Here is a 72,089-nt window from a genome sequence, read left to right as displayed (position 1 = left end):
GAGTGGAATAGCAAAGACGTGGGGAAGGGAAGGAATGGGGCTGTTCCGAGGAAGCTCCCCCCCCCATCTTAAATGTTTGTTGTGTCTGAAACGGTGTCACAATTCCCTAACGGTTCTCAAAGTCGATCCCCCTCCCTGTGCTGGTCCAGATCATACAACACGTGCCAAGGGGCCGAGGGATCTGCAGGAGACACCACACCAGACGTTCTCAACGATGAGACATGTGACCATTGCAGCCCGGCCTTTGAAATAAGCCCTTCCTTAATTGCAGGCTTTATCTGTTCAGCTGTTGTTAGTTGTTGTTGTTCAGTTAAATGTTCAATTTCTTCCAGTATAAAAAAAGTTTAAGAATAGTACAGAATATTAGAATAAGATTAAGAATTAAGTTTATAGTTTTTATTGTGCATTTTTTACCCAGAAAGCCTTATATATTTACATTTTTTGTTTTTGATATGTCATATTTTTGTGCCTGATAAATGTTCTCCAGTTGTTCAATGATGGGAAGGATGGGACCTCTGTTTTGAAGTGAGATATAAAGTTAAGGGTCTGGAATCTGTGTATTGGACCGCCAGTGACCAATGTGTTCATTTCCTTGCCTGTTGGGCCTTCTTGTCCTCATCCCCTGTACAAGGGGGTTGTGCAGAAAACAGCACTGCAGCATGGGAGAGCACATATCGCAGTTAACCATACTGTCATAAGAGGCACCTCTGTCACTCTGCGGACACCCCCATCTCTCATTTTCGGTGGAGTAGATGTATCTATTCATGATTAGATCTCACTTTTTTATTGTTACTTTATCATTATTATCTTTGCGACAGCTGTTGTTGCTCTCGGCTCTTTTTCCAATGTCTACTTCAAAGTTTAAAGGAGTCATACTGACATTCTGAAAAATGTTAGAAGTCTTTCACATTGTCGCCAGCCTGTTTCGGTATGAGCCATATCCTTTCTGATGACGATGACATACTTAGTTCTGTTTTTCTCTGACTAAATGCTTGTAAATTGTTGCATTTCTAATCTTCAGTAAACTGGTACCGTAAAATGTATTATTGCTAACCAATTATTTTACTGAGTCTTGTGAATCAGGTAGCTCTTACCAGGTGATTTGGTGCGGTTCCCTGTCTACCCTTTAGTCTCTCTCGACTGCTGTTGCCCAGGTCTCAGTGCTGGGCCCCTTACTCTTCTCTATCCACATGTTCTCCCTTGACTGTCATCGAGTCTCATTGACTCTCCCATCAGTCCTATGTCGATGATATCCAGCTCTGACTCAGGTATGTTCTTCTTTCAGCTCACTGAAGGCATAACCTAGTCCAGCAGATACATCCTGCACAACTTCAGCTGAATAAACATTTGGCTTACAACACACTCTATGCAGCTTCTTCCTGGTCCAGGCCATTGTAATATCCTACCTACACTACTGCATATCCCTTGTGTCTGCTCTTCTGGCCTCTACCAGCGAGTCTCTCCAGCTGATCAAGAACCCCTGCATGAATTGTATTTGACTTGCCAAGGTATTCCCATGAATCGTTCTTTGTCGTTCTCTGTTGGCTTCCTGTAGCTGCTGGGTTCAAGTTTAAATCTCTGGTGCTTGCCTACAAGACCATCAGTGGATTTGCTCCCAGATACCTCAAGAACATGATCACTTTCAATAGCACAGCCAGATTCTTATGCTTCTCCAACTCTAGCCACTTCATAGTCCTGCCAGGAAAAGTCCAAAATCAGAAGTCTAAAGGTTCTTTGTCTGTGTATCAATATGGTGGAATTAACTTTTTTTCTCTCCCTCAAGATCTAGGGAGTCACTCCACAAAATCCATCTCTTCCAGATCCATTTCTCTACTAATTTTATTTGCTCCAGAAATGTGGACATTTTTAAAAAAATGTACTCCCCAAATTCTTTACACAACTCTTTGTGTAATGTATGCTTGCAAAAATGGTATTGGACTAAATGGCTATGAGTTTTACCTCACTTTGTTTTTTTGGCTGTGGAGAATAACTTTCTCTGTAGATCTGTTTGATCGTACCGTTTAAGAAACAGGAAGGTGCAGGGTTTTTGGTGGCTTATCTGCCATCCCTGCAGGGTGATGCAGAGATTTTGTTTCAAATTGTTTTATACCAGATAGTCCAGAATAGGCTTTTCCTTGAAGACGTCGGCAGCCCCTGGGGAGGGCGAGAGACCATCACTGGCAGTGAGGATGATGGCTGGAAGGATACAGGCTTTGAAGAATACGAGCGCATTTCTTTTGTTCGTGAGATCGTCTTCAGACTCTGGGACTTCCAGCAGAGGACATTGTCTGCAACCAGAGAACCAGGTCATTGTCCTTTTTCGATGTCACGCTGGCGACCGATGAAAGTTATCAGAGGGTGTTGGAGACTATAGGGTGAGTGCAATGCATTCCAAGCTGCTCCCCTACTCCATGGAGCCACTCTGAAGGACAGATAGAAGAGTTGTGACAGTCCATTTGTGTCGGCAGACGTCGTGGCAGCTTTCCTGGGGGATTTTGCCGACGTCTTCCCCGGACATGAGGAAGACCGGGACCTTCTGGGGATCTGGACTGGACGGAGACGCTTTTTAGTCCGCCTGCGATCCGACCCTACGGACTGCAAATGAGGTACACCAGGAAATCCAGTATCGGAGTCGGAGAAACAGGCAGTAGGTCAGAACACTAGTACGCGGGTCAGGTTTCAGGACGGGAGCGGTCTCAGGAAACGGGCGAAGGGAAGGGGAGCTAGGAGTGAGGAGCAGGGTACAAAGGCAGCAGGTAGGCTGACTCACAGCGAGTGAGCAGTCGGCGAACAAGGTTCCGCGACACTCATCGTTCGCTTCTGCCTTTTAACCTGTCAAGCCCCAGGTGTATCCGGTTATGCCGATGACGTGGGCGTGGCACCTTTGTCACAGATAGCTTTGTATCAGAATTATATGCAGTTTTGCTGAATTAAACAAACTTGTCATTTAAATGTGTCATGTTGAATTATGCTCCTCCGTGAACCGCCACCTTACCGTGGTGGAGGGGTTTGAGTGCCTGAATGAGTCCAGGAGCTATCTTGTCTGGGGCTATATGCCCCTGGTAGGGTCTCCCATGGCAGACAGGTCCTGGATGACAGACGAGACAAAGCGCGGTTCAAAAGCCCCTTATGAAGAAAATAAAACCAAGGCTTTCGTTTACCCCGCCCGGTATGGGGTCACCGGGGCCCCACCCTGGAGCCAGACCTGGGGGGGGCACTCGCATGCGAGCGCCTGGTGGCCAGGTCTATGCCCACGGGGCCTGGCCGGGCTCAGCCCGAAGCCATGACGTGGAGCCGCTCTTCGGTGGGCTCACCACCTGCCGGAGAGACCGTAAGGAGCCGGTGCATTGTGATTTGGGCGGTGGTCGGGGCCGAGTGCCTGGCCGACCCAAACCTCGGGCACCAACTCTGGTTTTTGGGACTTGGAATGTCACCTCACTGGTGGGGAAGGAGCCTGAGCTGGTGCAGGAGATTGAGAGATATCGTCTAGATATAGTCGGGCTCACTTCCACTCACAGCTTGGGTTCTGGAACCACTCTTCTCGACCAAGGGTGGACTCTCCACTATTCTGGCGTTGCCCAGGGTGAGAGGCGGCGGGCGGGTGTGGGCTTATTAATAGCCCCCCAGTTTAGCCGCCATGTCTTGGAGTCTACCCCGGTGAATGAGAGGGTCATCTCCCTGCGCCTTCGGGTCAGGGAACGGTCTCTCACTGTCGTTTGTGCTTATGCACCTAGCGGCAGTGTAGAGTACCCAGCCTTTTTGGAGTCCCTGGAGGGCGTGCTGGAAAGCGCTCCCACTGGGGACTCTGTCGTTCTACTGGGGGACTTCAACGCCCACGTGGGCAGCGACAGTGACACCTAGAGGGGCGTGATCGGGAGGAATGGCCTCCCTGATCTGAACCCGAGCGATGAGTTGTTCTTGGATTTCCGTGCTAGTCATGGTTTGTCCATAACGAACACCATGTTCATGCATAAGGGTGTCCATCAGTGCACTTGGCGTCAGGACACCCTAGGTCGGAGATCGATGATCGACTTTGTAGTCGTTTCTTCTGATCTTCGGCCATATGTCTTGGACACTCGAGTGAAGAGAGGGGCTGAGCTGTCAACTGATCACCACCTGGTGGTGAGTTGGATTCGATGGCGGGGGAAAAAGCTGGACAGACCTGGCAGGCCCAAACGCATAGTGAGGGTCTGTGGGAACGTTTGGCGGAGGCCCCTGTCAGAGAGGTCTTCACCTCCACACTCCGACAGAGCTTCAACCAGGTCCGAGGGAGGTGGGGGACATCGAGTCTGAATGGACTATGTTCCCGCCTCCATTCTCGGGGCGGCGGTTCGGAGCTGCGGCCATAAGGTCTCCGGCGCCTGTCGCGGCGGCAATCCCCTGAACACGGTGGTTGACCACCGGAAGGTAAGGGATGCCGTCAAGCTGAAGAAGGAGTTCTATCGGGCCTGGTTGGCTCATGGGACTCTGAAGCAGCTGACAGGTACCGACGGGCCAAACGGACGCATGGCTCTGGCAGTCGCGCGGCAAAAACTCGGGCTTGGGAGGAGTTCGTGAGGCCATGGAGGAAGACTTTCAGTCGGCCTCAAAGAGATTCTGGCAAACCGTCGGCGACTCAGAGGGGGAAAGCGGTGTTCCACGAACACTGTTTACAGTGGAAGTGGTGCGCTGCTGACCTCAGCTGAGGATGTTCCTCAGGGCGGTGGAAAGGAGTACTTTGAGGATCTCCTCAATCCCTCCGACACGCCTTCCGTAGAGGAAGCTGAGGCTGGGGACTCGGAGGGGGACTCGTCCATACCCTGGCTGAAGTTGCTGAGGTAGTCAAAAAACTCCTCGGTGGCAAGGCTCCGGGGGTGGATGAGATCCGCCCCGAGTTTCTCAAGTCTCTGGATGTTGTGGGGCTGTCTTGGCTGACACACCTCTGCAGCATTGCGTGGAGCTCGGGAACCGTGCCTCTGGACTGGCAGACCGGGGTGGTGGTCCCTCTTTTTCAGAAAGGGGACCGGAGATTGTGTTCCAACTACAGGGGGATCACACTCCTTAGCCTCCCTGGGAAAGTCTATGCCGGGGTACTGGAGAGGAGAATCCAACCGATAGTCGAACCTCGGATTCAGGAGGAGCAATGCGGTTTTCGCCCTGGCCGTGGAACACTGGACCAGCTCTATACCCTCACTAGGGTGTTGGAGGGTTCGTGGGAGTTTGCCCAACCAGTCCATATGTGTTTTGTGGACCTGGAGAAGGCATTCGACAGTGTCCCTCGTGGCATCCTGTGGGAGGTACTTCGGGATTATGGGGTTTGGGGCTCGCTGCTATGGGCTGTTTGTTCCCTGTATGACCGGAGCAGGAGCTTGGTTCGCATTGCCAGCAGTAAGTCAGACCTGTTCCCAGTGCATGTTGGACTCCGCTAGGGCTGCCCTTTGTCACCGATTCTGTTCATTATCTTTACGGACAGAATTTCTAGGCGCAGCCACGGAGCGGAGGGTGTCTGTTTTGGTGGCTGCAGGATCTCGTCTCTGCTTTTTGCGGACGATGTGGTCCTGTTGGCTTCATCAAATCAAGACTTGCAGCGTGCACTGGGGAGTTTACAGCAGAGTGCAAAGTGGCGGGGATGAGAATCAACACCTCCAAATCCGAGGCCATGGTTCTCAGTCGGAAAAAGGTGGATTGCCCCCTCCGGGTTAGGGGGGAGTTGCTCCCTCAAGTGGAGGAGTTTAAGTATCTCGGGGTCTTGTTCACGAATGAGGGAAAAATGGAGCGGCAGGTTGACGGACGGATCGGTGCGGCGTCCGCAGTAATGCGGTCATTGTACCGGTCTGTTGTGGTGAAGAGGGAGCTGAGTCGTAAGGCGAAGCTCTCAATTTACCAGTCGATCTACATTCCTACCCTCACCTATGGTCATGAACTCTGGATCATGACCGAAAGAATGAGATCGCGGATACAAGCGGCAGAAATGAGTTTCCTCCGCAGAGTGGCTGGGCGCACCCTTAGGGATAGGGTGAGGAGCTCAGTCACTCGGGAGGAGCTCGGAGTAGAGCCGCTGCTCCTCCGCATCGAGAGGAGCCAGTTGAGGTGGCTCGGGAATCTGTTCCGGATGCCTCCTGGACGCCTCCCTGGTGAGGTGTTCCGGGCATGTCCCACTGGGAAGATGCCACGGGGCAGACCCAGGACACGTTGGAGAGACTATGTCTCCCGGCTGGCCTGGAAACGCCTTGGGGTTTCCCCAGGGGAACTGAAGGAGGTGTGCGGGGAGAGGGAAGTCTGGAGGACTCTGCTCGGACTGCTGCCCCTGCGACCTGGCCCCGGATAGCGGAGGAAGATGGATGGATGGATGGATGGATGTTGAATTATGCAGAAAAACAAACATAAAAGACATGGAAGTCCACTAATTCTTCATTATCTGTAATTTTCATAAGGGGTGGTGCATTATTACAGCTGCTTTCCTGAAAGGTGATGGAAAACCCAGTGACTGATCTGCCCTTTCAAGTATTTTTTCGTTCGGCAGTGTTGTGTAGTTTTTAAATATTCTGTAAGAGTTACTTAATATAAGTTGACATGTGGCCTCATTGAAAAGACTTAATACCATAAACATAAGGCATATGGTTATTTATTGTTGCTGGTATGAACCCAGTATGAACTAAGCAAGTATATCTATCCTCGGAAGAAAGTGTTGATGACCTGTGAGTTTGGTTCCCTCATTTCCATTTCTGTCCTTCTTGTAGACACATCCGGATCCACGCAGGAGAGAGCCCCATCAAGCGCAGCGAATGTGGCAAGAGTGTCACAGTGAAGTCCACCTTGGACCACCACGTCAAGACTCATTTAGGGCTGCATGTCTAGCTTCTCTCTTATTTTGTCTGATAGGCCTGTGTCTGTCTCCTTCACTTCTTCCTCTTCACTGCATGCTACATGCAAAGATGAAACTGTAGGTTCATGAGCCCTATGTTCTTAACTTGAGAAACACACTGTGCATGCTGCTAGATTAGTCAGATCTGAGATCAGAATTGGATTTGGTCCATGCTCCTTCTAAATTTTAATTCTATAGTACATTAAGGAAGCCTGCTCCTATTATCGCACTGAATTCCTTTAAGTGAATGCCTTTAACAGTTTGTAACCATTTTATGAGGCGCTGCAGTTATCCTATTTTTTTCTTCAAATGTGTTCACAGACTGAAAAAAATCATGAAATGAAGCTGTCCTTAACTGCCACTCTATTAGACAGATACATAGATAGATAGATAGGTTGGAAATTCTTGTGCCAGAGATTGCTCAAACAGATTAACCACAACAATTAAATATAAAAGTAAAAAAAAAAAAGTAAGAAAGCAAAGTGGAAGGTAGAAAGTGACACAACACATGGTATTAAACCTTATATTACATTATTATATTAAAATTTTAAATAATTTAAAACAATTGCACATGATATTAAATGGTTATATTGCTAGTAATGTTGAAAGAAGTAATGATATTGCACATAATAATTATACAACTATACTCGATGTCTCGATGTTACCACTTTACTCCCTACAGAAGGGGGAAGAGTTATACAAATTGATGGCCACTGGTATAAAAGACCTCTTATGGCGTTCTGTGGTACAGCTCGGTGGTCTTAATCTATGGCTGAAGCTGCTCCGCTGTGCTTCCAATGTGGCATGCAGGGGATGAGAAGCATTATCCATAATACTGAGTAGTTTCCTCAGCATCCTCCTCTCTAACACCTCCACCAAAGACTCCAGTTCCACCCCCAGGACAGAGCCAGCTATCCTGATGAGCTTATTGAGTCTATTGGCATCGGCTGCCTTCATCCTGCTGCCCCAGCACACTACAGCGTAGAAGATAACACTGGCCACCGCTGAGTGATAGAACATTTGCAGCATGGTTCTGCAGACATTGAAAGATCGAAGTCTCCTGAGAAAATACAAGCGGCTTAAACCTCTCTTGTACAAAACCTCAGCGTTTTTAGTCCAGTCCGTCTTAATCAGAATCAGAATCAGAACGAGCTTTATTGCCAAGTATGTTCACACATACAAGGAATTTGTCTTGGTGACAGGAACTACCACAGCACGGACAGAATGACAGTGACAAGACAGGTGAGAAGATAGAGTATGTGAACAAGGGACAAAAAATATTTAAAAATATAAAGTACCCAATATACAAAAATAGTCACTAGATACAAATGCAAGGGAGTGTGAGTAAGAGATATGATGTGATAAATAGTTATAAATAGCATTATGTATTGCACTGGTTGTCTCTCTAGGGGAGAGATTTAGGTGTTCATGAGGTAGATGGCCTGAGGAAAGAAACTTTTCTTATGCCTGGCTGTCCTGGTGCTCAGTGCTCTGTAGCGCCGGCCAGATGGCAAGGGTTCGAAGAGGAAGTGGCCTGGATGTGAGGGGTCTAGAATGATTTTGCTAGCCCTTTTACTGACTCTGGACGAGTGCAGTTCTTGGAGAGCTGGGGGGGATGTGCCGATGATTCTTCCAGCAGTCCGAACTTTCTGCTGCAGTCTTCTGATGTCTGACTTCGTAGCTGAGCCGAACCAGACAGTTATAGAGGTGCAGAGGACAGACTCAATGACTGCGGAGTAGAATTGCATCAGTAGCTCCTGTGGCAGGTTGAACTTCCTCAGCTGGCGAAGGAAGTACAACCTCTGCTGGGCCTTCTTCACAATGGAGTCTATGTGGGGCTCCCACTTCAGGTCCTGTGAGATGGTGGTGCCCAGGAACCTGAATGACTCCACTGTTGCCACAGTGCTGTTCATGATGGTGAGTGGGGATAATGCTGAGGTGTTTCTCTTAAAGTCCACAATCATCTCCACTGTTTTGAGGGTGTTCAGCTCCAGGTTGTTATGACTGCACCAGACAGCCAGCTCTTGGATCTCCTGTCTGTAAGCAGACTCGTCACCATCCCGGATGAGGCCAATGAGTGTTGTGTCGTCTGCAAACCTCAGGAGTTTGACAGAGGGGTCTTTTGCGGTGCAGTCGTTGGTGTACAGGGAGAAGAGCAGTGGGGAGAGCACACATCCCTGGGGGGCTCCAGTACTGATTGTGCGAGTATTGGATGAGAATTTTCCCAGCCTCACTATCTGCTGCCTGTCTGTCAGAAAGTTGGTGATCCACTGACAGATGGAGGCGGGCACAGAGAGTTGGGTTAATTTGGACAGGAGGAGGTATGGGATGATGGTGTTGAAGGCTGAGCTGAAGTCCACGAACAGGATTCTCGCATAAGTCCCTGGTTTGTCCAGATGTTGCAGGATGTAGTGCAGTCCCATGTTGACTGCATCATCCACAGACCTGTTTGCTCGATAAGCAAACTGCAGGGGGTCCAGCAAGGGTCCAGTGATGTCCTTCAGGTAGTCCAACACCAGTTTTTCAAGTGACTTCATGACTTCATCTTATTATCTATGTGAACACCCATATACCTATAGTCCTCAACAATGTCAGCCTCTGTTCCTCGGATGCTAACAGGATTTGGACAGATCTTTTGCTTCCTCAAATCTACCACCAACTCCTTGGTCTTTGTTATGTTGAGTTGCAGGTGATTTAATTCGAACCACTCCACAAAACTGTCCACCACACTCCTATACTCAGCCTCCTGTCCGCTACTAATAAAACCAACAATGGCAGAGTCATCAGAAAACTTCTGCAGATGCCAGGACTGTGAATAGTATCTAAAATCTGATGTTTAGAGTCTGAACAGAAAGGGAGACGGGATCGTCCCCTGAGGTACCCCCGTGTTGCTCACTATTGTATCTGACACATAGCTCCGCAGCCGCACATACTGTGGCTGACTTGTGAGATAGTTGGTAATCCAGGCCACTAGTGGAGCATCCACCTGCATGTCCAGCAGCTAAGTCCTGAGCAGGGCAGGTCGTATGGTGTTAAAAGCACTTGAGAAGTCAAAAACATGACTCTCACATAACTGCCTGCCTCATCCAGGTGAGCGTAAGCCCTGTCCAGCAGAAAAAGAATGGCATCTTCCACTCCAATGCGAGGCTGGTAAGCAAACTGCAAAGGGTCAAGTGACAGCTCTACTAGTGAACGGAAGTGCTTCAGGACTAGCCTCTCTAGTGACTTCATAGCATATGAAGTCAAGGCCACCAGTCTGTAGTCACTGAAAGTATTTGGATGTTTTTTCTTGGGGACAAGGACCAGGCATGACGTCTTCCACAGAACAGGGACAGTCATCAGTCTCAGGCTCAGACTAAAGATGTACTAGAAAATCCCACACAACTGACTAGCACATCCTCTGAACACTCTGGGACTGAGACTATCAGGCCCTGCAGCCTTTTGCCTGGGCGTAGTCTGCTGAACTCTCCTCTGACATCTTCCTTGGTTATGGTAACGACTGGCCCTGGAGAGCTGTTAAAAAGCCCTGATAAGGGAGGGGAGCCAGGCTGAGGTGCGCAGACAGAAGCCAACAGAGTCACTGAGGAGAGATGATGGGGTGAGGGTACAGAAGGAGGGGAGTCAGGGACGGGGTGTTGAGGTAAGTGGTGGTGAGAGGAAGTCATGGTGGGGGGGGAACTATGGAGAAGCTGGGTGGAGGATGAGCAGAAGCCAACTCATCAAACCTGTTAAAATACAGGTTTAACTCATTGGCATCATCCAAGTCTCCATCCCTCCCCTGATCGTTCTTCTTCCCATGGCTGGTAATTGCTCTCATGCCACTCCACACCTCCCTGCTGTTCTTCTGCTGAAGTTTCCTCTCAGGCTTCCTCCTGTAACCCTCCTTCCCCTCTTTCATCTTTTCCCTCAGCTCTATCCGTGCTTTCCTCATCTCCTCCTTGTCTCCACTCCTGAAGGCCGCCTTCTTCCTGTTCAGCGATGCCTTGATATCCTTAGTCACCCAGGGTTCATTATTGGGAAAACAGCGTATCGTCTTGGTGGGGATCACGCTGTCTGTACAAAAATTTACATAACCTGTTATGCAGTCCGTGAGTCCATCCATGTCATTCCCATATGCATTACAGAGAACATCCCAGTCTGTCACCTCAAAGCAACCACGGAGAGTCTCTTCTACTTCCTGTGACCACATCCAGACAGTTCTGGTGATAATTGGGTGCTGCTGGACTACTGGTTTATACAGAAGCTTAAGGTAAACTAGGTTGTGATCTGATCTGCCCAGAGGAGGAAGGGTTGTGGAGCTGTATGCATCCTTAACATTAGCATACAGCAAGCCCAGTGTTTTGTTTTCTCTGGTTTTGCAATCCACAAACTGTTTAAAAGTGGGCAGAGTTCTTGTCAATGTGACATGGTTAAAATCTCCTGAGATCGCTATGAAGGCATTTGGGTGCACTGTTTGTAATCTAGCAGTCACGGAGGTGATGACGCATTCACCACAGGCGAAATGTATACAACAATAACAATGGCCTGAGAAAGTTCTCTGGGCAAGTAATATGGACGAAGAATTACTGCTAATAGTTTAATGTCCGGGCAGCAATATGTATCCTCAGTGAGGGGATATATAAGCAGCCAGTTTTTGAGCTTTTATAACTGAGTGGAAAGGTAAATGGCACATTTATGGCTTATCTTGCAGAGATCTTTAATTGCTTTCTTTGATTTGCATTTCACCATCAGATATGAATGACTGAGAAAAAGGGTATACTGGGATCTTTTTTCTCTCATGGCATTCATCCATCTTCACATAGTGTTTATTTAACATTCGCATATGGCACTTGATAGTATTCAACAATGGCAATGATTTTGTGAAACAGTTTTCTAAGGATTCTCTTAATTTTGCTTCATTGTTCACAGGCCACAATCATAGTCACTTTTGCTTCATGGACTTGATGCTCCTGACGGGTTTCTGCAGGTATAAAGCTGTTCAGCTGCTACATGTGCAACACGTTCTTCTCGACGAAGGGCATGCGCCTGCATACGGGCTCCAAGCCCTTCAAGTGCCCCTCCTGTGAGCTACGTTTTCCCACTTCTGGCCACCGCAAGACACATATTCAGAGCCACTACAAGTCCTCCATGGAAGCCCAGAAGGGGAACAATGGGGCTGAGCAGCAGGCCCAACCAGCATTGGCCCAACCAGCATTGGCTCCACCCACTTACTCCTTACCACCTGTGGGCATGCTCCAAGTGGGGACCGAGAATAACCTCTAGCCTAATTTGTTTCAGGACTGATATGTCCCCTCCAAACTTGTTTTTGAAAATTTCTCCATCATTTCCGACAATTACAATTTTTATTCGATAAATAAATCCTAAAAAGCAAAACTTCAGTAGTATTGTTCTAATGTATGAATTCACCCACTGGAATCTTCTTAAATATGCATTTCTTTCCCTCCAAGTGCCAATCACATGAATTCACACCCTGAAGATTTATTTTAAAATGGACGCCCTGTGTTGCTGGGTAGGCTTCGGTTCCCCACGACCCCGTATGGGACAAGCGGTTCAGAAAGTGTGTGTGTGTGTGTGTGTGGTGTGACATTTATTGTGGAACATTTTTAGCAAGTAGTTACATTGGTTATGACTAACCCTAACCTTGTAAGATGAAGGCCCCTGGTTTGAAACCTCTGAGCACTACAGTAGCCTTGCTACGAACTGAGTGAGAATGTCCTGTTCTGTAAACAGGCGAATCATTGTAAGCAGCATTATGTATGGGCGCAGCAGCTTGGTACTCCTGTAAACGTTCTCTGTTGTGTCGTTTTCTTTGTCATTTCGGACGGTAAAGTTGCAGCACGCTTAGTGTGTAGCTGTCTTGACCTTCTAAGCATTGGTATTACATGCAGTCACCTCAAGCTTGACTGTAAACAAATACCAGCAGCGATCGCCACACCACCGGCATTAGCTTGGATTACACTTTATGGAGAACCATCAAGGTCACTAAGATAGACAAACTATATTTTTCTTATTGGTGACAGTGTCCACTAACAGACCTACTGATACCAGAAATTGGTAGATGTGTGCTTGTATATGTACAGTTAAAAAAGGGTTATGGCCACTTTGAGCTCGCAAACAAAGACCCCCCAGTGCGAATCCCTATAGCGCTGAATGACCCCAGTCTCACCATCTCTGTAGCACAAGTGAGAAAAACTTTTAGCCGAGTCAACATCCGCAAAGCCGCTGGTCTGGATGGAATTTCAGGGCGAGTTTTAAAAACATGCAGTTAACAACTGGCTGCTGTCTTCATGGATATATTTAACAGCTCCTTAAAAAGCTCGGCTGTACCCACCTGTTTCAAAAACACCACCATTATCCCCATTCCTAAGAAAAACAAAGTGAGCTGCCTTAATGACTATCGCCCAATGGCACTGACCCCCATTGCAATGAAATGCTTTGAGAGGCTGGTGCTGGGACACATTAAGGACACCATCCCAGACACTGGGAGATGAATGCAAGATTAAAAGCTCAAAGTAATGCTAAAATCCACACTTACATGCTTTACATTATTATAGACACTTTTCCCACCATGGTTCCATTTTTTGTTCTGCAGATATTCATCTTTTAGAATGTCTGTGCAGTGATTTACACTTCCTGCCAGTTTTTATATTCGCAGCAGTTGCTGCGGTAGTTTCATAATCGACAGACCGACTATAGCTGCGCAGTGCTGTGAAAAATTGTTTTGGAGAAAGGGCCGCAGAAGTTACCTTGTTCACGTGGAGGTCCCGGCACAACCGCAAACCCAAGTCGCGAAGGCACCCACTTTTGCCAGTGATAAAACTACATTCCTCGACACTACGGACATGACCGTTGATGGCATTTGTGCACATACCCTCGGTGTTCCTTGGCAGGGAAAAACAACAATTAAACCCAAGCCTAAACTTATTATAAACAGAAGTTACATGGTGTGAAACCAAAAGGAAGCATTAACACTCTCCAGCACGGTTATCAACACCACCAGCACAAAACTTGAAGGCGGGACTTGTACTTTCCTTTGCTTCTTTTTATGTGGTCATCAACGCACAATACACATTCTGTTAGGGTTGGCAATCCTTTTTACACCAGTGTTTCAGTGTTTTGGGTATACACCTTTTGTGTGTGTATACGTCATACGTCATACACGTAGGAGGGGGACAATCTGGCCGACAATCAGTCACACTGTCCACAAAAAACACAGTGTACCTGATCACCTGCAACAGGTGCCAAACAAGGCTGGTAGGGAAGACCAGGCTGAAAAAAACACTTATATAGCATCTCCCATAGAACTAGGACCACTGCACTTATTAACCACTTCATAGACCACGGGTTAGACAGCCTAAACATAACAGGTCTAGAAGCTAACCGGGGACAGGTGTAGAGCGGAACAAAAGTGGATTCATGCCCTCCGCACATGAACTCCCGAGGGGCTCAATGAAAGGTAAGGTGAACCAAGCAAAGACAACCCTAACCCAAACCCCAACCCCAACCCATAGGCAAACACGCACACAACACCTTTACACACCTCCCAGCAATGCTTCAGTCACCAGCATCACTCCACCACGCAGAAACACACCTAAAACAAAAGGGACATGTTACAACCTGGAGGAGAACACATTGTTGCCAGAGCAACTGAAACACAACTGTGTGTACAAAGCCCATAACTCTCCTCAGCCTAACCATAGGATCAGAAATCGTGGTAGAGAGACAAGGAAGGTGGGGGTTAACACTCTACATTGTTTATTTTGTAAAAATGTGTTGAAAATTCATGATTGAATCTAGGAATGATGGAACAAAAGCCCCTGAGCAGCCGCATACAAGAAAATGGATCAATTCAGTAAATTATTCAGCCCTGAGAAACAGCTGAAGAAAACTCTTTGTTTTTTGACTCTTTTCCCAAGTGAGAACCTTTCACTGACTATGTGTCTATGTGACTGCATAGCAATTGAAAGCATTAAAGAGTAAGTTGCAGGACCTGGATGGTAAAAGAAAATAACAATGGGAAACTGACAGTAAACCCATTACTCCTGACCCCATCTCTGATCCGACAGAGTTTGAGACATTCATGCGGGAACATAACAAGGGAAATGGGAAGCAGTTGCAGAGTGGGAAAAAGTGTAGTCCTAGAAGGCAAAACACACACACACACACACACACACACACACACACACACACACACACACACACACACACACACACACAGACATTTTCTGAAACCTCTTGTCCCATGCGGGGTCACAGGGAGCCGGAGCCTAACCCGGCAACATAGGGTGTAAGGCTGGACGGGGAGGGGACACACCCAGGATGGGACTCCAGTCCACAGCAAGGCACCCCAAGCAGGATTCAAACCCCAGACCCACCGGAGAGCAGGACCCAGCCAAACCCACTGCGCCACTGTGCCCCCTGAAGGCCAAACAGATCAGTCATATAAAAAGGAATGTAGAAAGTGGCATAAGCAGACTAGAGGGAAATGGCCTAAACAAGGTACTTTTGATCCTGTTGTGTTGAGGAATGATCGATATGCTTCAGAAAGACAAACTGGGGGATGTTGTCGTGGTGCAAGAGGATATAACAAGTATAAGTGTGAGAAATGGGAGGATTTAGTAAGGGAGAAAGCATTAGAAGTTGTCCAGATGCGTGTGAACGATCTTGCCCTAAAACTGAAGACAGAACAAGCAAAAGCTGAAGCACAGGCTGCAGTGATGACCTTGGTCTCGAAGACAGTGGATCCTCCACAGATGGGTCAGCGTCACCCAGAAAAGGTAAAAGAAGAATCTCCTCTTTATTCTGTGTTACGTGCAGCCCCTCCTCCTTGTGATGGTGTTGATGAAGGAGCAGCGGGAGGAGGCGAAGGAAGGGGAGGAGGAACTTCCTGTGGCTGCACGCAGACAAAGAGCAGAGAGTGCGAAACAGCCCTGGGAGGCCCTCACCGCCAGTTGCCATTGATCCAGAGGAAATGGGACATTCAGGAACAGATTGATGTCTATAATAGCCTGCCAGATCCTGAACAGGTGGGCGGACAAAGGTTCTGGGAAGCCACTAAGGAGACCCGGACAACATCTAGCATCCCAGTGGAGGTGAGTGGACCCAGGTGCTCAGGAGAAAGCTAAAGGGGGATTGGAATGGACTGAGAGAAGGGTGGAATGCAAGAAACCGTGATCATCAGAATTGGACAATTGAATGGCAGGACCTTAAAACTCACATCGAATAAAAATATAGGAGACAAACTGATTGGACAAAAGAGAACGAAACGGTGAGTGAATGGGAACACAGGCTACAAGAATTAATAACCAACAACTCAAGCATTAGAGAAGGGGATGAGAGAAACACAGCAACTTCATCATTACTTTGTGATGGGGTTGAGATTTGAGTGAAGACTTCCTGGAACGGGAGGAAGCCGAACTGAGTGAGCTGCATCCATATGCCAATCATGCTGAGAGGAACCTGAGAGAGCAGATAGAGAAAAAGTATACAAACCGGATGTCCACTCAGCTTTCCTATTTCAGTATCAATCCCTGCAGGCACAAAGCCGGGGACGTGGATGAGGAAGAAGTGGTGTTGCTGGGAATGGACGTGGAGGTTCTCTTGGAAATGGAAAGCGCTATAACTGTGACAAATCTGGCCACTAGAAGAAAGAATGCTTGGAACTGCCCCGAAGGTGTGATGCTGGCATAGGGGTGCCGGTCCACCCTGATGAGAAAGAAGGTGGCAAGAGTCCCCACCAATGAACAACATGTACGTGTGATTGGAGCATCAGGACAGCAGTGTTCAATTTATTTTTTATTCAATTCAATTTACTTTTATAGAGCGCTCTTCTCATGCAGTGACACAGAGAGCTTTAACACAGGCATAAGGCAAGAAAAACAGATATATCAGATAAGAAACAAAGAAGACAGTTGAATAATGATTACCATAATATAGTACTTTTATAGAGATAATTATGCCTACTGGCCACGGAGGAAAGGAACAAAAACTCCTAATTGAAAATCGAGGGTGAAAAAAAAAAAAAAAACCTCTGGGGGTCCAAGGGCCGGTGGCTGCCCACCCCTCCTGGGCATTCCAGATTAGTAACAATTCTAAACCAGGTAACAAGTAAAAATGATTTTGTTGATATATGGTATCTTGAATCCCCAGCTCAGAATGGTACGTCTCGTCCATCATGCCAGTTGGTCATCATCTTCAGTCAGCATGGGATTCGTCTGTCGCCGCCAGCCGGCCTCCTCAAGTCTTGTGTAGCGAGACAATGCTCAACAAGAAGAAAGAAAAGAGTTAGCAAATTGTAAACTGTTTAGGTGCTCTGTAGCTAAAGACGTGACCTCTTCCTAAGGTCTTATTGATCACAGGTACTTTAATATAACCTGCATCCGATGAATGTGGATGTTATAGTCCTGGGATATAAGAATCAATAATCTCATAAAGGTAAGCAATGCCATGTACTGCCTTATATGTCAAAAGTGGGATTTTATAATCAACTCTAAATGCAACCGAGAGCCAATGTAATGATTTAGGTACCGGTGTTATATGGTCGTACTTCCTAGTTCTAGTGGCAATTCTCACAGCAATATTTTGTACCAACTGTAGCCTGGATACAGATTGGTATGGACAACCCGATAATAAAGCATTACAATAGTCCACCCTGTTTGAAACAAAAGCATGAACCAGTTTCTAAGCATTCTGTGTACATAGGAATCACCGTAATGTTTCTTAACTGAAGGAAGCATGACTTAGTCAAAGCATTTACATGAAATGCAAATGTAGTATTGCTCAAGGTCACACAAGCAATACTGCTTTGTCATTGGTTTTACATATCTATAATCAGCATTAAACTGTCCATATTACTATATTGTACATGTAATTTTATTCATTGTTTGGGTTCAGATAGAAAGGGTAGGTACTATAAGAATGAATACTAATAAAAGATGGATCAACTTTCCCTGCTCTTCATTATTTTATAATAATGTTGTCTTTCACATTGCATATTATGTGAATAGCAAAATGAGTTCACACCTAGGGTAATTCAATAACTAAACTGTCATCATACATTCACATAAACAGTTCACCTGGGAAAGACAAGTACTTCACCTTGCGATAGGACATCCCGTATGACCACAGGGCAAATCCCAGTATTAGACCTGAAAAATGCAATCACATCACCATGTGATGGTACCGTCTCATAGATTTTTAGGTCATTGTTCGTGAATTTCTTTACATGTTGCCAAATTTGAAAGTTGAAAGAAGCTCCTTAAAGATCAAGTCGCATATGGCCTAATATGTTCTGCCATGGAAGATCATCAACTTGTACCAGAAACTTCCAAGAACGTGAATGAAAGTTCCACTGCTGGAGCATCAAACTGAAAAGACCATGTCTCCACCTAGTGCCACCATGCTGCTATCGCTGGAGTCCCATCGACCAGTAAATGAGAAAAGCTGGATTTCCACACTCAGACATACAAGCTGGAACTTGCTCTCCAGATGTGAGGGGTGAATTCAACCGACTCTGCAGTTTAGATGATGTAATTCCAGCAGGTTCTGCCTGACAAAACACCTCTTATGCTGTCATAGTTGCTTTTAGGAGGGTGACTGATGGCAAGAGCACCCCTAACTGGCAACAGAACTGAATAGGAACTTGCATGTGGCCTGTGTACATAGAAGTTTCCCCACTGAAGAACCTCTACCTGACCAGTGAGTGACTGTGGTGTCATGTTTCCTGTGCTCTTGTCATTCAGTGGGTGACTCCTGGGATGTGGGTTTGGGTGTGAGTTCAAATTGAAATGTCTGTGTGGAGTTTATATGTTTCCCCTGTGTTTGAGTGGGTTTCCTCCCACAGTTTGAAGACATAGGTTTCAGGCGAATCGGTGATTCTAAATTGTCCATGGTGTTTGTGAGGCTACCCTGTAATGGGCTGGTTGTCAGAAACCTATCCTGGAGTTACAGGACACTAAGCTAGGAGGGGTACACCCTGGATGAAATACCCTCTTGCTTGAAATCCAAAAAGCCAGAAGGATTGTGAGGCCCCATTTTCATGGTCTGTACTCATACCGTGACCCTGGGCAAGTGCCATGCACTTATATGTCATGCATCATGGTGGCTGGAGGAGGGAGAAGCCTTGGCAGTCATTCTTACACTGCCACTGCGCAAAAGCATTGAAGCAAAGTGAACACGAGACAGGGAAGCAACTGGTAAGAGCTGATGGTACAACTACAGTACATTACTGTGCTTCTGTCTCATCTGATCGATGCATAACGTTTAAAATTTTTTTGCACTTGCTTCTGATAGATTTCATCATACTGATATTTCTTTCCGGAAACTGAAAATTGGGTGTTAGAAGCCTAGAGATGTTATACCAAAATTTAATTACATTTACCTGTATTCATTTAGCAGATGCTTTTCTCCAAAGCGATGTACATCTCAGAGAAAATACAATTTGTGTATTACAGTAGGAGAAAGGGACACGTAGATGCAGACATGTGATTCTTAAGTAAACCTAGTTTACATTTACATCTACATTTATTCATTTAGCAGATGCTTTTGTCCAAAGCGACATACATCTCAGCAAAAGTACAATTTATGCATTATATTAAGAGAAGGAAACATGGCTGCAGACATGAAAGACTCAAGCAAACCCAATTTGTTACCTACCACTTGGTGCACCAAGGTTCATTGTTCAAGTAGGTGCATAAAACACAGGATAGACAAATCCTGATACCCTCCCATCAATTTTTTTTCTTAAATATTATAAGATACAAATAAGCAAGTAAATTGCCAGAGTGGTGGCTGAATAAAGATTGTATCTGGGGATGCTTATGGAATTACGATGAGTGAAAAGTTACACCATAAACGAGCTGGAGAGATCTTGGGCGAAGTGGATCTAGAAAAGGTGAGTTTTCAGACCCTTCTTGAATACAGACAGAGTTTCCGCAGTTCTGAGTGACAGAGGAAGGTCATTCCGCCACAACGGACACAGAACCGAGAACCTCCAAGCTTTACCTTTTGTGTGTGGGACCACCAACCGAGCAGAAGTAGACGAGTGAAGGGGCCTGGCTGGGGTGTAACAGTTGATTAAGTCTTGTAAATAGCTGGGAGCAGTTCTATTGATGCATCGCGCGAGCAGGTGTGCAAAACTCAGGATAGACTAATCCTGATCACCTTTCTCCAGGTTTTTTTTTTTGTTTTTCTTTTTTCTTTTTTTTTTTTAAAGATACAGAAGCATTTACATGCAGTACAGAAGTAGCGGCTGTGTAAAGGCTAATCTGGGCATGATCATAAAGTCACGGTGCATGAACATTTACACCATACATGAGCTTGAGCGATCACGGTTGAAGTGAGTCATGATATCCATCAAGCAGATAGTTCGGGGTGAGGAATTCAGATAGTTGATCACAGGCCACTGGCTCTAGAGAGCCATGGGGTGGTACTGAGGCGTGCTGGTCTGGAAGATAGTGAGGCAGAGAGGAAAATGCTAGTAGCATCGTCTGTAGATAGATCAGAAAATTGTGGAGCAGAAGGGAGAGCAGACAACATGAGAGAGGCAAAGCAGGAAGGTGAGAGAGATTTTAAGTTGCAGTGGAAGGTGACAATGGGTGCAGAAAAAGGCGAGGGATTACTGGTGAGGCGGAGTTGGAAGGAAATGAAGAAGTGATCAGAAACATGCAGCAGAGTGACAGAGAGGATGGGACAGCCACAGTTATGGGAAAATACAAGGTCAAGGCATATGCCTGCTTTGTGAGTAGCATGGGACTGGGACAGGGAGAGGTCAAAGGACTGTAAGAGCAACAGAAGGCTGCTTGCATGAATGTCATCGGCACGCCAGTTGAAGTCACCCATGAGAATCAACGGAGTGTTGCCCCCTGGCAGAGAGCTCAACAAGATGTCAAGGTCATCCAAGAAGCAGCCGAGAGGGCCAGGAGAGCGGTAAAGAATGATTACAACACGAGTGATTGGGGCAATGATAGAGAAAAAGTTTGTAAATGAACAGATGCTGTACTAAGTATTCATTAATTGTATCATACATTTACACGTCATGCACTTGCTTCAACATTTAAAAAAGCAAGTACACATATTTGAAGATATTTAATTATTTTTCTCCCTGAAGTACATACTACAAGCACTTCTTGAATACATTTGGGACTCAAAAGAAGAAAGGGATGAACATTAACAAAGTTATTTCTGTATGTTAATGCTTTTTTTTTTTTTGAGAACGTGTTCACTTTCTTGGATCAATGATGGGTTCAGCACACCTGTGGAGTGGAAGCTTACGGGGCACAGCTCCGCTTAACAGAGCGGCACAACGGCTGGGATGTGGCAACTACAGCACCACAACTGGGGCTAGCCTTGGAGGAGAGTGCTAAGAGACAGAATTTAAGGGGCTACACACACTGACCGTCCTGCTGGAAGTGAGAGCGGACCAACATCACGAGCTGCCTGCGCTCACGGCTGCCCTGAGACGCTGTTTCAGCCAACAAGAAACAGCGGACTATTACTGTGGGCAGCTCACAGCCAGGCAACGCAGCAGAGAGGAAGCCCTTGTAGCACTGGCTGCAGATATCCAGCTCCTGGTGTGGCAGGCGTACCCGCAATACCCCGCAGCCATCCAAGAAGACTTGGCGCTACAGGCATTCCTCCGGGTGCTCGCCACAGAACGCCTGCAGCAACATGTCAGGCTTGCCGCCCTGGCTAACCTGGACGCGGCACAGCATGGAAGCCATCCTGAGGGACGCGAAGGAGCCCGCACATTCTTGCCGCTCTCTGGAGGATGTCACTGATGACGATTCTGAAAGGAGAAGTTGTGTGCCAAGTCGAGGCACCGACCCCACGCCAATAGCCGCCTATCATCAGCTGGCATTGTGGTAAGCGAGGTCACCAGGCACGTCACTGCAGGGAGCTCCCCCTGCCTCGTCTCAGGGAAACGGCAGAGGGGTGACGCTGCAAAGGGAGTTTTGCCCTGTGACTCCACCCCCTCTCAGGGCGTACCCTCCTTCCCAGTGGAACACCTAAGGAAACTCCTAATAGACGGCGTGCCCTGCAAAACCCTCCTGGACATGGGGTATACGATCTCGATCATCCGCACCGGGGTGCTGCGTGGAACGGCGCGCCGTCCTCCGAAGGGATGGAGTTAGAAGAGTATCAGCAAGAGCAGTTGGGAGCTCCTGGATGCTTCCGTAGACATCTTCGCAGCCAGATATGAAGACTGCACCTGCATTGAGACAGGTGGCGCGGCCCCCATCTGCCTGCGGCCGCATCACCTGGCACTGGCGAAGAGGCAGATCGTGGAGCTGCAGGCATCATCGAGCTCTCTAGTAGCCCCTGGCCAGCGCCGGCGGTCCTGGTGCAGAAGAAAGATGGCAGCTGGTGGTTCTGCGTTGATTATCGTCGCATAAATGCAGTAACCAAGCAGGACTCCTACCCCCTGCTGCGCATTGATGATGCGTTGAACTGCATCGCGGGGTCACAGTGGTTCAGCTCCCTGGACCTGTGGAATGGCTACTGGCAGGTCGCTTTGGCGCCAGAGGCCCAGGAGAAGACGGTGTTCATCCCGGATGGGGCCTCTGGCACTTCATGGTCATGCCTTTCGGCCTCTGTAACGCGGTTGCCACCTTCAAGCGGCTGACAGAGCAGGTCCTGTCGGATGTGCAGAGGAGCCAGTGCATTTTCTACCTTGACGACCTGCTGGTGCACGCCTCCTCCTTTGAGTCCGCGCTGGTGAATTTGAAGGAGGTTTTTCACTGCCGTCCGCTAAGGGCACCCCGTTCGAGTGGACCTCCGAGTGCGCAGCCGCTTTTCACCTGAGGGAGGCTCTGACGTCTGCCCCCATCCTGTCTCTCCCGATCCCGGGGAAGGCTTTCATTGTGGACACAGACAAATCAAATCAAATCAAGCTTTATTGTCACATCATCGTCAACATAACATGTAGAGAAGAGTGAAAATCTTTAGTGCAGCTCCAGAAAATGCGGTACTGAGAGTATGTCATAAGTTACGTTAAAACACAGTATATATACAAATTGTATTCGCAAAATATACAACAGAAACATAAATAAATAAATAAATAATGAACATAAACTATCTATATGTATGTACAAAAAATACAGAGAAATAAAACAGCGGATTTGATTTTTGCTCTCAGTCCTGCGTATTTAACAGTCTAATGGCCCGAGGAAAGAAACTGTCCCTCAGCCGACTTGTGCGGGACTGGATGCTCCGGTGTCATCTACCTGAGGGGAGTAGGTAGAACAGTCCGTGACTAGGGTGGCTGGGGTCGTTAATGATCTTATGTGCCTTCCTCACACACCGCCTGTTGTAGATATCCTGGAGGGAGGGAAGCTCAACCCCCACAATGTGTCTGGCTGCCCTCACCACCCTCTGGAGAGACCTGCGGTTGAGGCCAGTGCTGTTACCATACCAGGAGGTGATACAGCCAGTAATAATGCTCTCCACTGCGCAGGTGTAGAAGGCTTTGAGGATGTTTTGTTCATCCTCAACTTCCTCAGCTGTCTGAGGAAGAAGAGGCGCTGATGGGCCTTCTTTACCACTGCATCAGCGTGACTGGTCCATGTGAGATCCTCGGTGATATGGACACCGAGAAACTTAAAGCTGGTGACCTGCTCCACCGGTGTCCCGTTGATGGTGATGGGGGTGTGTTCCCTCTCCTGTCTCCTGAAGTCCACGATGACCTCCTTGGTCTTGGTGGTGTTGAGTAAGAGGTGGTTCTCCTGACACAAATGTGTCAGTGTGCACCTCCTCCCTGTAGGCCGCTTCATCACTGTCAGTGATCAGGCCTACAACCGTCGTGTCATCAGCAAACTTCACGATGGCATTGGAGCTGTGCGTAGCTACACAGTCATGAGTGTAGAGGGAGTATAGGAGAGGGCTCAGAACGCAGCACTGTGGGGCACTGGAGAGGAGATGTTGCAGCCTATTCTGACCACCTGACGCCTGCCAGTTAAAAAGTCCAGTATCCAGCTGCACAGGGAGTTGTTCAGACCCAAAGCCTGGAGCTTCACACTGTGCTTGGAGGGAACAATGGTGTTAAATGCTGAACTGTAATCTACGAAGAACATTCTCACGTAAGTGTTCGTTTTCTCCAAGTGGGAAAGAACAGTGTGGAGAGTGAAGGCAATGGCATTGTTTGTGGAGCGGTTGTTCCTGTAGACAAACTGGAGAGGGTCTAATGAGGCAGGCAGCACAGAGCAGATATAGTCTCTAATCAATCTCTCCAGGCACTTACTGACTATGGAGGTCAGAGCAACAGGGTGCCAGTCATTTAAACATGTAATTTTTGATTGTTTTGGGACAGGCACAATGGTTGATGTTTTAAAACACAGTGGGACAACAGAGGGAGAGGTTAAAAATGTCCGTAAACACACCCGCTAACTGGACCGCACATGCTCTGAGCACTTGGCCCGGAATGCCGTCTGGACCCGCAGCTTTACGAGTCTTCACCCAACGGAAGAATCGGGCTACATCAGCTACAGAGACAGAAAGTGGACTAACTTCTGCAGTCGCGGGAGCTCTTTCTGTGCTGATGGTATTGCCCGCCTCAAAACGAGCATAGAAAGCGTTCAGCTCGTCAGGTAAAGAGGCAGCAGTGTCCGCAGGGTGGTTATTTTTCTTTTTAAAATATGTGATGTTGTTAAGCCCCTGCCACAGACTTCTGGCATTGTTGAAGTTGAAATATCCCTCTACTTTGACTCTTTACTGGTGTTTGGCGGATCTGATGATTGAGCGGAGGGTGTAGCTAGCTCGTTTGTACCCCTCCACACTTCCAGAGCTGAATGCTGAGGTTCGCGCTCTTAAAGCTGCCCGGACCTCGCTATTGAACCACGGTTTCTGCTTCGGGTAATCCCAAATTGTTTTGGTCGGGACCACGTCGTCTATGCACTTCCGGATGAAACACGCGACAGTATCTGCGTAGGTGTCGACGTCACCGTCGGAAGTGGACCTGAACATCTCCCAGTCGACGTGATCAAAACAGTCCTGTAACACAGAGTCTGACTGGTCTGACAAGCAGTGGATCGTCCTGAGGGTGGGCGCTTCTCGCTTCAGCTTCTGCCTGTAGGCAGGGAGGAGCAGCACAGAGCAGTGGTCTGATTTGCCGAAGGGTGGGTGGGACAGGGACTTGTAGCCGTTCGGGAAGGGGGAATAGCAGCGGTCTAGGACCCGGTCCTCCCGTGTGTTGCAGGTTACGTGCTGGTGAAGTTTGGGCGCTATTGTTCTGAGGTCAGCTCTATTAAAGTCCCCAGTAACAATAAACGCGGCCTCAGCGTGCGCGGTTTCCTGCTCGCTGATCCTCCCGTACAGCTCCTTGAGCGCCTGCTCCGTGTCGGCCTGGGGGGGATGTAGACAGCTGTGATGATAACCGCTGTAAACTCCCTCGGTAACCAATATGGCCAACACAGAAGCATGAGGTATTCCAGGTCAGGGGAGCAGAAGGACTTTATGAGATGTATGTTCCTCCGGTCACACCACGAGTTGTTCACCATGAAACACACACCTCTACTCTTCCCCGAGAGCTCTCTCATCCGGTGCGCCGAGAAGCCCACGGGCTCGATGGCCGAGTCCGGAACCTCTCCGGACAGCCAGGTCTCTGTGAGACAGATCACACAGCAGTCCCTCGTCTCTCGCTGGTAACTAATCCGCGCCCCCAGTTCGTCGAGCTTGTTCTCCAGAGACTGTACGTTGTGTAACGATCCGGCTAATGAGTTAGCCCAGATCCTCACGTGGATTCCAGAAAGGCGTATAATTATATAAATCCAGACGGACACGGACAAAAGGAGGCTCTTCTTTTTAATATCTTGTAGGCAACTATGGATGACATATTTCACACAGCTGTCCTTACAATAAAATAAACAACATTAAAGTAATCTCCAAAACGTGCGAGGCACAAAACGTGTACACGGCCAAGTATATCAGCCTGCGCGTGCGGGAGCGAGGGCCGAGGGGGAGGAGCAACCCCTTAGTCTCCACCATGATACGTCATCATTACAGTTGGCCAGCAGAATGGTGGGTAATGGAGGACGGAAGGCCCGCTGTCTCAGTCGTACGAGGACGCCGGCTCTCTTCCCCCTTCTCCGGCTGCGTTTCTGTCAGCGCCACCGGGTCTCCCAGACAGAGGGCTCTGCTCCATTGTTTGTAAACAGAGCGTCGGCGTTTAGGAAATTCAAGTCTGGTTTACGGTGAGCAACCGAATGGCCTATTCTTATAAGTGTATCTCTGTCATACATTATTAAACTAACTACTTCTACTACTAAAAACAATAAATAAATAGCTAAAATAGTTAAAATGAACAAAAAACTGCATTGCTGTGCAGGAGCATGCAACACGGCAGCCATCCTCGGCGCCATCTTGAACCTTTCTTTCCTTTCCTTGATTTGATTTGATTTTTGATCGGCTGGAGGAGTGGCAGGGGACCACGGACGAGACCTGCACCCCGCTGGCGCCAGACATGGTGAGCAATGGGGGGGGGTCCGCTGATGACATGGAGCTGTTCTGCCAGGCCCAGGAAGCCGATCCAGAGATGGCGGGGGTGTGGGTCTTCCTACAGTCGGGGCAACGCCTGCCCTGGACTGCTGTGATCCCGCACGGCCCCACCGTCAAGTCATACTGCTCACAGTGGGACAGCCTCGCCTTGAGAGGGGGGTTGTTGTATTGGCGTTGGGAGGGGCTGGTGCACAGCCAAGTCCTGTGTTACAGGGAGTGCATGGACCTGCCGGCGTGGGGCACTTTGGTGTGGCGAAGACACTGCACCGGCTGTGCCAGCAGTTTCACTGGGTGGGGTGCCGTCAAGATGTGGAGCTGTTCGTGCACTGTTGCGTAAGGGCCCCAGCAACCGGTCGCACGCCCCCCTGTAACAGCTTCGGTTGGGCGCCCCGATGGAGTGGGTGGGCATAGACTTGCTGGGACCCCTTCCCTGCACTGATCAGGGGAACCGCTACGTGCTCGTGGCCCTCGACTATTTTATCAAGTGGCCTGAGGCATACGCAGTCCCGGGACCAGAGTGCTACGACCTCGGCAGAGTGGTTGGGGGAAGAGATGTTCTGCCATTTCAGAGCACCGGAGGAGCTGCACAATGACCAGGGCAGAAACTTTGAGTCACAGGTCATGAAAGAGGTGTGTGATCGGCTGGGGGGGTGCAGAAGACGTGCACCATGCCCCTTCACCTGCAGAGCGATGGTCTGGTGGAGCGTTTCAACTGGACGTTCATCACATAGTTGTCTGCGCTCACCTCCCGACATCAGCGTGACTGCGAAAGACACTTGCCTCTGGTCCTGTGGACATGCCACTCTGCCGTCGAGGAGTCTACTGGCTGCACCCCCCGCCCTGCTTATGTTCGGATGCGAGCTGAGGACTCTGTTGGACTTAGCTTTCAGCAGCCTCCTGGAGCCTGAGATGAGGGGTGAACCAAGCCCGGAGTACCTTTGGCAACTGCAGCAACTGCAACCCTGCACACTTTCACAAGGTGCCATCTGACAGAAGCGGGGGGCGGCAGAAGTGGGCATACAACATACAGTATCACGGGTGCCCCCTGGCCCCAGGAGATCAAGTGTGGGTCTACAACCCCCGGAGGAAACGCAGGCTTTGCCCTAAGTTCATGGACAGCTGAGTAGGTCCCAGCGTCATCCTGGACCAGCTGTCAGATCTTTGTCGAGCCCCAGAAGAACTCGAGTTCCTCTTCTCTTGACCAAGGCCTTATACAAGGCCCTGTGCTTAAGGAGGGTCTCTGCCTCGACCCTGGCCGCCGTGGTCTTACTCCACTTTACAGCATGGCTGTAATGAGCGGTCCATGTCGCGGCATTTGGCCTGGTGTTGGACCAGGACTTCATCAACTTGCATCGGAAGGGCCAACCAAAGACGCACAAAGTACTGGTGGGGATGCTGGATCGGAGCTGCCAGTCGGTTAAATAACTTTTGAAAATGTCCTTTGTAAGGGCTTTCTGTATTGTGCGAGGCAAGGGGTGCACCTGCACAAGGTAGAGCAACGTGGAGAGGATGTCCACCTTCAGCACAAATGTTTTCCCTATTAAGGAGAGGCACATTGTCCTCCACAAACCCATTTTCCGCCTGGCTTTAGTCAAACGTTTTAATCTGAGAAAGGGAAAAAAAAAGTATATGGAGAAAGAGAGGCACAGCACCTTGTAGCATTGACCCAGCTCTTTGACTCAAGCTCAGTGTGTGTGGATTTTGCGTGTTCTCCCCATATTCCTTTAAGTTTTCTCTGGGTGCTCTGGTTTCCTCTATCACTCCAAAGATGTGTTTCAGCTCAACTGATGTCTCTACATTGCCCTACATGTGTGTGATTGCCTTGTGTCCCATCCAGGGTGGAAATGGTCCACTTCTGTCCATTTTAAAGAATATGATTCTGCACGCTGTAGCCTACTGTTGTGCACTCAGTGTGTGAGGAGCAGTCATTTGCCACCTCGGCTGGCATGAGGGTGTGTCCTTACTCTTCAGGCACCACGGAGCCCCTGCATGAAGGTAACGAATTTGCAGAAGGTTACAGTCCATACATTTGGATGGAGACAACAATGACAGCACCTGGCTGTAATTCATGTATAATAATTAAAGGCGCCAATGCCGAAGCAGCCTTACGTGTGTGATGCATATAACTCATGTAAGTGTGTGGAGCTTTGCGCACACTGACACACAGTGCACATTTTTTATTTGCGCTGTTAATTTATTTATTTAATTTCTTTATTATTTTTTTCTTCATTATTCCTCGCGGGGGGGTGTGGTTGGTGCGGTGGTGCAGTGGGTTAGACCGCAGTCCTGCTCTCCGGTGGGTCTGGGGTTCGAGTCCCGCTTGGGGTGCCTTGCGATGGACTGGCGCCCTGTCCTGGGTGTGTCCCCTCCCCCTCCGGCCTTACGCCCTGTATTACCGGGTAGGCTCCGGTTCCCCGTGACCCTGTATGGGACAAGCGGTTCTGAAAATGTGTGTGTGTGTGTGTATTCCTCGCAGAGCGGGAGTGTCCGGCCATGTGAGCTTGCACCGCACGTGTGCACCCCACGTTCATAAACGGTGTCATTCGATGGCTTGACCTTCGTTGGAAAGAAAGTGAGCGCAGCACGAGTGACACAAATTAAACGTGAGTAGAAAAATGCAGCATACAGTCAAACTGGGCCAAGAGACAGCTACTTTACCACTGGTTATTGCACTTGTACTACTACTTTAGTTCGCTTTTATTGCCCATTCATATACGAGAAGTACTTTACAAGTGAAACGCAATTACTGCAGAGGTCTCTGCAGCGCTTCCAGAACTTTTTGACACACGTGCCGGCGCAAAGTGGGGTCAAATAAGCGCACTGGCCTGGGAGCGTGTGATAAATAATAATAATATATTTGCATTTATTGAAAGTCAAGTTTCACTTGTCACATACATACAACTATCCTTAGTACGACGTGCAGTGAAATGCTTTTTTCCGACTGTCCGTAATACAGACTAATAACACACACACACTTTCTGAACCGCTTGTCCCATGTGGCGTCGCGGGGAACCGGAGCCTAACCCGGCAACTCAGGGCATAGGGCCAGCGGGGGAGGGGACACACCCAGGACAGGACGCCAGTCCGTCGCAAGGCACCCCAAACAGGACTCGAACCCCAGACCCACTGAAGAGCAGGACCCGGTCCAGCCCACTGCACCACCAGGCCCCTAGTATAACATACATAAAGTAAGATAAAAGTATAATAGTAAAATAAAAATATAGTGATCTAAAAATGTAGAATAACAAAAATATAATAAAAATGTATTATAAATATGCTGTAATAGGACCAAGGGGAGCTTAAATAGCTCTGTGTAAATAGTTATTACTACTGTTCATGTCTGTACATAGTGTGGTATTCTGTTATGATTGGTTGTCTTATCGTTTAAGTGCAGTTTGCCACGAGGGGGATTCTGGGGGGTTTTAGAGGTGGCACCTCAACCGTCGGGGGTGGCAGGGGCCCTCGGAGTGATTTAGGGGGACTCTCCAGTGTTAAGCGGTACTGTTTGTGGTGTCTTTGTTAAAACTACTCAAAAGACATGAAGTTGGGGGACAGTCGTTTTAAGTCTGTTGGTGTGGAGAAGACATGGGTCGGTTATATTTTTTTGAAGCCAGAAAGGGGATTGTTATGGGAAAGACTTTGTCTTGACAATGTATTTTATGTAATGGTTGCTTAGTGATTTTGTTGACCTACTGTAGGAAAATAGTGTTGGGTTTGTTTGATTGTGGATTTTTAATGTATTGTTTTGGTTGTGTGTATTATTATTATTGATAACTTTATTAAATAAAGTTTGGAAAAAAAAAGACATGAAGTTTTATACTGCAACTTAGAAGTGTTTTATGTGTTTTGAAGGATTTATGTGACATGATGACTTGGGTTGAGCTGGTATTGGGGGACAGTCCTTTCGTGGATATGTTTGTGTGGGGAAGACATAGGTCAGTTATATTTTTTGAAACCAGGAAGGGGGATTGTTATGGGAAAGACTTTGTCACTGTCTTGATAATGTATTTTATGTAATGGCTATTTAGTAAGTTTTGTTGACCAACTGTAGGAAAAATGGTTTTGGGTTTGTTTGACTGTGGATTTTTTGATGTTTGTTTTTGGTTGTGTATTTTATTGATCACTTTATTAAATAAGGTTTAATTAAAAAAAAAAAAAAAAATGACTTCATCTAGATGTTTGACTGCTAGGCCATATTAAGTCTTATTTATCCTGTTATGTTATAGTTCCCAGGTGCTGCCTTGCCATCAAAACATGCAGTAAATTTGTCATTTTAGTACTCTACAGCTGTTTCAGAACAAAAGATAGCAAATGCTTACCAGTTTTGACTCTTCCCGGTTGTTTTTCTTGGGTTAGCCTCAGTCTGTTTACCAGTGGTAATTTTTTTGTCAGGCTGAGATGTTTAAAATTGAGTGGAAAACCTAGGTAGTTTGTATTAAAATATTAATGTGTGCAGCCCTGATTGCTTATTTGTTAAACTGTTGAACTTCAGATTCAAGTACAGTCACTGGTGCAATCTTGGGAACAAGTTGAGAATTTAATTCATTTAGCAGGAGCTTTTCTTCACAGCAACATACCTCTTACACACACACACACACACATTTTCAGAACCGCTTGTCCCATACGGGGTCACGGGGAACCGGAGCCTACCCGGGAACACAGGGCGTAAGGCCGGAGGGGGCGGGGACACACCCAGGACGGGACGGCAGTCCGTCGCAAGGCACCCCAAGTGGGACTTGAACCCCAGACCCACCGGAGAGCAGGACTGTGGCCCAACCCACTGCACCACCGCACCCCCTTATACCTCTTACAAAAAGTACAATTTGTGCACTCAGTAATGTGGAGTAATACTAATGTGCTTGTGACCCCATGCCGAGGTGTAAGGGTACAGCATGGAGGCCGGCCACTACGAGGTCCTGGCTGCTGTGGGTGAGGGCGCCTCCGGACGCGTGTTCAAGGCACGCGAGACTGGCGGCTGCCAGCGCCGCGTGGCCCTCGAGAAGGTCAGGGTCCTCGAGCAGATGGAGGAAGGCGTGCCTGCCTTCGTGATCCGTGAGGTGGCACTGCTGCGCAAGTTGGAGGCCTTCGACCACCCCAACGTGGTCAAGTAAATCGAAAAACCCTCCTCATAGATGTTTTTATTGTCATGTTTATTGTTAATAATAATAATAATAAGAAGAAGAATATAAATAATTTTCATTATTTATCATTTAACTTCTGCTCCGTGTGATTTACAATGTTGAATAATCCAACTTGATTCATTTACACAGCTAGGAATTCTTGGTTCATTCAGGGTAGGTACCTTGGTCGAGCCTATTAAAGCAGGAGAATTGATTCGGACCTGGGACCTTAGCATTGCAGGGAAACGGCCCTAGCAATTACATGACCTGCTCACCACACATTACCATTTTCTGGGTTATATTTGCAGGTTATGTGAACCCTGTTGTAACCTGTAGGTTGTTTGTTCAAGCCCCACTTGGTGCTATTGCTGCAGTACTCTTGATCAAAGTATTTACTCTGAACTGACCTGCAAAAATACATAAGTGCTGTATCAGTGTATACATATTACAAGTCATTATGGATAATATTATAGTACAGTATAGTAATAATACAGCAAAGTATTACTGCCCTGTTTCTGGACAGTTAAAACCAGCTGTTGATCTCTGAGTGTAAGTAGAACTCTTTTCTATTTGTTTATTCAGGGTAAGACTGAGTTCTAAATTTATTAATTCATTTTACTTGTTTTCTAGGTTATTAGATGTTTCAGTTGAAGTCCAAAATCAGACCTCAGAGCTGACTTTAGTGTTTGAATATGTTGATCAAGATTTGTGTGCATTTCTTGCCTCGGTAGCAGAGACTGGTCTCAGCAGGTGGAAAATTAAGGTGAGATGTCCTTTTTGTCATAGTCCATGCAATATCAACTGTTAAACCTTTGATCCACAATAGTGTATGTCATTAATGTAATGTAATGTACCCATGTAATTTTCTGAAAACCATTATGTTATGTGAATTCAGTCTCCGTTATGTTAATACTGTTGTATTTTTTCATTTAGCTGATGCTTTTCTCCAAAGTGACTGAGGTTTTCATACTAAGCTACTGTAATGATGACGTATCATGGTGGAGAGTAAGGGGTTGCTCCGCCCCCTTGATGCTCGCTCCCGGGCGCGCAGGCTGATATACTTGGCCGTGTACACCTTTTGTGCCTCGCACGTTTTGGAGATTACTTTAATGTTGTTTATTTTATTGTAAGGACAGCTGTGTGAAATATGTCATCCATAGTTGCCCACAAGATATTAAAAAGAAGAGCTTCCTTTTGTCCGTGTCCATCTGGATTTATATAATTTTACGCCTTTCTGGAATCCACGTGAGGATCTGGGCTAACTCATTAGCTTAGCCGGATCGTTACACTACTCATTTACTCATTTATACACATTTCATTTTTAAAAACAAAAAAGCTTACACACTCATGCACCTACATGGCTATGATTTGATTTACTGCACAGGTTTGGATCAGCCTGTCAGTTGGTACAGGTGTCCCTTCAGTTTCCTCCTTTCTGTAAAAGAAAAAGGTGTCCCCATGTATCTCCTCCTGTCCTCGCAGGACATAATGTTACAGCTGCTGCGAGGCCTCGACTTCCTTCACACCAACATGCTGGTGCACCGGGACCTGAAGCCGCAAAATGTGCTGGTCAGCAGCCACGGTGAGATCAAGATTGCGGATTTTGGTCTGGCGCGGATCTACAGCCACCACATGGCTCTCACGCCCATCGTAAGTCTGCACTGACTGGATCCTGACATGCTAGTGTTTTAACCCTAACAATTTGTACAAGTGAATATGTCACTGGACAGAAACTAAACTAAGCATTCTGCCTCCTAAACCCATCACCCTGTAATAAATTCATAACAAAGTCCTGTGGTCTTATGCAGCCTGACACATTCTTTGCTGTTCTCTAGATGATGACATCACTTCCTGTGGGTATGTGCTCCTCAGGTGGTGACCCTGTGGTACAGAGTTCCGGAGGTCCGCTACACTCCGGCTACATGTCCTCCGTGGACATGTGGAGCACTGGCTGCATCTTCGCTGAGCTCTTCCTCCTCAGGTAGGGAGAGCACAGTAAACCACTGTACACCCCCCGCTGCATCACGGAGACACGCTTGCGTGTAACACACATCTGGCTGCACTTCTTTTTGGCAGACCCTTGTTTTGCGGCTATTCTGACATACAGCAGCTCCAGAAAATCATAGAGTAAGTCACTACATGTCCTCTTTAATAGTGAGATGGTTTCATGGTCAGCGATGCTTTATAGCTTTGCAGGCTGGGGGTATCAATGCTGACAGAGTAACTTAGGGTTAAATTGGGTTAAGGTTAAGAGTCACATTGCGTTAAGGTTAGAGTCAAATTAGGTGTTCCCAGATAGCTCGAGTGTGTAACTCCTCCTTGTTGGTCCTCAGTGTGATCGGCCTGCCTGCACAGGAGGACTGGCCTACCGAGAGCCCCATCCCGTACCCTGCCAACTGGAAGAGTGGTAATACCTTAAATCAGCTGCTGCCGAACTTGCACCAGGAAGAGAGGGACTTGCTCTTAGTAAGTTTTAATGGGTGCGAGTCTTGCAATAGTGTATAAAGTAGGAGATGGAAGTATTTTTTTTTTTTGGAAATCAGAGCAATGGTCTTCCTATTAGTGAATTGGTCACTGATTGACGGTACTTTGGGATTGGCATATCCGCATCTACACTCCTTGGGATGTTGGTGAAATGCCCTGTTGGATTCTGAGTTAATGAGAATGACTTTGTTTCTAAATCAGAATTCACAGCCCGTTCCTGCCAGGGTGTGATGGGGGGAACCAGTTTAAAGGCAGCTGGAATACCTCACTAGCCCAGCGCTGTGAGAAAAGGCTAAATTGGTAACAGTCCATTTGATCGAGGGCCTAAGTTCTGGACTGGAGATCCTGATGTACTGTAAGCCACGAGAAGCAGGCTTGAGGACCACTGCAGGGATACAGGTTTCTTTGCAGGGGTGTGTTGGAACAGGGAATTGACTGTGTTTTGTCGGTGTGCCCACAGCAGTTTCTGGCCTTTAACCCATCCAAGCGTGTCTCAGCCTTTGAGGCACACCTTCCTGGCTGAGCAGTAGCACCGCTACCCAGGGACCCTATGGCTGCTGAAGAGCTGGCGGAATAACGGTTAATTCACGGCGGTACCTTCGCTCGAAGGAGATGAGGACTGTTGCCAGTTATTCATTTCAATAAAAGTGTTATTTCCTTTCTTCCTTTCTGAATGTCTCAGTTTTTACTTGAGGGCAGAAGATTCACATCCTACCTGTGTTCATCTCAGAGATGTGCAACATGACGGTAACTGGTACTGTTCCAGAGTTTAGGTGCTCAATATCTAAAGGTGTGCCCGCCTACTGGGGTCTTACTGATCAGAGGTACCAACTTAGATTTTCTGAAATGACCCAACATTTCTTAAGATGACATTGTAGCATGCTGTGCTCTGGGTATGGATGGGGCAAAGAAGGGCGCACAGAAGGCGTTCATTCGGAATATTTATTGGAACACCAACAGGCAGTGAGAGATTTTTTTCTTTCATTTTCCTATGGATCAGAATGGATTACTAGCCCACCGAAGGTGTCTGGCTCCACACACTGTCCAATTCAACAGGTAAAAAATTTCTTCATTCATCATTTCCGGTTACTAAACTCTTTATTGAATAAATAAATCCCAAAAACTGTCAAATTCAAGTTTTGTCACATACACAACCATACTTAGTACAACATGCAGTGAAATGATTTTCCGACTGTCCATGGTACATACTCATAGTAAGATAAAAATACACACACACACACACACTTCCACCGCACCCCCCCCCCCCCCCCCCCAAATAAAATAGCAATTAAAATCATACTACAGGAAAAAAAAGAAATTTAATGAAAATATAATAGAAATGAACAGAAGAAGAATAATATGTATGAGGGGACATATACAAAACAGATGTATTCAAGTATGTGAACAAAGTGAATGTAAACTCCAATATTAAAGATCAAATCAGAAAAAAGTACATGTGCAATGTTGTGCAAAAAAATGCTATGCAATATTTGGCTGAGGTAGTGATTATTGTTTATTCAAGTCCAGTCTCTACTCCATGGTGCTTTCCTGGTCAAGAGCCCGGATGGCCTGCGGGAAGAAACTCCTCCTCATTCTCTCTGTGTTGGCCTTCAGGAAGCAAAAATGCTTCCCTGTCTGCAGCAGGGTGAAAAGTTAGTTTTTTGCATCTCCTCAAGTTTTATGCCATTATTTATTTTGCATCAGTCATTTTTCTTTTGCACTTAAATGGGAGTTGTAGCATAAGCATACAAATGTTATTGCTGCACAGAAGTGTTATTGTTGCTGCTGACTTGCAACACACACACAGACTTCAGTTGCTCATCCTCCAGTAGATCAGAGAGCAGCTTCACTCCTGAGTCTCCTGGGTGATTGTAGCTCAGATCCAGTTCTCTCAGGTGTGAACAGGGGTTTGAACGCAGAGCTGAAGCCAGAGAAGCGCAGCCTCTCTCTGTGACACAACAGTCAGAGAGTCTGTAGAGAGACACACATACACATTAAACACTGCATTCTCCCTGATATACACTTCAATGGTCATTTACACTGTTTATTTCCCAGTAGTTCTGACCTTAGTATCTCCAGTTTACAGTGTTTGTTCCCAAGTCCAGCAGAGAGTATCTTCACTCCTGAATCTTGCAGGTCATTGTCACTCAGGTGTGAACAGGAGTTTGCGGTGAAAACTGAGGCCAGAGCTTCACAGGATCGCTCTGTCAGTCCACACTGGTTCAGCCTTAACAAGACAATATTTGGACAGATATTTTATGCCAAAAATATTTAATTTATGAAGTATCGGAAGTTTACACATCTGCAAGGTGCCTCGTTATGTTATACTGTTTCCTTAATTTAAACATTCACTTTCAGAAAATTAAGTTCCAAAATTTAGATTGACAATTAGAAACATTAAAAAAAAGATAACATTTGGGACATTTTTGGGAAAGAAAGTACTGCATTCATTTACAAAGAAATGGATTTGTATTTTACTGTTAGTCCCTTATGACTAATCTGAACTACCATTAGACCAGAGTACTTATAGAGCTGTTCTGGAGACCTTGACCACTGGCAGCAGCCTCAGAAGGCCTTCCTCTGATCTGACGTATTTCTTCAGATCAAACACATCCAGTTTCTTGTCTGACATCAGTAACACAAAGGCCAGAGCTGACCACTGTTCAGGTGAAAGGTGTTTGGCTGAAAGATTTCCTGAGCTCAGGTAACCTTGGACTTCCTCCACTAGACAATTGTCATTGAGTTCATTAAGACAGTGGAGTAGATTGATGGTTCTCCTCTTCTTGATGTACTGTACTGTCTTGTCAGTATCAAATGATCTGATTCTTCTCTTTGTAAATAGCCCTTGTAACAGACTCTGACTGGAATCCATTGAAAGGTTAAAAAGGAAGTGGCGATAGAGGTCGAAGTGTCCCTTCTTGCTCTGTAAGGCCTGATCCACTGAATTGTTCAGAAATTCAGACCAAGTTTCTCTTTGGTTTGCAGTTTGTTCAAAAACACTGGGTTTTTTTGTTTCTGTTTATACAGAAACAAAACAGCAAAATACTCCTGAACACTCAGATGCACAAAGCAGTAAACCTTCCTCTGGTTTAACCCACACTCCTCTTTGAAGATTTCTGTACACACTCCAGAGTACACTGAAGCTTCACTGACATCAATGTCACACTCTTCCAGATCTTCGTTAATCAGTTTCAGCTGCTTTGGTGTTAATGAAATTAACAACAGGTGCACTAGAGGGGCAACAATGAGACGACCCCCAAAACAGGAATGGTTTTACAGGTGGAGGCCACTGACATTTTTTCCCCTCCTCATCTTTTCTGACTGTTTTTCACTAGTTTTGCATTTGGCTATGGTCAGTGTCACTACTGGTAGCATGAGGCGATACCTGGACCCTACAGAGGTTGCACAGGCAGTCCAACTCCTCCAGGATGGCACATCAACACGTGCCATTGCCAGTTTGCTGTGTCTCCCAGCACAGTCTCAAGAGCATGGAGGAGATTCCAGGAGACAGGCAGTTACTCTAGGAGAGCCGGACAGGGCCGTAGAAGGTCCTTAACCCATCAGCAGGACCGGTATCTGCTCCTTTGTGCAAGGAGGAACAGGATGAGCACTGCCAGAGCCCTACAAAATGACCTCCAGCAGGCCACTGGTGTGAATGTCTCTGACCAAACAGACTTCATGAGGGTGGCCTGAGGGCCTGACGTCCTCTAGTGGGCCCTGTGCTCACTGCCCGGCACCATGGAGCTCAATTGGCATTTGCCATAGAACACCAGAATTGGCAGGTCCGCCACTGGTGCCCTGTGCTTTTCACAGATGAGAGCAGTTCACCCTGAGCACATGTGACAGACATGAAAGGGTCTGGAGAAGCCGCGGAGAACACTATGCTGCCTGTAACATCGTTCAGCATGACCGGTTTGGTGGTGGGTCAGTGATGGTCTGGGGAGGCATATCCATGGAGGGACACACAGATCTCTACAGGCTAGACAATGGCACCCTGACTGCCATTAGGTATCGGGATGAAATCCTTGGACCCATTGTCAGACCCTATGTTGGTGCAGTGGGTCCTGGGTTCCTCCTGGTGCACGACAATGCCCGGCCTCATGTGGCAAGAGTATGCAGGCAGTTCCTGGAGGATGAAGGAATTGATACCATTGAATGGCCCCCACACTCGCCTGACCTAAATCCAATAGAACACCTCTGGGACGTTATGCTTCGGTCCATCCGACGCCGCCAGGTTGCACCTCAGACTGTCCAGGAGCTCAGTGATGCCCTGGTCCAGATCTGGGAGGGAATACCGCAGGACACCATCCGTAGTCTCATTAGGAGCATGCCCCGACGTTGTCAGGCATGCATACAAGCACGTGGGGGCCATACAAACTACTGAGTACCATTTTGAGTTGCTGCAATGAAATTTCAGCAAAATGGAATAGCCTGCCAAATCATTTTTTCACTTTGATTTTTGGGGTGTCCTTGAATTCAGCCCTCTGTAGGTTGATAATTTTCATTTCCATCAAACGATGTGGCATCCTTTCGTTCCTAACATATTACCCAGTCCATATCAGTATAGATATCCAGCATGATTTTTTTCCCCATTGAGATCTGATGTGTTTTCAAAGTGTTCCTTTAATTTTTTTTAGCAGTGTATTACAGACCATTTAAAGCAAACAGAAGGAAATAAATGTTATGTTTATTATAGTTTTTGTTGTATTTTTGTATCATTCATTTTGTTTTACAGACCTTTTTTTTGCATTATTGCCTATCTTGGCCAGATATTTGTGATTAAATGTTTCTTCAGATGTTCCTCTTTTTTTGGTATATTTAAGCCACACGAGACTGTAAAGAGAGACAAAAAGTTCTTACTCTTCCCCAAGGTAACTGTGAGATCCTTCTTGTTCATGGTCCTCAGAATGTACAGTGTGATCTTCAAGCCCCCTCTCTGCCACACATCTTCTGGATCTCAGATTCACTGTCGTGATCATTGTGATCCTGAGGCTCAAAGCATGCTGGGTAATCCTGACTCAGATTCCTCTTGAACTTGTTCAATTAATCTCTCAGGAACTTCACAGCTTTGTCCTCAAGTGAATAAAAGATATATTGAACTTTTAGAGCAATCATAAAAAATGGTGCTCTCTTCCATATTATTAATATGTATAATTTTAACAAGCTGCTAATTAATTTTCCATTTACCACACCAAAGAAGTCCTGTTACCTGATTTAATGTAGCAAATGTAGCAAGATATATAAAAGTTAAATACAAAGATAGGCAAACAATTCAAACATCATTAACCCAATAAACTGGTATTATATATACACTGTAAGTCCAGCAAGGGGAAGGAAAACACAATCAAACTATCTGAAACATGTTAGTACACATATGAACAGAGGAAACTACCAGTATAAACTTATAGGGGATGTGAGGAGAAAAGTGTGGAAATCTGAAAAATGTAAACAGAACACAGTAAACTGAAAATAATGTTAAAAACTGTTAAGTTGGTTCTCAGGAAGAGTTCATTTTGTCATGTCTCAACTCATTTTATCACCACTAATTTTGTATGAAACATCAAATACTTTGTGTCTTGTCTTTGGTTTAAAAACAAATAAATAAAAATCCAGTGCAGCCTCTGTGTAGAAAATGTCCAGATATTTGTTTATTCTGTGTGTAATGATAACAACAATCTCATGAAGCCTTTTCCTAAATCAGTGTGAAGACCGATATCAGTTGTGTAGAACATTGTTGTTGTCTATAACCATATGAATCATTACACAGTGCTGTTCCTCACATGGTTCACCAAGAGCAGTGTTGGAGCAGCCAAAAAGAGCCAACCCTGGGACCAGATCAATGTCCCTTTATACACTTGCAGGAAACACCTGAGGGACTATCTTGTTCCATTAACACCTACTGCCCTGGGATTTGGTACAACACCTTTGGGGATGGGATGTCTCCTCAACAGCTACAAGACTCTTAAACATCATGTAATACAGTTTCATTTGTTAGGAAACTCAACAAAAGAGAGCAGGAGAAGCAGGTCATGTTCTGGATTCTACATCACAAATACATGGATGTCAGTATTTACATGTTGATGACTTCTTCTTGTCCCACTGTATGACATTTGTAGATTGACTGAGCAACCCTTGCCTCTCCCTACTGAATAAACACACACCTGAGTCCCTCAGCTCAATCCCTGAGTTCATCATGACAGGAATTGAACCTACAACCTTTGGACCCAAAGGCAGAAGCTCTAACCACTACACAACTAGCTGTCCCTGCCTTAGCTCTACTTTAAAAGCTGCTAATAAAAAGCTTTCATTATTTACAAAAGAAAAAATAAAACTGTTTTCATGTGTCAAGTAAATAAATTGGTCCAAATTACTGAATTAGTAACCTTAATTGTATATTTAAACCTCATCTCGTTCAGTGTTTTTCCCCACTGGCTGCTTACGAGACGGATGGTGGCACAATTGGCCACACATTGATCAGTTATTGTATCTGATCTTTTATCTATCAGTAATATGATTTCAGCTGTCTGCAGTTGAGAAATCACTCCTAATTCCTGGGCCATCATCTCAACAGTGGTCCTTCAGGGTACACTTCTGAGTTCAATTCCGTCACGCTTCACTGTATCACATTTGCGGTGGGTACTTTATTACTTATGTAGTCATATACTTTCATTCTCATGCCAGAAGAGTATGTCTTTCCATCAACTTTTGGCCCCTTGGGATGTTCTGTGATTGAAGTCAGGTCTTCAACTTGAGACAGTTTCTGTTGATGGTAACACTTTAGAATACTGCTCCATACTTCATAGGTAGTTATGCAGGAACTAATGGGTAGTGCTACATTAACATTGCAGTTACTACTGATAACTAATAAGGAAGAGTGATTAAATAATCAGTAGTTAACATTTCAAGTTTAGTTTATTGTCATAGGTATAAGTACCATGTACAAGTATCTGAAATTCTTCCTGAATGCTTCTCCACAAACTATGGACAAAGACAGAGACAATAGAAATACTGCACAAACAAAACAATGACAATGAGTAATGCAACATCAATAAATAATGGTAACAGTAATAACAATACCACCAACTGACAGCCAGAGAACTCAGAACGAGAGAATGAGAATGGTAAATTACACTGCCACTATAAGCAATGTGCTTGGGAGGAGCATTTGCGGTAACAGTTAATTATTAGTTATGTAGTAGTTACTATTACATCCTGCAGTACTAACAATTAGATAGTTATTAGTAATTAATAATTATTAAATACTGTATGCCTCCTGCAGTACTACACATTAACTAAGACTCATAAAATAGAATTATGAATTACTCATCAACAGTCACATACAATTATCCATCACAATAAACAGACATCATGCTGCTTATTATTAATAATACAATTTTCAGATTAGTCTGAAGTATCAGGAGGTTGGTCAGAGCATTTTAAACCTTGTATGTCCCCTATCACCAGATGGAGGGTGGTGAGGCAGTGCAATGGGTTTGATTGGTGCTTCACTATGTGGTGGATCTGGGGTTCAAGTCCTTCTTGTGGTGCATGGTGGTGCCATTCCTGTCCTTGGGTTTTCCTCCCCCCCAGATGCAGAGGAAGGACCTGGCACCCACCTCTCTTCCTCCCTTGATTTGGCTCGAAAAACCATGCAGGTGGTCGCCCAGGTCTGGTTTGACTCAGCACCCTGCATGCATGCATCACTATACTGAATAACTCATTAAGATTGAGTATTGCTGTCACTTAAATAGGTCTGTTGTGTTCTTTAACCAGAAAGAAACAAACCCCCTCTTAACTGTATTTTGTGGAAAATCATCACTAGCCAACTTACCGCATAAAAACTATACAAATTCCACATTTTCCAGCTCTGTTTTCTTTTGGAGAGCTGTCCTCATTAGTCTTTATGAGTAAATTAGATAATGACTGAAGGTTAGGTTGTCATTAACAATTAAGAAAATCATTGTAACCCATTAGTAATGAATCAAGTGTTTCCACACTGTTCTTCAGGGACTACTCACGATTGGACCAGTATTTTAAAGTGAAAATCATGGTAATCATTAGTAATAAGATAAGATAATACTTTATTGTCTGTTTGCACAGAAATTTGTCTTGCTTCACCAGCTCAGTAATCAATTTACCTCAGATATCACACAGAACAATAAAAAGCCATTACATAAATACAAATCCACAGAAACAGCATGAATAAATATGCATTTGCATTTAGTGCAGGTACATCAATCAAAATCCAAACAACTAATGGGGTGTATCTGCTTGTGTGTGTGCGCGCAAATATGCGTGCATAGGGTAGAGGGGGGGTTACCTCCTTGACCTGCTCTGTTGATTCAGTAATGTGATGGAATGAGGAATAAAAGAATGTTTGTACTTATTCCTCTTACAGTCTGGCACCCTAAAATGCCTCCCAGAGGGCAGAAGCTGAAACTCCTCATGTAGAACATGAGAATGGTCTGTACTGATCTTCTCAGCCAATTTGAGGGTATGCTTGGTGCAAGGAAAGAATTTACCAAAGAATGACCCACCATCTTTGAGCAAATGTTCAGCAGTCTTAAAATTCTGCTTTTCAGCTGAACTGAGAGGCCACAGAGCCAAACCGGGCTTCCGTTTAGCAGAATGCTGCAAATTTTAGAACAAAAGAATAAATAATCTCCTTGCTGACACCAAAACATCTGAGTCTCCTCAGAAAGCAGATTCTCTGTTGAACTTTATTACATATGTAATCCACATGATATGACGAAGATAGGGCATTATCCACATACACGCCCAGATATTTGAAAGTTGAGGACTGCTTTATAGGTTTGTTGTGAATGGTGACTGGGACTGGTGTGAACTGTGTGGATCCAAAAAAGGATTTCCTCTGTTTTGATGGGATTTAGAACAAGGGCGTTCTGGGTACACCATTGGACCACTGTGTTCACACTGTCAAAATAGGAGTCCGGCTTCTCCCCCTCGGTCATCAGTGCTACCAATGCTGTGTCATCAGAAAATTTGATGAGATAATGATTAGGTATACTGATAACACAATCATTGGTGTAAATAGTAAATAACAGTGGTGAACTGACACAACCTTGAGGAGAGCCAGTGCTTGTTACACGCAAGGGGGAGTATGTGTTATTAATTTTAACCAGCTGATGTCTGTTAGTGAGAAAAGAACTTTACCAATGAATGAGACATGAATTTATCCCCAACTGGTGTATTTTGGAGAGCAGCAAGTCTGGTTTGATTGTATTAAATGACAAAGAAAAATCGATAAACAATACTCCGGCATAGGGTTTGCTTTTTGGTGTATCCAAATGCTTTAAAACAAGATGCATGAGGGTGGCTACTGCATCTTTAGTGCTGTGCTCACGCTTGTAAGCAAACTGGTAAGGGTCTAATTTTCCCTGAATAGACAGAGAGCAAATGGGAGATGATTTTTTCCGGAGATTTCATCAGTACAGAAGTAAGAGCTACAGGTCGATAATCATTACACTCTTTAGGACATTTTTTCTTAGGAAGTTGTATTACATGGGAAGTTTTCCAGGTTGTGGGGATCGTGTATGTATCCAGCGATTGCTGGAAAATGGGCTGCCACACAGGGGCGAGCTCCTCCCTATAGTTCTTCAAAACAGAGGCACTGATGTTGTCAGGGCCGGTGGACTTATGTTCATTAAGATTTCTAAATGCGTTGGCCACTTGTCCTACTGAGATTTCCACTCTATCATCAGGCCTTATAAGTACTCATCAGCACATCACTGCAACTCTCTACAGTCCCAGAGGTCTTAAACCTGGTGAAAAAAGTATTCAGCTCTACAACAGAGGCCACCTCGTCATTTGTTACCAATGACTTCTGTTGTTTGCTGGGCATACCTGCCATGCTTTTCATGGTCTCATGCATTTTTCTGGGGTTATTAGCCTTAAAAGACTTCGAGATATCTCTTATGAATATCCTTTGCCTTCCTAATTTTATCTCTCACACCTCCTTGTCCCTCTTTTCCAGCTCCAGTTTGTCCTTATTTTTAAAGGCTATTTTCCTCTGATACATTATACATTTAACATCTTTAGTTATGTAGGATATGTTATTAGGGTACACCTTAATTGTTTATAGGAATAATAGACTCAACACAGAAATTAATGTAATCAGTTGTAACTGAGCATGCTGAGTCCAAAGTGCCCTCCCTCAGCAACTCCCAGTCAGTACAGTCAAAACAGGCTCCCAAAGCCTCTTTGCTGTCCTGCGTCCAGTGCCTTACCACCCTTTTCAAAGGTTTACTGCTTTTTAGTTTGGTCCGATAAGTTGGAATAAGATGCACCACATTATGATCAGAATTAGCTATTGGGGGTTTGCTTCTAGATTGGTAGGTATTACTCATGTTTATGTAACATTTGTCCAGTATGTTATCCTTCCTCGTTCCGCATGCTACAACCTGTTGAAATCCTGGCAAAGTTTTCTCCAGGTTGTAGGTGTTAAAATCACTAAGGACAATGGTGGGAGCATCAGGAAATTGTAGTTGTAAATTGCACATACTGTCCGCTATTGAAGCAGCAGCCCGATGGACTTTGCCGCTTGGTGGAACATAAACAACAAACAGCAGGATGCAACCAAATTCCCGAGGGAGGTAAAATGGTCTCAACCCAATACCCAGCAGTTCAAAGTCATTATTACATAATACCAGTTTAACAGAATATTGACGACACCACCGCTCATTAATGTACACAAATACCCCCCCTCCCCGGCTTTTTCCAGAATTTTCATTCCTGTATGCTCGTACAAGTGAAAAGCCGTTTATATCAAAAAGAGAGTCTGGGGCAGCCGCTTGCAGCCAAGTTTCAGTAAAACAGAGGAGGGCAGCTTCTCGAAATTCAAAAGCATACCTTGCATATGTCCTCATCTCTTCCATTTAATTCTGAATGGAGCGCAGGTTAGCCAGGATTATAGCAGGTAGTGCCGGTCTGGATTCCCGTGACCGGAGTCTCCTCCTGATCCCTCCCCGTCTGTCGCGCTTTCTCCTCCGGGCTGTTGATCTGCTGGGCTCGCCGCAACCGAAAGCCGTCGACCCGGTCGTTTCAGATCATTCGGAATGTTGTCCAGTAGCCTGGATGCTGCTTGGTCTATCAGTCCTATTGGGATCCGGAGAGCCAGGAGTGTGTTTCAACTATAACTAATCGCCCTACGCCGGCGCTCCATATTGGCAACGTCGCACACGACCGGCATTTACACAAACAAACATAATGATAATCCGAAGAGTAGTATAACTATCACAAAACAAAGGAATAAAGGACACACCAGATTGCTAATAGAGCAGGTAAGCAAGTCGCCAGCTGAGCAGTGTCATGTTGAGCAGCTGAGCAGACCTAATTACTTAGGTCTTATCACATCAGCATGGTCTGGAACACACACACACACACATTTTCAGAACCGCCTGTCCCTTACGGGGTCACGGGGAACCGGAGCCTACCCGGCAACACAGGGCGTAAGGCCGGAAGGGGACACACCCAGGACGGGACGCCAGTCCGCCGCAAGGCACCCCAAGCGGGACTTGAACCCCAGACCCACCGGAGAGCAGGACTGCGGTCCAACCCACTGCACCACTGCACCACCGCTGGTCTGGAACAATATTGTAAATATTTGAAAAACCTGAGAAAACAATGTAATGAATGATTTTCTCAAGCAGCAGTGTAAAGAGCACAGTACACTATTAATAGTAGAACAGTAACATTAATAACTCAAGTGTTTCAATATTTTATTAGTTTCATTTAATTACACTTTTTCACATGAACTTAAATTGAATGTTGTAATGCTTAAATCTCACACACACACACATTGTCGGAACCGCTTGTCCCATACGGGGTCGCAGGGAACCGGAGCCTACCCGGCAACACAGGGCGTAAGGCCGGAGGGGGAGGGGACACACCCAGGACGGGACGCCAGTCCATCGCAAGGCACCCCAAGCGGGACTCAAACCCCAGACCCACTGGAGAGCAGGATTGCGGTCCAACCCACTGCGCCACTGCACCACCGCGCCCCCCTACTGCTTAAATCACATTATACATTATAATGCCCATTTCTTCTACATTCTGTATTGCTGTTTAATGTGGGTGTTAATCCTCCGTCCAATCAACGTGAGCGGTGCGATGGAGAAGCACGTCACGTGCTGATGCTCTGTTTGCATGCAGATGCAAAGCTGGGTCCTCTGGTATGTAGTGGTGTCGAGTCCCAAGCACCTCCACTGCACCAGCTGATGTGGCAGCTTAGAATCCTCCAAACGAGCACATCTAATAGCGAATTAAACTGGCCACAGTCCACTGCGTGGTTATAGTGCTCCGTAGTTTAGTACAATTACTGAGTGAAGACAGCAACAAACACAGCTCACTCTCCTGTTCCAGAATCAGTAAGAAATATATCCTTCAGTAACCATGGATTTATATTTCTTTGAAGTGTGTCAGTGATGGGGGGATGTTCAGTACTTCTGATCTGGAGGACATTGATTCAGTGCAAAAAAGAAGTACACTGCAGTCATCGCTGCTAAGGCACCAGCCTATACAGGTAACACATCAAATCATTCGGAAGGGTTTAAATGTAATTTCATTTAAGTGAAGTATGTTGTCACGACCCACATGGACTATACTGCTAGTGTCCTTACCTGGCCCAGCACATCCTTTACATAGGGATAGTACAGTGCTGTACCTGAGGAAGGGCAGTACACCAATGCTTCGTCCTGATCATATGAGTGAGGCAGAGCGTCCAGAGCATCCAGAGCAAGGAGTCGAAAAGCGGTAACCGAGATGGCATCTTTCAAAAGAATGGAGTCCCTCTTCGACGTAAGTTCCATCCTGAATTTATCGTCTGATGGCACACCTGTGTGTTGTGTATCATGTAATATGTATTGCTTAGTTGCACCTGCTGACTTTGTTGAACATTTCATTTGCTCGAAATGCATGACAAATAATGACTTGGTGCAGAAGGTCTGCGATTTAGTAGAGTGCATTAAGAATTTGATTTCTATCTGAGAAACGGAGATTCGGTTGGACTTGGTGTATCCTGATGCCTCCATAGTGTGGAACTTGGCATCGACACTTACAGGCCCCAGTACAGCTGATGAGAAGCCAGGTACCCTGGAGCGCTCTCACGGAGACTGGGTTACTCTTTGGAGTAAGTCAAATACAGCGAAGCCTAAGGCACGGGTTCCTGGTTCGTCCAAACCCAAAATAGATATTCGGCTCTAAGCAGTTCACCTAATAATAATAATAAGAATAATAATAATGTGCTTATTTTGGGGGATTCAGCTATCTGAAATGTTAAAACTCGGGGGCCTGGGATGCGAATTGTCAAGGTGAAGTGTTTCCCATGCTCACGCGAGTCCGACATGGAGGTTCGTGTCAGTTCTCTGGCTGATAATGCCGTGTCGACTATGATGGTGCATGCTGGTGGTAATGATATTCGTTATCATCAGTCTGAGGTGTTAAAGAGCCACTTTATTTCTTTTTGTAATAAGGCCAGAAGGAAATGTTATAATCTAATAGTGTATGGTCCTTTACCCAAACTCTTCATGGGGGACATAATGTACAGTAAACTGGTGTCCTTTAACAGGTGGTTGGAGACGTGGTGCCGCTCTAATCGTATATCATTTGTTAATAACTAGGATGATTTCTGGGAAAGGCCCAAGTTCTTCAGGTGTGATGGTGTACACCTCAACTGGAGGGGTTCGATTTTTCTGTCCTAGAACTTGGCCTGCAAGCTGCAGTACTGACTCAGCCTTTAGCAGCTCTGTGTATTGATGAGTCTGTTACTCGTTCTGGTACCAGTGGTCATTTCTCATGTGATGGGATTTCTTGTGCCTTGTCCAGTGTGTGCCTCAAAACTTTAAAAAAAAACATTAAGTGCTGCCAAAACATCAGAATCAGAACGAGCTTTATTGCCAAGTATGTTCGCACATACAAGGAATTTGTCTTGGTCACAGGAACTACCACAGCACAGACAGAATGACAGTGACAAGACAGGTGAGAAGATAGAGTATGTGAGCAAGGGACAAAAAATATTTAAAAATATGAAGTACCCAATATACAAAAATAGTCACTAGATACAAATGCAAGGGAGTGTGAGTAAGAGATATGTGATAAATAGTTATAAATATAAATATAAATAGCATTATGTATTGCACGGTTTACTCTCTAGGGGAGAGATTTAGGTGTTCATGAGGTAAATGGCCTGAGGAAAGAAACTTTTCTTATGCCTGGCTGTCCTGGTGCTCAGTGCTCTGTAGCGCCGGCCAGATGGCAAGGGTTCGAAGAGGAAGTGGCCTGGATGTGAGGGGTCTACAATGATTTTGCTAGCCCTTTTACTGACTCTGGACGAGTGCAGTTCTTGGAGAGCTGGGGGGGATGTGCCGATGATTCTTCCAGCAGTCCGAACTTTCTGCTGCAGTCTTCTGATGTCTGATTTCGGAGCTGAGCCGAACCAGACAGTTATAGAAGTGCAGAGGACAGACTCGACGACTGCAGAGTAGAATTGCATCAGTAGCTCCTGTGGCAGGTTGAACTTCCTCAGCTGGCGAAGGAAGTACAACCTCTGCTGGGCCTTCTTCACAATGGAGTCTATGTGGGGCTCCCACTTCAGGTCCTGTGAGATGGTGGTGCCCAGGAACCTGAATGACTCCACTGTTGCCACAGTGTTGTTCATGATGGTGAGTGGGGATAATGCTGAGGTGTTTCTCCTGAAGTCTACGATCATCTCCACTGTTTTGAGCGTGTTCAGCTCCAGGTTGTGATGACTGCACCAGACAGCCAGCTCTTGGACCTCCTGTCTGTAAGCAGACTTGTCGCCATTCCGGATGAGGCCGATGAGTGTGGTGTCGTCTGCAAACTTCAGGAGTTTGACAGAGGGGTCTTTAGCGGTGCAGTCGTTGGTGTACAGGGAGAAGAGCAGTGGGGAGAGAACACATCCCTGGGGGGCGCCAGTACTGATCGTGCGAGTATTGGATGAGAATTTTCCCAGCCTCACTATCTGCTGCCTGTCTGTCAGAAAGTTGGTGATCCACCGACAGATGGAGGCGGGCACAGAGAGTTGGGTTAATTTGGACAGGAGGAGGTGTGGGATGACAGTGTTGAAGGCTGAGCTGAAGTCCACGAACAGGATTCTCGCATAAGTCCCTGGTTTGTCCAGATGTTGTAGAATGTAATGCAGTCCCATGTTGACTGCATCATCCACAGACCTGTTTGCTCGATAAGCAAACTGCAGGGGGTCCAGCAAGGGTCCAGTGATGTCCTTCAGGTAGTCCAAAACCAGTTTTTCAAGTGACTTCATGACCACAGAAGTTAAGGCGACAGGTCTGTAGTCATTAAGTCCTGTGATTTTGTGTTTCTTTGGAATGGGGATGATGGTGGAGCGTTTGAAGCAGGAAGGAACTTCGCACATCTCCAGTGATCTGTTGAAGATCTTTGTGAAGATAGGGGCCAGCTGGTCAGCACAGGTTTTTAGGCAGGCCGGTGAGACACCGTCTGGGCCTGGTGCTTTCCTTGTCTTCTGTTTGACAAAGACCCGACGCACCTCCTCTTCACAGATCAAAGGTGCAGGAGGGGGGAAGGTGGGGGTTACTGGAGGTGTTAATTGATTCGTGGAGAGAGGGTGTGAGACAGGGTTTATCAAACCTGCAATAAAACTCATTCAAATCGTCGGCTAGTTGTTGAGTTGACATGGTGCTGGGGGGTGGTGTCTTGTAATTTGTGATGTCTTTCAGGCCTTTCCACACTGATGCAGGATCGTTGGCTGAAAACTGTTTCTTCAGCTTTTCAGAGTAGTTTCTCTTAGCCACTCTGATCTCCTTTGCCAGTGTGTTTTTGGCCTGTTTATACAAGACTCCGTCCCCGTTTTTGTAGGCGTCTTCTTTGGCCTGACGAAGCTGTCTGAGTTTTGCAGTGAACCACGGTTTGTCATTGTTGTATGTTAAACGAGTCCTGGTAGGGATGCACATATCCTCGCAGAAACTGACATATGATGTTACAGAGTCTGTGAGCTCATCTAGATCGCTAGCAGCAGCCTCAAAAACACTCCAATCAGTGCACTCGAAGCAGGCTTGTAAGTCCTGCTCTGCTTCCTCAGTCCATCTTTTAACAGTCCTTATATTACAGGTTTAGCTGATTTCAGTTTCTGCCTGTAGGTCGGTATAAGATGAACCAGACAGTGATCAGAGAGCCCCAAAGCTGCCCGTGGAACAGAGTGATATGCATCCTTTACTGTGGTGTAGCAGTGGTCCAAAATATCACTGCCTCTGGTGGGACATGTAATATGCTGTCTGTATTTTGGCAGTTCACGGTGGAGATTTGCTTTATTAAAGTCCCTGAGAATGATTATAACAGAGTCCGGGTGTTGTTGCTCTGTGTCAGTGATCTGGTCGCCAGCTGTTGCAGCGCTGCGTTCACGCACGCTTGCGGTGGAACGTAAACACTTACGAGGATGAACGAGGAAAACTCCCGCGGCGAGTAGAAAGGCTTGCAGTTGATGAAGAGCGCTTCTAGGTCGGGGCAGCACATCTTCTTCAACGCTGTTACATCTGTACACCACCTTTCGTTGATGTAGAAGCATGTCCTACTGCCACGTGATTTCCCCGCTGATTCCGCGTCGCGATCCGCTCTGAACAGCTGGAAGTCCGGCAGATGTAGCGCGCTGTCCGGGATGGCTTCATTCAGCCAGGTTTCCGTGAAACACAGAGCAGAGTTTAAGAAGTCCTTGTTTCTTTGGGACAGGAGGAAAAGTTCGTCCATTTTGTTGGGTAAGGAGCGGAGGTTCGCCAGATGGATACTAGGCAGCGCTGTTCTAAAGCCGCGCTTTCGGAGCTTGGCAAGCGCGCCGGCTCGTTTTCCACGCTTGCGCGTCTTGGAGCGCTTGAGCAGCGCCGCTGCACCTCCGACTACAATGTCCAGCAAAACGTCAGAAAAGTCGAAAACCGGTAAAATGTCGGGTGGTGTGTACTGCCGAATGTTCAGCAGTTCTTCCCTGGTAAAACTGATTGTCGGAGTATAACTAAAGACAGGGCAAACTAACAAAAACAGTAAAACAACTGTGGAGCTCCACACCGAGGCAGCCGTTCGCGGCGCCGTCATGAAGCAGTTATCTACAAACTATTATAAGGGCACTGCATTTAACTAGACTTAGTGATAGGAACGCTTGCACCGGAAACCTAAAATACATTAAAACAAACATTCTCAACTTACCACCGAAGCCAAACTGTAATATTATATGCTGTCTGTTAAATATTCATTCAGTAACAAGTAAAACTGTTCTATTAAACAACTTAATACTAAATTACAAGTCCTATCTATTCTTTCTTACTGAAATCTGGCTCAGTCCGATATGATTCCACTAATAGAAGCCCCTTCAGACGGATATGATTATTTCCATAAATTTTGTTCTGTACGTCGTTGAGATGGAGTCAGTGTTCTTTTCAATAATAGATTACAAATAACACCGAGAAATCATGATAATTTTACCTTGTTTGAGGTTATACAACAAGATTTCAAGTCAAAACCCAATATTATTATATTACTTCTCTCTTGTCCACCTGCTCCTCTTTTCTTGAGGAATTCAGTAACTTTATAACTGATTTAGTCATTACACATGACAAAATAATGTTGATGGGTGATTTCAGTATTCATATAGATGTTGTAATATGTTGAATTAGAATATGTAAAATACGTAAGTAACGTGATTGCGTAGCAAGACGTATTAGTGATATATTCATGTAAGATGGCGAAATAAAGAAGCTACCTTAAGTCAGCCATGTGTGTTCTGCTCATTAAAATCATGTAAGATGGCGAAATAAAGAAGCTACCTTAAGTCAGCCACGTGTGTTCTGCTCATTAAAATCATGTAAGATGGCGAAATAAAGAAGCTACCTTAAGTCAGCCACGTGTGTTCTGCTCATTAAAATCATGTAAGATGGCGAAATAAAGAAGCTACCTTAAGTCAGCCACGTGTGTTCTGCTCATTAAAACCACAAACATTACAGACGTGTCATCGGATACTTTCGCTAATAGTTTTACGTCTCTCCTAAACTCCGTCGGTTTTGCTCAAGTTGTTAACGGTCCTACTAATTCCCCTAACCATATGCTTGATCTCATCATAACCTATGGCGTAGATGTTCATTATGTTAATATTATTCCTTTAAACGAGGCTATTATGATCATCCTTTGATTATGATTAACCTTTGATCTATACCTGCCGGTGTCATCTGACAATAGTAAAACTAAAATCGTGCAGCATATTGATGAAAATACTACTGCTAAAATTGTTGATCATAGAAGCTCAGATTTTGGAACGAGTGTAGATATGTTGATCAAATGGCTCTAGATTATAATTTGGTGGTAAAATTTGCCCTAGACTCTGCGGCTGGACCAAAAACTAAACTTATTCGAACTGTAAGAAACTCACCCTGGTTCAACAAATCAACTCGTGCAATAAAGTTAGAATGTCATACACACACACACACACACACACACACACATTTTCAGAACCGCTCATCCCATACGGGGTCACAGGGAACCGGAGCCTACCCAGCAACACAGGGCGTAAGGCCAGAGGGGGAGGGGACACACCCAGGACGGGACGCCAGTCCGTCGCAAGGCACCCCAAGCGAGACTCGAACCCCAGACCCACCGGACAGCAGGACCGTGGTCCAACCCACTGCGCCACCGCACCCCCTTGCAGAATGTCATACATTAAAACGTAAATGGCGTTCAGCTAAACTAAACGTTTATTATGTAGCCTGGCCCGATTGTCTAAAAAAATACAAAAAGCACTTTTTCACTTGCTTAACTGGTAAACACAAAGATAAACCATGCAATTCTGCATTGCATCATACCATTACTAATGATGAATTTATGTCATTTTTTCAGTGATAAATTAGAGAATATCTGCAAATCCGTAGTGCCCTCTAGCTCAGTTTTAGCTGGCATAAGCGCTTCTGACGATGATAATATTGTCCGCACCATCTAAGTAGCTTCGACGTAATTACTTGTTAAACACTGACTTACAAATCGTTACTTTCTAGAATGCCCAGGAGGGGTGGGCAACCACTGGCCCATGGACCCCCCAGAGGTTTTTTTTTCCTCCCTCAGCCTTCAGTTGGGAGTTTTTGTTCCTTTCCCCGGTGGCCAGTAGGTATACTTATAGCTCTATAATAAGTTATTCATTATGATAGCCATTAGTTGACTATCTTCTTTGTTTGTATCAATTTTTCTTGCTGTATCCTTGTGTTAAAGTTCTCTGTGTCACTGCTTGAGAAGAGCGCTCTATAAAAAATAAAAATAATAATAGTGTAGCCCCTACGCAACTTGTTCTCGCGTAGTTGGATGTTTGGGGCGGGATGTCCGGGGGAGAAGGGGGAGAAGACGGAGGAGGAAGAGGGTTGGAACACCACGTGGGGAGAAAGGGGAGTTGTTTTTTTTTGAGACCGGGCGAGGAGAACGAGCAGTTTTGGGTTCGTTCTCACTCGGGGGGGGTTGTGAAAAAAACCGGCGCGAGCGACAACCAGCCCGCGGGGAGTCAGTTAGGTTTTTTTTGAGGAGTTTAAGGGATAGAGGGGGAACAGAGTACGTGTGGGAGACACCGCGTTGACCGAGTTTTTTTTTTCGGAGTTGGGGATTGGAAGATAGGTTTTGGCCAGCGCGACTAGACCCGGAGAGAGAGGGTCGCCAGGACTCGCCATCATCGCTCCACGAGAGAGGGTGGCTGTGAGGACAGGTCGCTGTCGGTTTCCTGCACTGCACGAAAACCGTGAGTAACGGCGGGAATTTCCCTCGGTGGTGGACAAGGAGCTCCAGACTAAAGCACGCCAACGAGACGACGCCGGTACCAGAGACTGTCATAAAAGGAAAAAAAACGTGTTCGTTTTCTTTGGTGGTGTGAATTATAATGTTTATTTGTGTGGACATTTTATATTAAATGTTTGTTGGGTTTATTTCACCTGAATGTTGTGACAGTCCCTGTGTAGGTGTGAATGTTTTTTTTGGGGAAAGGAAGGCGGAGCTGAGGTTGCTGTGTGTAAAGCATGGGAGGTTTGTACGACTGTAGTATAACAGTATAGCTGCACGACGCTAACTGGGCCTCTCCTCACCCTAGCGAGAGCCATACCCCGCAATTGGGGGAGCAACAGTACACGCATCCCAAAGTTGTGTTGTAGACACCACCGATTCACCTCCCATGCTAGTAATAAAAAAAAAAAAAAAAAATCAGAATCGAGTGGGTGGGCTACACTAATAATAACTGTAGAGGAAGTTACTGTGCTAATTCACTCTATGAAAGGTACTACCTGTTCTTTAGACCCAATCCCCACTATATTACTGAAAGCTGCAGTTTCCGTGCTTGCAGAACGTATTGTTAATATTGTTAATACATCGTTACTAATAGCTGTGTTCCAAGAGCTATTAAAATTGCCATTATTAGGCCCCTACTAAAGAAATCATATCTGGATTGCAACAATAACATTTGCTAATTTGCTCCCTTTTATGGCTGATTTTAAAATTTTAACCTTAAATGTCAGAGGACTGAAGAATGTTTTGAAAAGAGCAGCGATGTTTGACAGGCTGGCAGCCTCTGCCTTGCAGTTATGTTTTTTACAGGAAGTCCACCTTCGAGATCAGCGGGATGTGGTCATTTTCTCTTCGGGTTGGAGGAAAGGTAGATCATACTGGAGTGTGGGTGGCGTCCACTCAACAGGTGTTGGCATTCTCTTTGGTGAACAAAGTTTTATGTAAGCATATTAACTGTTACACAAGGTAGAGTACTGGGAGTGGACGCCACCTGGAGGGGACAGCGCATCCGTGCAATGTGCGTCTATGCTCCGGTAGAGGCCGCATCCTGCATATCTTTTTTAGAAGAGTTGGCCCCCTTTTGTGTCTGTAATAGACATTTAAAAATTGGTGGGGATTTTAATATATATCTGGAGGGTAAAGAGAATGTTAGCATCAAACATTTTAAGAATTTTATACTCAGATTTGGTCTTTCTGATGGTTTTAGAGTATGTAACCCCAATCATCCGGACATTACCTGGTCTAATAGTAGAGAAGCACAAAGTCGCCTGGATTATATTTTAGCTTCTGACTATCTTTTTTCTGCCGGACGCCGTTCTTCTGTCCCGCTGGCTTTTGGCGTCACGCCGTTTCCTCTTTCTTGCTGCTCAGTGTTCAGTCGCCAGCCTTCCCAGCCTGCTTAGCACCCCCAGGCTCTTTTTCCAATAGACTGGCAGACATGGTCACCCCATCATTTTTTCCAGAAGTGCCCCCAGTGGTTGCACACTCACATTTAACATTATTCCCCATAATTCAACTATTTACATTTAGGAGTTTACCTCCTAAAACAGTAACACGGGGTCGTTACAATACAATAAAATTCCTTTAATTATCCTGAGTTTATTCTTTATCCATATTTTATTACACAAATCAACTTTTTGCTCCAGGAACCAATGGGGTTCCTTACCGGGTTTATAAAGGTGCCCCAGATGTCTTAAAGTTTTTGTGGAAGCAGATGGTGGTTGTATGGAAAAAGTATCATTCCAAAAGAATGGCGGCGAGCAGGAGGGGTATTTATACCCAAAGAGAAAGATACGGTAGAAATAGGGCAATTCAGGCCAATATGCCTTCTTAATGTTGAAGGGAAAATATTTTTTAATGTTGTGGCGCAGAGGTTGTCTGCATATTTATTAGCCAACAATTTAATTGACACATTTGTGCGGAAAGCAAAAATTGCTGGTTTTTCAGGCTGTTTAGAGCATTGTAGTATGATCTGGCACCAGATAAAGGAGGCCAAGATGGAAGGTGAAGACCTAAACGTGATTTTTTTGGACTTGGCGAATGTCTTTGGTTCAGTGCCGCATGTTTTGTTGTGGAGGGCATTTGATTTTTTTAAAATCCCAGAGTGTCTTATGAGACTGGTTAAGGTGTATTTTAAAGACATCCAGTTTTATTTTTGTACCAAACAATACACCACATCTTGGCAGTGGTTGGGGATTGGCATAATGGCTGGATGCACAATCTCACCTCTGGCTTTTAGCATGGCTATGGAGGTGATAATAAGGGCTTCGAGATGGGTGGTTCGGGGTATGAGGCTGAAGGACAGTTCTCGCCTTCTGCCAATCAGAACGTATATGGATGATATGACTGTGCTTACTACTACTGTCCCGTGTACTTGTTGCTTATTAACAAAGTTGAATGGCAATCTAAAGTTGGCCGGATTCAAAATTACACCTAGCAAGTGTAGGAGCTTGTCAATAGTTAAAGGAAAGTTATCGCAGGAGAATTTCCAGATTGATGGGGAAAAGATTCCATCAGTGGCTGAAAGGCCAATTAAGAGCTTGGGTCAATGGTATGATTCCTCACTAAGCGACAGGGAGCAGGTTAAAAGATTAAGGGAGGATGTAGTGCAGGCAATTAATAGGATTGATAAATCTTTTTTACCAGGGAAGCTGAAGGTTTGGTGCCTGCAGTCTGGTTTATTGCCTAATATTAGATGGCCGCTAACTAACTAGGTTCCTATGTCAGGGGTTGAAAGACTGGAAAGGGTTATGAGCAAAGCTATTAGGAGATGGTTGGGAGTTCCTCATTGTTTGAGTAGTGTGGCTTTGTATGGAAAGGGGGTTTTGGAATTACCACTGACTAGTCTTGTAGAAGAATTCAAGTGTGCCAAGGTTGGCTTGGAATTAACATTGTCAAGCACAAGAGACCCAATGGTGAGATCGGTTCCTTGTAAGTTTAAAAAGAGGACGTAAGTGAAATCGCGGGAAGCTGTTGCACATGCGTAGACAGCGCTTGAGCACAGAGATGTGGTCGGTCAGGTGCAGGTAGGTAGGGCGGGGCTCGGTGCCGGTAGTCGAATAAAGTTGTGGAGTAAAGCTAAGTTGCTGGAGAGGAGAAAGATGGTGATTAGTTTTATCCGCGAACAGGAAGGGGGGGATGAGGCAGGTAACTGCGATGTCACATGGTGTGCAAGGGCAATGTTTGGCTTGGGAGCATGTGGAGAAACGGAAGATCAGCTGGCATGATCTGTGGGTGATGGACGCCGGTCGTATTAAGTATCTCATTGGAGCCACCTACGATGTTCTCCCTACTCCACAGAATCTTAATCGCTGGGTAGGTGCAGAGCTGACTTGCAGCTTGTGTGGTGGTATAGCCTCTTTGAGGCATATTTTGTCTGCATGTAAGGTTAGTTCATCTCAGGGAAGATATACTTGGAGGCATAATGAAGTGCTAAAATCCTTCACATATTTGTTGGAGAACAAGCGGGTTGAAGTCAATTCTCTCCCGCGTTGCGGGAGAAATAAGGTAATTTCTTTTGTGCGGGAGGGGGAGAGCGTTGCATGTCACGCGCATGGACGCGGCGGTACAAGTTTTAAGTGGGGTGAAGTTCAAGACTGGAAGTTAGTAGTGTAACCGAGCGTTCTTGTCGGGTTCGCCTAGACCCTTAGGGCTCCAGAAAATAATAAATGGTACCCGTCCGGGTTGGTTTCCAACATCTTCAAAATCTTTATTGGATGCCACACGTGTATAACTTACAAGAAGACTTGCTGATGCACTCCAGTGTGCATGTACAGAGTCCAGCCTATAGCAAACCCCGAGGGGAGAAAAGACTCATCATACACACATATGTACCACTAGTGAACAGTCTCCTAGTGTCACCACATTCAAAATTAAATCTTTTACATATGTCCCCTCTGTCCAGAAGAAACGTCCACGTTTATTCAAGAACAATAACCCCAGAAAAAAAAAACATAAACAAACAACCACAAAAGCTCAAGGAAAACAGGAAGTATACAACAGAAGGCAATGAAATCACAACAGCCCTGCAACAGAACACTTGCCATCACAAATTTTTTTTTTCATTCTAAATTAATTAGGAGGGGAACCCAAAAACAGAGTCACTAGGAATTTAGTAAGTCAAAAAGTCACTCAGATAGCCAGGCGGTTTCAAAATCCTCCCCGTCCGACTCACATGCGGGTCTAACCCAGCAGGCCTCTCAGATGAACAGTTCGTCTCAGGTGAAGTGCTCAGTTCTTCCTGGGGAGAAATGCACTCTGCACCCCCAGACATGACACAAGAGATGGGGAACTTGGCAATGATTCAGGAATGCCACACATGGCTTCACAACAGGGGAGAAACAGGCAGTGTATAAGGCCTCAGTCTATTATAATGCACTACCTGCCCTCTCTCCTCAGAGTCAAATGGATTAGTAATATGATAAATCAGCCCAGATTCACCACCCAAATCCATAACCTGCACAATCTCATACAATCCCTTCCAATGGGGTGCCAGCTTCATGCGGCTCTCCACTGGGTTGCTGAGCCACACCATGGCACCCACAGCATAGGGCTGGTGCCGCAGTCCTTTGTCATGGTACAGTTTCTGACGCTCATGAGCTTCCTCACTGTGCCTCCGTGCACTACAGAACGCAGAGTTCAATTTTGTTAACACTGAGGAAACAAACTCAGCATGAGACCCGGACATCTGTAAGTTCAGAGCACGAGCGGGAATCAATATCTCAGCAGAGACCAGTGCTTCTCGTCCATGGGTCAAAAAGTATGGTGTGAAATGAGTGGGGCATGGTGTTGTAAGCGAAAGCCACATGCTTCACATAATCGTCCCATTCCCCACCATAGGTCAAGAGAGTCTTAGCCAGTTGATCCACTAGAGTCCTATTAAAACATTCATCCCATCCGATTTCAGATGGTAGGGAGTGATACGCGTCTTCTTAATTCCCAGCAGCCGGCAAAGGGTCTGAACCACCTCTGCTTTGAACTGACGGCCCTGGTCAGAGTGCAAAGTCTCCGGAATGCCATGAACCAATATATTGTCCTCAAACAGGCAATGTGCAACTGTCTGCGCAGATTGGTTAGGCAGAGCATACAAGTTGACAAATTTGGTGAAATAGTCCTTGATTACCAGCACATACCGACTCCCTTTGGTGGTCACCGGCAGCTCCAAGATGTCCATAGCCACCCTCTCAAATGGCCATACTGTCTGGAACCCACCCATAGGTGCTTGGTGGTTTGGAACAGGACTCCAGCGAGTCTGACATGCCCTACACTGCTCACACCATGTTTTTATGTCTCTGAACATGGAAGGCCAGTAGCATAATCGTCTCGCCTGCCCCCACACACGCTCAGAGGAGAAATGGGCAGAGGCTGGAGCACCATGCAGCTGTGAAAGAATGGCCAGTACTAGTGCCGAAGGAATGATTATTTGGGTGATAGGATTACCCGTGAGTGAACAGACAACAGAGCGACACAACAGTCCATCAATGATCGCAAGATGGTTAAAATCAGTCCAAACGTAAGCACCGAAAGGCTCCCTTTAACTGTTTCCTGGATGGCCTGTGTGACTGCTCCACCCAGCTCAACACGGCGTTAATATCAGGGTCAGCCTCCTGCATAGCCCTGATGTCAGAGGCATTGTGTGATAAAGCATGTAGGGGAAACATGCTGTCTGAACTCCCCTGTGTCTTTGCAACAGTCACTTCCTCTGAAGGGTCTGCCACCTCAGAGGCACTCAGAATGTCAACATTCGCCCGCTGAGAGCTCACCACATTCACCTCCAACACTTCCTTGCCGCTGGGCTCTATGTCATCCACGCCAGGTGTCACAGGGCGACAAGAAAGTGCGTCCACGTTTTTGTGTTGATGGCCCTTCTTACGTACAATAGTCCAATTAAGAGGATCCAGCTCCAGAATTCATCTGCCTCACCTGCCTGTAGGGTCGTCATCAACAAACATACGCCGAAGCGCCAAGAGTGGTCGATGGTCCATGATCATAGTAAATGAAGCAAGTCCAATGTAGTGCCGGAATTCTCTTATTGCCCACACAATGGTCCACAGCTCATGATCAAAACTGGACCAACGCCTCTGCGCAGGGTTCAATGCCCGGCTGGCATACGCAACCACATGCTCAAGTCCATCTTTGTCCTGGGCGAGCACTGCACCAACAGCCCATTTAGAGGCATCAGCGTAGATTTTAAAAGGGACACTGAAATTGGGCAATGGCACAATTGGGGCAGAAGACAGCACCGTTTTCAAATAGTCAAATGCAATTCCACACTCAGTCATCCATACAAAAGGAATGTTCTTTCCAACAAGCTGATTAAGTGGAGCAGCATGCTTTGAAAAGTCTTTCACGAACCGTCGATAATAAGAACAGAGCCCCACGAATGCCCTGACCTCAGAAGGAGACAGTCCCTCACTTTCTCAATGTTCTTGGGGTCAGGTTGGAGACCCTGCCAAGAGACGACATGTCCAAGAAAAACCACATGATCTTGCGCAAGGTGGCACTTTTTCGAATTCAATTTCAAACCTGCAGACTGAATTCTTGCAAACACCTCATTTAGACTAGACAGGTGTTCCTCAAACGTCTTGCTGTAAATCAAAATGTCGTTGAGATATACCATGCAGACATGCCAAGGGAGCCCTCTGAGCACTAGCTCCATTAAACGCTGGAATGTGGCGGGAGAGTTTGACAGGCCCATCGGCATGGAATGCCACTGATAGAGCCTCTGCCCAGTTGTAAATGCTGTTTTTTTCTCTGTCCTCCTCGGCAACTTCCACCTGCCAATAGCTGTTAGAAAAGTCCAATGTGCTGAACTATACAGAGCCTGCCAACGCATCCAGGGTATCATCCACACGGGGCAGAGGCTGAGAGTCCTTAAGTCACACTGTTCAAGCGCCTGTAGTCCACACAGAATCGCCAAGTACCACATTTCTTTCTCACAAGCACAACAGGCGAGGCCCAGGGACTACAGCTCTCCTCAATGATACCGTCAGCTAACAGGTCAGCTACTTGTCTCTCTATTTCAACACGTTTCTCAGGAGATGTATGATATGCATGCTGTTTGATAGGAGCCTGCTCCCCAGTTCTGGTGTAATGCTTCACCAGGGTGCATCAACCAACATTCCGTTTAGAGGAGCTAAAGACATCATTGTACTTAAACAGCAAGTGCAGCCCTTTCGGATACAGAAACAGGTGACTCCTCCAGCAATACAGGAGACCCTATTCTAGAGGAGGATGTGACTGCCACGCCAACTGGAGCATGCAGGAGAGGCTGGACGTCAGACTCACTGACTGAGTAAAACTCACCCAGGTGCATTCCTTGTCTCAATGTGATGTCCTGTCCGGTAGGATTCAAAATCCGGGTCCTCGTCAGTCCGTTGCGCACTTCGGTGACAGTGTGAGCAACCACTAGACTGGCAGAATCGGGTACATTCGGCTCTAAATAACCAACAAAGTCACTCGGCAACTGAGCCGTGTTGGGTACACAAAGCTGAACTGGCACAATTGACTCGCTGAGGGGTCTTAAGTTCGTAGTTGTGGCCAGAGACACATTACCTCACACTGGAACAAAGTCTTTGCTAGTAAGAAGAGGAACAGAAATGTCCCAGAGCCGCAGCTGTGCATTGCTGATGTCCAACAAAGCATGATTTTCAACAGAAAGTCCCACCCCAACAACACAGTCTGTGTGGTCTCTCTTATGACATGAAAGGCATGCTACCATGAGCTCGTCCCCAGCTGGAATGTAACTGTAATGGTGCCCAAAGTATCCAGCATCTGTCCATTCACGGCACGGGCCGCCACATAGTCCTTTCTTAATGGGCGGTTACAAAGTGCAGAAATTGACATGCGAAAATCTGCGCTCATGAGAGGTACGCTGGAACCAGAGTCCACCAATACTGGAACCGCCACACCTTCAATTACTCCTTTCACATATGACACCAGCAGTTCCTGGCTAGTGCCCACCTCATCCTTAATGTCCTCTGATATTGAATTACTGTCATTAGTGGTGTCAGTTTGAGGGCCCTTGGGCAGCACAGCTGGTGTTTGGGCCGCAACATCAGCTACAGACCGTTTCCCCGCCCACCGTGACAGCCCTGTCCGCTAGGAGACATAAAATGCACCCCACGCTTCTTCCGATCCTCCTCATAGCTGTTCCGCCTGTGAGAGCTTGGGCTGGGGCTGCGTTTAGCAGGAGATCGAGCAGTATATGAGTCATTATGATCCCGAATTCCCCCAAATGACTCACAATCATCTCTGTGCTGAAACATCCTCCTCTCCGGTGAACGACCTCTCTGCACTCCATCAAAAGTAAGCGAATGGCATCCGCAGCCACCGCAGCATTGGTGCAAACCATTCGACAGAGAGCGGCCTCCACCCCACTCGTCCATACCACCAGAACTCACTCTGGCCTTCAGTCTTCGGTTTTTGTCACCCATGCGTCTCAGCTCTGTTTTCATGTCCCTCATTTCCTCTGTCAGTCTGTCTATTGCTCTGTACAGACCTCCATCATTAGCCACAGAGTGAACAGCAGCAACTGGCCCCCAGCACTGTCACAGTGAGCAGCACTGAGAGACCTGTAATCAGTGTTCACTGCATCTCTCACATTCTCACATCGACCTGCAATTATCACAGCCTCCTCCAAATCCGTCGAGCCTTGTTCATAACATTTCGCTTGAAGCACTGGATCCAGACCCGCCAGGAATTTCTCTTCCCTTTGAGCATTATCTCCATAATCAGGAAAAGCCTCGTCCACCAACCTGCAGATCTTGGCAGCATACACCACCAAACTCTCTCGTGGAGCACGAGGGCAGGCTGATAGACTGGCTCTGAAGTGATCCATAAACTGTTTCTGGCCAAAAGTCTTAAGTCTTTCTTTCACAGCCTTGTAATCAGTCTGAACTGTAGCAGGGAGGCTGTCCCACAGAAGAAAGAAAGGCTGCGTTGCTCAAACACGTTGGTAAAATCCTCGCCAATTCGTAATTATACGAAGCACCGCCGTCTCCCTCCGTGAGCGCCCTGACCGCGACCTTGAACTGACACGCCCAGCATAGAAAGCTCTGCGTCTCATCACCGGAGAACGGCGGCGACAGTTCAATTCGAACGTGTCTATTGCCCCTGACCTGACCACATCCTGGACAGACGTCATCGTCGTCCTTACACCACATGATGACCGCGAAGCATGAACTGTGTTTGGGGGAAGCACACTTGAGTGGGGAGTACTAGCCTATGTGAACATCAAATGGTTCGAGTTTTGTTGTCACCTCCATATGCTGATGTGGTGTGTTGGTTGGTTTGTTGGTGGTTAATGTATGGCTGGGGTGGGAGGTCCTTTGGTGGGTGGATTCACTGGGATGGCACTGCGGGCATGGAGGGGGGTGGGTCTGGGATACCAGATCCCACCGTTGAGCCTTCTGGAGGTGTCATGGGCTCAATTCAATGAAACATCAACAAAAGAAGGTGCCCACTTGACAACCGCAACGAAGTGCTCATGGTGGCTCCCGGCAAGGAGGATGGTGCTTGCGCATGATGTGGGGTGATTTTTAGTGTCCAGCCCCCCTTGATTTTGGCACGAGGGGTTGAACATCTTTCCCTGTGTATTATTGCATGTAAATCTGCTAATCATGTAATATATTTTGCAATATATTTGCAGGCTTATACGAGGATGGATCCAATTGCTGAGTTTTTATTGGACAAGAGTAGAGTCAGCTTGAAGTCTTGGAACAGAAATGAGGTCGATACTAGAAAGGTCATAGCAGGCATGGGCAAGATCGTGGTCGGGGACATGTTGGGTCAAAACTGGGAATGGGATCTTCAGGGTTGGACAAAATTTGTGGTCATGGGACAGGCAGGGTCAAAGTCAGGACAGAAAGCACTGGGCCCGATAAAACGTGGTCATAAACTGAACTGGTTGGGATACACTGAGACAAGGCCGTAGTCAAAAGACAGAATTGGGTGGATTCCTGGGTCTCAAAGGGTTTCGTTTATCAAGGAAGCATGAGATAAGGCATTTAAGTTCTGATGACATTCCACAGCTTCCCATTGTAGACCTCTCCTATTTATGCTCTGTCTAAATGTTGTTCAGGTGTGATGGTCTCACCTCTGGGAGGTGCTTGTGGTTTGTGTGACAAGAAAACTTTGAGTGAATTAAGAAACAGAGAAAGAAAGAAGAAAAGAAAGAGAGAGAGAGAGACTAGAAATCCAAAGTCTAGCAATACAGATCCACAGGGGAGAAAAAAAAAAAAAAAAAAAAAAAAACTGCTGGTCCACCTACCCTCTCACAGAGAACCTGTCAGTTGCCTCTTTATTTATAGGTGTGTGAGTGAGAGAATTCCTAAGTAAACATCTCTTACCCTTCCCCTCAGACCCCCAAGGACAGAATGGACATTAAATTTCCATTTTTTCATTTCACAGATTTTCCAAAGCGACGTACATCTCCAAGAACAATACAGAAGTGCATTACACCAACAGGAGAGATCTAGATGTAGAAACGTGACTCTTGAGTACAGTCAGTTTGTCTCTTACCACTGTATAAATCTATACAGATTATATGAGTAGCTTCATACAGAGGTTTCTTTTTTAATATTTAAAATATCACATTGTACAGGGCAGCATGGTGGCACAGCAAATAGCACTGCTGCCTCACAGCACCTGGGTGGTGCAAGAGAATGTGGATTTGATCTCTGCTCAGTCTGTGTGGAATTTGCATCTTCTCACTGCAACTGCTTGGGTTTCCTCTGAGGGCCCTGGTTTCTTCCTACAGTTCAAAGACACACAGGTCAGGTAAACTGCTGGTGTTAAAATTGCCTGTCGAGTGTGAGGAAATGCGTGTGTGATTACTCTATGATGGACTAGTATCCTGTCCAGGGTGTACCCCACTCAGCCTTGCATCTTCTGGGATAGACTCCTGACCAGGACAAGTGCATATTGCAAATGGATGGCTGGGTAACATCGTACATATTTATCAAGCAAATTGGGGAGAAGTGAGTCCGCAAGAGCGGAGTTTTGAGACTCTTCTTAAATGTAGAGAGAGATTCAGCAGTTCTGAGTGAGAGGGAGAGGTCAGTGCAGCACATTGAGACAGAAGCAAAAATCTGCATTTGGTTTTGGACTTTTGTGTGTGGGACCACCAAGTGGGCAGAGGTGGAGGAGCAGAACCATCTGGTTAGGGTTTACCAAGTGTTTAAGTCTAGATATTAGGGAGCAGATCCAATATTCATTTTGTAGCCTGCAACCAGAGTCTTGAATTTTATGTGGGCAGCGTCAAGAAGATACTGTAGAGAGAAAAGGAGGAGAGATACATGGAAACGCTTAGGCAGGTGAGACATGACTTGTGCAGCAGCATTCTGTATCAGCTGGAAATATTTGATGACAGAGGTTGGAAGGCCAGACAGGACAGAGTTGCAGTCGCCGAGGCATAAAATGGCCTGGACCATGGCCTGGACAAGGAGTTGTGTAGTTTGTTGTGACAGAGGGGTGCATTATGGCAGCATGGTGGCACAACAAGTAGTGCTGCTGTTTCACAGTGCGTGGGTGGTGTGAGAAAAACAGCGTTCGATCCCCGCTCAGTCTCTGTGGAGTTTGCATGTTCTCCCCGTGTCTGTGTGGGTTTCCTCCCACAGTCCAAAGACATGCTGTTCAGGTTTCCCCACAGTGTATGAATGACACCCAGAGAGAGTGTGTTTCACTGATGTATGGATCAGCGCCCTATTGTAGTAGTGTATCTAGCAGTGTACATCACAGTGGTGAATTAGGTGTGTGGCCTAGTAACACTACACAGAGTTCATTGTAAGTTGCTTTGGAGAAAAGCATCTGCTAAGTGAATAAATGTATCTGCAGGGCCAGGTAATGTCATCAATGTGTTGAGAGAAGCAGGGATGTGAGTGAATTGTTACACTGAACTTCTTAGGTAATCAAGTACATGAAATGAGCCAAGTTGTCCTGTTTCATAGAGAGTTCTCAATGGGAGGATGGACTGGATAAGAAGGATCTCTATTTTTGGAAAGGTTGAGTTGTAGGTGGTGATCAGACATTCACACAGATATGTCAGAGAGGCAACCGGTGATACATGACAGTCCAAAACTGTAACTTTCGTTTCATTTTTGTTCGCTTACAGAGCAATACTGGAGTGCTGCCCTACTCTATTTTTGCTCCAGTCACTGCCTTTAATAAATTATTTGCTCATGTGATGTTTTCATCTATGTAATCCTTCTCTGTGTGACAGTCTTCATGTGTCTTCCCCTTTACTGCGGGGGATAAAACATATAACCACTGCACTATGGCTTACTGGTTTCCTGGAATTCCGTGGTGCTCCACTACAGCCAACTATGATCAGGACAAAACATGGGCGAACTGGTTCTCCTTAGGTACTATACTGTACTTTACTGTGTTCACCAGGAATAGTAAGGAACATTTTTACACTCCAACTGAGAACTCAACATGGATCAAATTTTTAGAGGTTGTGCATTTAACTCTTAGACTACAATCTTACACTAAAAATTGCACCTATTGCTATTGTGAGCAAGGTACTTTGCTCCAGTAAAATTACCCAGCTGTATGTGTAATGGGTACATAATTATAAGAAGTTTAACACTGGAAGTCGCTTTGGATAGAAGTGTGAAATAAATGAAAGTAGGATCACACTTTACATACATGTATATTATGTGGTAGGAAAAAGAGAGCAATGACACTGATACTTGGTCTCAGGTTACAGAAGCCTTTAATGCAATATATGCACACAGGTGAACCTCCTGGGGAGAGTCACACTGAGAACAAGCAGAATACAGCTATTTATACACCGTGGGGTGGGGATAGTAAATTTCCACTAGTACAGCCGTTAGTTCAGCCTCCGTGCCTTGTTCCTCTTGTGGAGGTGTAGGTGGTTTAGTTCCTTCTATCCCACGGCAGCAGTTTCTTCATTTGGTGTTGCTATCTTATCTTTGCAGGTGCAGTTGTAATGTGTCCTTGCAAATGCAGCCTTATCACTCATCGCATTACATATTTTTGCAAGCAATTATTACAATCCCTAATTCATAGTTGAAAGGCAAATAAAGGGCCTCACAAAAAGTAGAATGAACAATTGATGAAATTTTTTCTCATACTCCCCACTCTGAGACTTTCTCAAACGTCTCACCAACACTAGTGGCCTAAAACCCCTTGGGCAATTCAATCAGGGCCTTCGCCCTCCTCTGGAATCTGTTGATAATGGGTGTACATTTGCAAGTTCAAAGGGGTGATGGAGCTCAGTAATACGTGTTTTAAGAAGGGAAAAACCACAGCATAGTAACAGAAGAAAGATAAACAAAAGTATTCCAAACATCAAGAGAGCTCGTAACCAATCCGCCCACCCGGAGAAAAAGGAGCCGAACCAGGATTTTTCAGCTCTAAAATTGTGAAACTTCTTCCTTATTTCATTGATGTGGTCGGCGAGATAATATGTTCCGAGTGGTCAGGTATGTATGTACTGTTCTGTGAGATATTTTTAGATTTGTTTTGGGTTTCTGCCACCTAGTGGTCATTTAGGAGAGTAACGTTATTCTTTACGTTATTTTGTACTGTTACATTATTGGATGGATGGGCCATGTGACACAGGCATAGATATGGTTTAAGAATCGGGAAGTGTTTTCAGTCGATGTGTGCCATGCGGTCGGCTTGCGGCTCCAGCGCCTTCCCTCCTTGTTTGTGCCTTGGAAAGCATCGCTTGTAAGTTGCATTTACGTTTTTAGTAAATTATAGTAGCGTGAATGTAATATTTACGTTATGTTAATAGTGTAGACGTTATTTGTGTATTTATGGGTATTTGTATGTAACGATATGTAAATAACGTTTAGTAATTAGTGTCGCTTTGTATTGTTTTAGTTTTACAAAAAAGACTGTACTTTCATGAGAAGGAAGACAACAGTAAAGGCATTCAACTTTACTCCAGCCTCTGACTTTCTCTGGAAGCTTGTTAGCTATCTGTCGATTTGCATTAGACACGCACTGAGGACAGAATAGTAAAAAAGCGACTTCACAGCGGGCACTACAGTAACGGGAAAGCAAGGGAAACGCAGCTCATGATGTCGCACACCCAAGTAGCCGAACTGGAACGATTGTCCATTGCCGATGAGGGCATTTCACGACGGGACAATGTGTGTGAAACAAAATCACAATGTTCTACTTCATCTGAATCTTCCTCAGCCAGCTTAGCGGCAGTCAGAGCTCACGTCAAAGTTGAAGCTGCACGCGCTCGTGCAGCTTTCATTCAGCACGAGGCCGAGTTGAAAGTCCAAGAAGCACGCATAGCTGCCGAGCTTTCAGCACTGGCGCAGGAGAAAGAAGTTGCAGTAGCTGTAGCAGAAGCTGAAGTCTTTGAGGCAGCAGCAGAGATGGAGGGTCGAGAGGACGGCGGGAGTTACCATGCAATGGCTTGTGTTGCCATGCAGCATACCCGCGACTATGTCAAACAACATTCCCAGCTATCTGATAGTGATACAGAACCCCCAATGCTTCAGCCATTTTCACCATCTCTTTTACCCAACACCAAACCCAAAGCTACAGCAGGCGCACAGAAGCAGACTCCCGATCACAGCGGAGCTCCTCACACATTACCTAAACATGCAGCAAGGCAGCCTGAGAGGTCAACACCAGTGGCTTGTCAACACATCACGAGGAACAACGACAACCACAGGGTACAGCTACCTGAAGGACCAACGCCTGCAGTTCATCACCATCCCAACCGTCAGTACCCTTCTGCTCATTTGCAGCCTCCCTCTTTCAACAGAACCTCATTCCAGCTGCAGGACGACAGGACTGGTATGAGTGACATAGCAACTTACCTGGTACGCCGAGAGCTTGTGAATTCTGGTCTCATCAAGTTCAACGATCGACCAGAAAATTATTGGGCATGGAGGTCTTCGTTCTGCAACGCCATTGGAGGGCTAAACTTAACTGCTAGCGAGGAGCTCAACCTTTTAACAAAATGGTTAGGCCCACAGTCTTCAGAGCACGTAATGCGAGTCCGTTCCGTGCATGTTGCCAGCCCTTCTACAGGATTGAAGATGGCCTGGGAACGCCTAGAGGAGTGCTATGGTTCCCCTGAAGTAATTGAAAGAGCTCTTTTTGACAGGATAGAGAGTTTTCCTAAAGTCAGTCACAAGGATCCCTTAAAGCTCAGGGAATTAGGAGACCTGCTTAGGGAGCTAGAGTCTGCTAAGTCTGAAGGCTATTTGCCTGGGCTCTCCTACCTAGACACCGCCAAGGGCGTCAACCCTATAGTGGAAAAGTTGCCACCTGGTCTTCGAGAGAGGTGGTTAGTTCAAGGCTCATTATACAAAGAAGAGTACAGTGTTTCATTTCCTCCACTTTCATTCTTCACGAACTTTGTATGTAGTGAAGCATGCAGAAGGAATGACCCTAGCTTTACTCTCTCAACAGTCTCTACCACTCCGCCAGACAGTTCCTACAGGTTTTCATCAGGATCACCAAAACACGAACGAGGAGAGAGGAGATCGGGATATTTCAAGACTCAGGTTTCTGCTCACAAGATTGAAGTCGCATCACATCAACAGGCTTCTCAGCAAGATGGCTCAAGTGGGAAGCTGAGTGACGTCGACAGACAATGTCCTATTCACAAGAAACCTCATCCTCTAAAAAAGTGCAGAGGTTTTCGGAGCAAACCACTCAAAGAGCGCAAGACCTTTCTTAAGGAACACAATGTCTGTTTCAGATGCTGTTCTTCTACTACTTACCTGGCAAAAAACTGTAAGGCAGCTTTAAAGTGTAAAGAATGTGATAGTGACGCTCACATTTCTGCGCTTCACCCTGGACCGCCTCCGTGGAATGTAGCAGACCCCTCCTCAGAGCATGGCGGGGAGGGTGAACAAGAGCCTTCTCAGTCCGTGGTCACCTCGACGTGCACAGAGGTCTGTGATGAAGCTAAAGGACCTAGATCTTGCTCTAAAATCTGTTTGGACACCAAGGAAAGGCCATTAAAGTCTGTTATTCTGGACGACCAGAGTAATAGATCATTGGCAAAATCTGAATTCTTTAACCTCTTCCACATCGGTGGGTCACACTCGCCATATACTCTCCGCACATGCTCAGGAATCACCGAGACATTTGGGAGGAGAGCCACAGGATTCATGCCAGAATCATTGGATGGTAAGACAAGTGTCGTGCTCCCCACACTCATTGAGTGCAATCACAAGCCAGATGATTGGTCAGAGATTCCGACTCCAGAAGTCGCACAGCACCACAGTCATCTTACGCCCATTGCTCACAGAATACCACAGCTAGATCCAGAAGCCCAGATACTGTTGCTTCTAGGGCGTGACATCCTGCAGGTTCACAAAGTCAGAGAGCAACGCAATGGTCCAAACAATGCGCCCGATGCTCAGAGATTAGACTTTGGTTGGGTAGTTATAGGCAATGTTTGCCTGGGCTCAGCACACAAGCCAGGTCCTGTAACTTCTTTCCGGACCAACATTCTGGAAAACGGACGTCCATCTTTTTTTACTCCATGTCCTAATCACCTCCAGGTCAAGGAGAGGTTTGACGTCGAGGCCCAACATTGCAACCCTTTGCATGGACTTGCACACGACACTGCAATGCTTGAGGACTGCAACCTTGGCAGTATGATCTTTCGGAGAACCAAGGACGATAACAAAGTTGGTCTCTCCATTGAAGATAGACTCTTTCTACAGGTCAGGGCCAAAGAGATGTTTATGGACGATACCAATAGCTGGGTGGCACCACTTCCTTTTCAATCCCCTCGGCAGCGGCTCCCAAACAATCGGGACCAAGCTCTTACTCGCCTCAAATCTCTTTGTCGTATCTTAGAGAAAAAACCTGAGATGAAAGCTCACTTTGTGAACTTCATGCACAAGATCTTCGATCACGATCAAGCCGAGCTGGCTCCACCACTGCTTGAGGGAGAGGAACGATGGTACTTACCCATCTTTAGCGTGTACCATCCTCGCAAGCCAAGTCAGATCAGAGTTGTCTTCGACTCCAGTGCACAGCATTGTGGCGTCTGTCTGAATGACGTGCTACTTACTGGGCCAGATCTCAACAACAGCCTACTGGGAGTCTTGCTGCGCTTCCGAAAAGAGGCAGTGGCTGTGATAGGGAACATCGAGCAGATGTTTCACAGTTTTATCGTCAGGGAAGATCACAGAGACTTTCTTCAGTTTTTGTGGTTCAAGGACAACGACCTCAACAAAGAGATTGTCGAGTACCGAATGAAAGTTCATGTATTCGGCAACAGCCCATCTCCAGCCGTAGCCATCTATGGTCTTCGTCGAGCAGCTCAGCACGGAGCAAATGAGTACGGTATGAATGTCAGAGATTTTGTGGAACATAACTTCTACGTCGACGATGGTCTCAAGTCACTCCCAACAGCGGCCGATGCTATTGACCTCCTGAAAAGAGTACAGGACATGCTTGCAATCTCCAATTTGCGGCTTCATAAGATAGCATCAAACCACCCTGATGTCCTGAAGGCCTTCCATCCAGAAGACCATGCAAGGGACCTGCAGAATGTAGACTTTGATGACAACTCATCTCTCATCCAACGCAGCTTAGGGTTAAGCTGGGATCTCAAACAGGATGTTTTCACCTTCAGAGTGGTGCCAGCAGAGAAACCTTTCACCCGTAGGGGTGTCTTAGCCACAGCCTGTTTGACCCTCTCGGATTTGTCGCACCAGTCGTCATCCGAGGGAAGTTCCTGCTGCGAGAGCTCACCAACAGCGAAGCTCTTGACTGGGATAGCCCTCTGCCAGAGGACAAAGAAGCAGAATGGAGAATATGGACAGACTCCTTGCAAGATCTAAGTTCAAGATACCAAGACGCTACACCAATGCAACGTTTGCCACTGCTCAAAGAAAATAGCTGCATGTTTTCTCAGATGCCTCTCTGAAGGCCATTGCCGCTGTGGCTTACCTCAAGGTGATTGGCGGTGACGGAAAGTGCCACGTGGGATTTGTTTTGGGGAAAACGAAACTTGCACCTCTGTCCGTGCACACCATCCCACGACTGGAGCTTGGAGCTGCTGTGTTGGCAGTGGAAATGGCAGAGCTGATTCAGAGTGAGTTGGACATTAGCCTCGATACCTTGCAGTTCTACACAGACAGCAAGGTTGTTTTGGGATACATATATAACAGGACCAGACGGTTCTACGTGTATGTTTGCAACAGAGTACAGCGCATCCTGAGGTTCACCAAGCCCGATCAGTGGCACTACGTCTGTAGCACTCAGAATCCAGCAGACCAGGCAACTTGATCTGTGTCCACAGCTGAGATAGCTACCTCAACATGGCTCACAGGACCCCCATTCCTTTCTCTTCCTGCAGGAGTATCCACCTTAAAGGAGGAGTCGTA

The 72,089-nt window shown here is 46.2% G+C and overlaps 1 protein-coding gene, 1 long non-coding RNA gene and 1 pseudogene across 2 annotated transcripts in view; all 3 read left to right on the top strand.

The window, feature by feature from the left end:
- Positions 1-912, top strand: part of LOC114909529 (plexin-B2-like) — a 6,340-nt gene extending 5,428 nt beyond the window's left edge. The window contains exon 13 of the mRNA XM_029249500.1: positions 1-912. This exon is cut by the window's left edge and continues 187 nt beyond it. The gene's annotated coding sequence lies outside the window, so the exon portion shown is untranslated.
- Positions 913-2,347: 1,435 nt separating this feature from the next.
- Positions 2,348-7,188, top strand: LOC114909528 (uncharacterized). The gene is made up of 3 exons (XR_003797353.1): positions 2,348-2,375; positions 2,469-2,606; positions 6,720-7,188. It is a non-coding gene; the product is annotated as an uncharacterized LOC114909528 (long non-coding RNA).
- Positions 7,189-31,148: 23,960 nt separating this feature from the next.
- LOC114909530 (cyclin-dependent kinase 6-like) lies at positions 31,149-34,548 on the top strand (annotated as a pseudogene).
- Positions 34,549-72,089: the final 37,541 nt, after the last annotated feature.

Source organism: Scleropages formosus, unplaced genomic scaffold, assembly GCF_900964775.1.
Source record: "Scleropages formosus unplaced genomic scaffold, fSclFor1.1, whole genome shotgun sequence".
NCBI classification, from domain to species: Eukaryota; Metazoa; Chordata; class Actinopteri; order Osteoglossiformes; family Osteoglossidae; genus Scleropages; species Scleropages formosus.
The sequence above is the reverse complement of the archived record's forward strand: the minus strand, read 5'-3'. Positions and strand labels throughout refer to the sequence as shown.